This window comes from Mastigoproctus giganteus, chromosome 3 (assembly GCF_048544385.1).
Source record: "Mastigoproctus giganteus isolate SK-2022 chromosome 3, ASM4854438v1, whole genome shotgun sequence".
NCBI classification, from domain to species: Eukaryota; Metazoa; Arthropoda; class Arachnida; order Uropygi; family Thelyphonidae; genus Mastigoproctus; species Mastigoproctus giganteus.
The window spans coordinates 188,165,714-188,229,346 of record NC_143577.1 but is presented as its reverse complement, the minus strand read 5'-3'; the positions used below and the strand labels follow the sequence as shown (position 1 = coordinate 188,229,346).

Here is a 63,633-nt window from a genome sequence, read left to right as displayed (position 1 = left end):
ATCCGGAACCTCAACAGTGGATGCTCTCAACAGCCTCCTAAGTTTGGCTGCTGCCTGTGATAGGAAGTACTTCTTGGTTATTTCGGTCGATTTTGCTGGGGCGTTCGACACCATCTGGTGGCCGAGCGTCCTGGCCAGACTGCTGAAGGCAAAAACACCCATCAACCTTTACAAAATAATGAAGTCATATTTATCCAAGAGAAAAATACAAGTAGTGACTCCGTACAAGAAACTGACCCGGCCTGTTTACAGGGGCTGCCCCCAGGGCTCGGTACTGGGACCGCTTCTCTGGAGTATGGTATTGGATGAGTTTCTGTCCTTCGACCTGGGGGAAGTCCACTCACAGGCATTTGCAGATGACCTGATACTGACTGTTGCCGCAGACAACCGACTTCAATTGGAAACCCAGGCAAATCAAGCAATTCAAATTCTACAAGACTGGATGAAGGTCCATTTTCTTAAGATCTCACCGGGAAAAACCTACTCAATGCTACTGAAAGGAACATTAAATCTCCGTAGACCACCGCAAATTAAAGTAGAAAATACAACTATCAAACTACTCAGTGAGATGAAATATCTAGGAATCATACTGGACAGGAACCAATCTTTCAACCCACACTTGAAACATATCCGAGAGAAAATCAGGAGATATTCTGCCCTCGTCTCAAGAATAGCTATAAGGGATTGGGGACTCAAGAGGCACACCTTGGGACTGTATTACAAAACGACATTTATACCAGCCATAACTTACGCGTCACCCATCTGGTTCCAGAAAGCAACTACTGCAGTTAACAGACGGACACTAGATTCCATCCAGAGGACAATACTCCTCTCTATTTCACGGGCCTGCTGCACTGTGAGTACACATGCTCTGCAGGTTCTGGCGGGAGCACTCCCCCTTGACCTCGAGGTGGTGCGTTGTGCCATGGTGCAGCATCTCGCAAAAGGGCTTCCTGCACCTTCCTGGGCCACTCCATTGACCCTACAGGAAACCTGAAAAGAGAGAAAACAAAACTCGCCACCCACCTGCAGCAAATCTGGCAAGATAGGTGGTCAGAATCCACAAAAGGGGAAATAACGAGGAAATTTCTGCCTGATGTCGGAAGATTATACCCAAAAGCACCATCATGGTTTCACCCTGGACTGTACACTACGTACCTTTTAACAGGTCATGGTGCCCTGAACGCCAAACTAAACAGTTTCAAATTAGTAAACGATCCCCGCTGTGTCTGTGGGGAAGTGGAGACATGGTCTCACATAATGTACAACTGCGAAAACTATGAGGATCTCCGCTGCCTCCTGATGACAAAGCTCACTTACTTCCCTCGCGATAGGGAATCAAACCTGTTGGACTCGCAAGAGGAGTATAAGGAGCTGACAAAATTCGCCCAGGAACTGTTCACCCGAAGAAGGACACTTATTGCTGTCTACAGGGATCAAGAACAGGCACCACGACTAAACTAACCATCCTTGGACTCAACGAAGCTGGCTCTCACCCAGATACAAGACCTTCCTTTGGGACTCTATAGAATTTTTTTTTTTTTTTTTTTTAAGCCACGCTCCCTTGCGTGGCCCTTTGCCTCCACACCCCGGGCGAGAGGGGGAGGTGACTTCTGGTCTCCTCCTCCCCTCGCCGCCCCCTCTTTTCCCTCTGGTGGGGCATGGGCCTGCTCCACTGATTTGGGGGTCATCTTCTCTATGGACCCCTTATTTCTGTCTTTCCCCCCAGCCTTCAGTCTCCCCACTCCTCTCTCTCTCTCTTTTAATTATAATTACTAGTGTCTGAACCATTGTTAAATTGCATGAGCCCTACACCCAAAAACTTAACATTTATTTGCATAAATAGTACTTCTTTTTGGCTGACCCATAACGTTATATAACGGTTTTTTTTTTAATTTTTTATTTATTTTATTTTATTTATTATTTATTTTATTTTATTTATTATTTATTTTATTTTATTTTTTATTTATTATTATTATTTCTTTTTATTATTATTATTTTTTTTATTATTATTATTATTATTTTTTTATTATTATTATTTTTTTTTTTATTTTTTATTTATTTATTTTATTTTTTTTTTAAAGGTCCTAGCCACTGAAATCTCAGGAAATTAGGTGGCAGGACCTGCCAGAGTAAATAACTATAATAGTGGTGTACCTGGTCTGCCTCCACGAGGCAGAGTGTGGACAACGTTAGGTCCCATTAGGGGCCCAGCGGCTAAATGACCAGAGGAACAACGGTACACGACACTACACATGTACAAAATCCATACACTTTTAAACCTCTGGCATTGACAGTGTTCTGTTTCACACCCACAATGTATAGCACGCGGAGATGGGGGAAACCCCTGGTGCCCTTTGACACTAAACACACTCTACGCTCTACACTCTACACTACTCATCCACTATTTCTCCTTACTCGGGTGGACTGCCTTCTCTATCTGTCCACTTTAGCTTCTTCCTCACATTCAGACCCCCTTCCTCTTGTTCCCCAGGCCTTCTCTTCTCTTCTCTCTTTTTTTTTTTTTTTTTTAACTTGGTCTTCGTCCAGGACGCTCAGGCGACCCTGGCGGAGACCAGCCAGAGAATAAAGGGCAGCCTGGCTACCTCCTAGCGGTGTGTGCGGGCAACATGAGGTCCCACCAGGGCCCCGCGGCCAAATGCCAGGACACCCTACAGAACCTAACGCAATATGTCATATACAACAGACAACACTTTTCTAGCATTTACAGTAGTTCTGTATTTCTTCACAGCGTACCTTTGGCGCAGATGTGATTGTTTGTTTGTTTGTTTGTTTCGGGATTTATTGGGCGCATCGGCTACTGAGACCATAGTGCGCCAGCGCAGATGTGAGAAATCACAGGTGGCGCCTGACCCTAACACTATGCACACTATAACTCAGCCATGTTGTGAAAAGAGACACACGAAATTACCTCGAGCCATTAACAGAATTCAAACTCAAGTCTTTTCAACCTGGTACGGGGAGGATGGTGATTATATCAACTACCCACGAGGACCCACTCAATAAAAAAAACGTAAAAGTTCCTCGCATCATTCGGATTCGAATCCGGACCATTTCCACTCAGTGTGAGGAGAACGGTGGTTATAATCGCTGTTCTACCAACTTGGACAAACATAATGAGAGAAAAATGCTGTGTACGAACTAAGAGTAAAGAATGACATTTCTGAAATATGCAAATTAGTTAATCGAAATGAAAGAGGAGTCCGTGGAAACGCCATGGGTTACCATCGCATAAAAAAAAAATTCAGACAGCTCACTGTCTGGAAGATCAATCATATTTTTTGTTTTTTGGAAGGAACTCTTTTGATAGACTACATGCACATAGGAAAACAATCCTCAAAATTTCCTCTCAAAATTGAGGACATGTATTGAACTCTAGGGAACAGACAAATTAGCTGTGTCACTGCTTTATTATGGAGGTGAAAATCACTAATTTAGTGAAAAAAATAATCATGCATTTCACTTCTGAGACCATACTTTTCTTATGATGTAGTTAAGGTTAAGTTGTTATCACTGTATATCAATTGCATCCTCTTAAAAAGCACACTTAATTTACTGATAATACACACAGACCCACATGGCCATAGTTTCCGATGCTCCTAAACCACAATAACAACAACTAGATACACAGTTACTAGATGATGTGCTAGATTACTAGAAGTGACATATATTGTTGAAGTATTCCATGAGCATTTAATGCTCATGGAATTCTTCGAAGAGTGCTCAGTTGTGCTGGGAGTTGTTGAAACAAAATTAATCAATGCTTCACATAATCTAGTATTGTTAATACACCAGATTCTTATACAAGCAGAACAGGGAACATATGCCTTCAAGCCAACATATCTGGCATGAAGAACAAGCTATTAAACTAGGCGTTAATGAAATCAACACTACCAAGCTGCTGTGGCGAATTGCTTTAGATTGCCTAATATCAGTGTACCAAGCATTTGAAAAGCATTAAACAATGCTTTCAAGATGCTGAAGATGGAAGGTTCTAGAAAATAAGTATACTGTTGAAGAAGTCCATGAGCTTCTAAAGAAAACCGGGTTCGGTGTGTTGACTTCGCTTGGTCATGGACTTTAATGGGGCTTTCGATGCTTTGCGGTAAGAGAGTATCCTCCACAGGATCAGAGCAGTTTCTATCTTCTAAGCCAAGATTATTGCTATCAGAGGCTATTATATATTATATACTGTATAGACGAGTATCTAGATTATTACTATCAAGGTTACAGTGAGAACAGCATAAGCTAAAGAATGGCGTGACTTGGAACGTGGCTGCCCTCAGGAGTCGATCCTAGGGGCAGGCATTTGGATTATTGAGATGAGCTCCTTATCGTGGAATAAGTAAAATCATAGCTTATGCGGGTAATATTATTCCTTATTTGGGGTAATTTCACGAAAGAGCTTGAAGACAAGGCGCCCGCCTGTCTCATTCGTTTAATATCCAGGTATTCGCTGTATCAGATTTCTGCGCAGAAAGCTGTTTCGCTTCCGCTGAAGAGGCTCAGTATGGCGAGGCCATCCGTTTGTCGTTCTCGGGGCTAGTCTTTGAAGTACTTTAAGCAGACCATGAACTTAAGTGTCTGCTAGAGAAGCAACTGGGCTTTATAGCCATTCTAAATATCTAAAATAGAAGGTTAAGACACTATTCCTAGCTCCGTGGACTTATCCGTACCGAATGGGGCACCGAGGGGACAGCCGTCCATCTCCTTTATGATAACATCTTTGTTCCAATACAGACTTATGCACCCGGATCTTCGAGAGATCGTGCTTCGTACAGTAGCATACAGATATCACTTCTCTCTGCTCAAAGCCCTCGTGGGTAGGGCGCTTGGTAGGATCGCCATCCTTCCAACACCGGGTGGAAAGGATTCGTGAAGATATTTTATAGGTCTTTTTCACAGCAGGCTCTTTAGCGGTCTCAGGTGAAGGCTGCTTAATTTTTTCTCCCAGAAATTCAGATTTATCGTCTAGCAACCAGAAAATCGACTTCAGAACAATACGAAATTTACAGATAATATACATGGAGTAACATTGCCTTAGTCGCTGATACTCCTAAAGGCTAACAACAACAACCAACAACCACATCTGCTCAAAGATTCGCCCCTTCGGGTATTATGCAAGCTGTAAAACTGTCGTCACGGAATCATTGTCTGTCATTGCTGGAAGCTTCCTCAGAGCTGCTCGTGGTAAGGCCTTGCTTGATATATGTCCTCAACCAAGAGATTCTCAGGGAGCCTTTGGGCATCCAGAACTCAGTTGAGCAGCCGCCAGAAGGCTGAATTTGATATCCGAGCGGAGGCGCATCAATGATGAGTTAAATACCTTTTAGCAGAATTAGTGAACTAATTCTAAGAAGGAAAGACAGACGTTTGCTTTCCTGCTCTCCGTTCTTACTGCTGTCCGAATACATAGGCCTTGTTTACGGTTTGGGTTGTCGGCCTGTTTATTCGTGAATGGAGACGACCTGATGTCCATGCTTTACCATGTGAGTTTAGAAACTTTAGAATCGCTTGTGGAAAGCCAGAGACTGGTTCTCCAAGTCCTAATCTATTGTCTGTTACAAACGGATCTCCGTGCTCAGCTGGAACGGGGCCCTCTTTCTTTACGAAGATACTTTGCGAAGACTATCTGAAGACAAAGAGAGTGTTGTCTTTATTGTCAATATAATAAAGATGTATTTGAGAAAAGAGCTCTTTTAAGACAATAGAGATCTGTTTTCTCGTGTTTGGGTGCGATAGCGTACCCCCACTACGAAGGTAAAAAGCCAAGATTGCATATTAATCTCTTTAAATTGTTTTGTTTCATTTTTGGTGTTGACCAATGGATCTTTGTTTATTTGTAATTTTATGTTATTTTGTTTTGATAGTGGAAACCAACTAACTTTGAGGAAAAGAACTAACTTGCTACATAAAAATGAGTATCATTTGCTTAATAGCCCAGGTGGCGAATATATTTTAAGTTAATTTAAAATAAAATGAAATGAAATGTCTGTGAAAATCCAAAGCGTAGTTTAAAATTACTGTTCTATATTAATAACAGATGTTACGCGTTTTGTGCAATTCATAAGCAAAAAGTCTTAAAAGGAAATTGACCGTTAACTGGCACATTTAATGGATCTTTATGGTAGAATTAGCTCATAATTTACTAGGACGAAATTAAAATAAATTAAAATAAATGAATAATATACTTTTACTTTTCCTCTTATAAAAATTAAGCTGTTTATTCAAAGAAAAGTGATGGTTTTGCAAATAAAGCGTGTTTATTAAAAGTAATACAGAAACAAAGCATTTCAAATTATTTTATATTTATTTAGATGGGTTTATAATTTGATTAATTTCTGCACTTTTCATGAGACTCATGCTCTTTTCATCAGACATATCTCCTGTCGCTTCGGAAGAAAAACTGTTGAATTACTTCCATCTAAGTCAACGAATACATCCTCTGGTAACCTAACATCAAATCGTTGAAAAATTGTCGCGAAATATAGGAAAATCTCAACGTTTGCCATTGTCTCTCCAGGACAGGACCGTTTTCCTAAAAGTGTACAAAAGAAAAGCAGAAGATGTACGATCAAATAGCCACTTAAAATATAATTAAAGAACTGCGAATATGAATTGCTCGACGTAATAAATCCATTTAACAAGTGAATTTAGTCATGAAAACTCGTATTAAATATATTGTATACAAATTATGCGGTATGTAGGACTACACTGGGAGGATAAGATTAAAAATTTAGGTGTATTGCTGAGAGCTGCAAAAAATCGAAGTTTGTTGAAAGCAGAAAAGAAACAAGAGAAAAATTGGGTTCCACATGGACTGAGGGAAGGAGATAGTTAAGAGGTTAACTGAAGGGAGAGATGTAATTGAGTTCCGGGTATCATGGATCTGCCGTGTGGTGAGAACTTATGGTAATGTCAATAATGGTGTGGCAAATCTGTAATAAATTTTTTTCAAGAATAGTGGTTGGCCAATCAAACTAGCCAGTGGGCTACTGTCCAATATCTAATTCTGGGCTTTATCGAATAGGGTTCATCGACTTTTTCTTCCTGATAGTGTTCCTCTGCTTTTGCTAAAGAGAAAGATTTATAATTCTGGTTCCGACAACACCAACAAGACTTCTTCAACAAAGGTAGTCGGAGGTTAGCATAAGATTGGAAGAAGACGAATATCAGATAAAAAAGGTATGAATCACGGATCTAAAAAGTTCGATTATGATAAAATCTACTGACACCAAATTCTGGATCAAATCGCTAGAATTATTGTAATAACCTGAGCTTACTTCACATCAACAAATTTTAAGGATATCAATAATAAACCGTAATTTGCCATGCTGATGCAGTGCGGTTTGGCAGATTGACCGTATTTAGTAGTCAAAGGCTTGAAACCCAGTCTACTGAAAGAGCGTGTGCTACAGCATTCCCACTGCTTACCACGAGGCCGCATAATATCATTGTACACTTGGATATACAGTGGGTAAATCTATGGTGAATACACAGATTCTATTATAACAATAATCTCCAGAAGTAACGTTAATGGTCTATAACATAATTTTGCTCTTAGAATTAAAAGTGCTTTGTCTTCGGTGTCTCCCAACTCCACGGGAGGCTCCGAAGATGGGAGTATACTTACCCATGGAAAATGGTATTAGGTACTCTGGCTTTTTTACTGATTTTCGATCAGGAGTAAGAAATCTGTCTGGTATAAATTCTTCTGGATTTATCCATTTACTTGGATCGTGATGAATGGCCCACAGATTTGCGATAACAACTGTTCCCCTTGGAATGTCGTAGCCTTCGATGGTTATGTCCTCTGAAGAACTAAACAAATAATAATTATTAAATTCCAGAAATATTTTAATTGAAATATTTGAATTATGGTAAAAATGCAGCAACTTCTATTCAAAGCTACTGCGTTATTCAGAAATTTTTCTTGCATGGCTAGATCTTGGGAATAACTCAATCTCTGATATAACAGTTGGTTAAGCTATAACAAGAGTGGGAAATAAGAAACATATACCTTACACACACGTGCATACAGTGAAAACGATTTGAGGAAAAATTTACTGGATAACAAGGATTCTGATGGCCACACTAAGAATAAACAGGAATGTTACGAATACAGTCTCCAGTAATATTATACCCAGGTCTGGAGGACAGACCTAAAAAAACAGACAGAACTTTCAGAGAGTATTCAAAACAGAGTGCATAGATTGGTAGCCACAAGTGGCCATTAAAAAATGTCAAATTATATAAGAAGCCATTACAACATATCCATTGATGAGCGCATTTGATTAAAAATTAAATTAATTAAATAAAAAATAACATCGATTAAATTAAAATACAGAGATTAATTTACATTTTGGAATATTTGTATCATAGCCATTATGGAAAACCTTTAGAAGTTAAAATATCTCTAGTTATAACTGCTTTATTCTGAACTGCATTATAGTATCCAAGTACTAAAAGCCTACCTACGTTCTAACAAGGTTCAATGGAAAAACAGTTCTCCATCTTGATACTTCCAATAGCGTTGAATAAGTATAGGGAAGCTTCAGTCGATCTTCCCATGACGGCATCTTTTCCCTTCCTATTGTGGAATCGATTTCCTCCTGGACCAGACGCTGGACCTCTGGATATGCAGCCATTACTAAAAGAGTCCACAGAATCGATGTGCTGCTAGTTTTGCTACCTGCAGCAAACAGTGCTTGCACATTCCCTAGGAGCATCATTTCTAGAATAGAAATCATTATATCAATTTAGTAATGTGTAGTTTAAATACGAACGGCACTGCTACTACTACTGATAATAATAATACATTAGAAGCTAGCACAAAAATGCCAGTCACTGACAGATCCCAAGATGTCCGGAAAGACGTCCAGGTTCGAATGTAGGAAGTGTATTTTCAGACACATTCGACATCCTAACTTTTGATAGTTATGCAATAATTCTTGTATCAACTCTTTATAGCTCTTCACTATTTTATTTCCTAAAAGCCTGCTAATAACACCTCTGAAAGATTTCCACGCAACTAATTCAGTGGCGTTATGTTTAGTGTCCAGGATTTCATCCTTTAAAAGCCATCTAATTTGTGGGCCTACGAATATACCCTCCTTCAACTTTGCATCACAAATTTTTGGACAGTAGCTTTTTAAGAACTGATAAGCTCCAATATATTTTTGAACAGATCTTTTACAATATTTTTAATGAGAGCCAACTTAATGTGCAAAGGTGGGAAGAGCACCATTTCAGGATTCACTAAAGGCGTGCATTTGATGTTGAGTTTCCCTGGAACGTATTCTTCTCTGATGGGCCATTCTTTCACAATATAATGATGTTCTTCCGCGCGACTATCCCATAAACACAATTCTTAGTAAAACCACCCTGTAGTCTAAGCGACAAAGCGATTACTTCTAAATCACCACAGTTTTCCAACAATATTTCTTATAGTTTAAGTAATTTAATGGCAATGACATCATATTATAGGTTTCTTTCATAGCCACTGAATCAGCCACCGTGACAGAAGGTTTGATATTACCATTGTGTAACAAAACTACCTTTAAACTGAGTTTAGAAGAATCGAGGAATAATCTTCATTCTTCAGGATAGTTTTCAAACTCTAGTTCATCCATCAATCCATTCACATCTTTGCAGGCATCAAGGAACCTTCCATTTGATAATAATCCACAAACTTTTCATTTCGGTTTCTAAACACAGAAATCCTCGTGGTTTTTGCCAGCAAATTCCATTGTGGCAACCTAGATCTTAATGGCTCAGACTGTTGCTTTGAAAGATTTAAAACTCCGACAAAATCATTAAATTCACTTTTCTGAATAAAGTGTGGGGTTTGTCATTTTCAGGGGTGTAACTAGGTTCGGCAGACGTTGAGGGGATAGGTATGGGCTCTAGTGACTCTTGCTCTTCTTGCGGAATTGTGATTTATTCAAAATTAGGGGGAGAAATAGGAATAGGGTGTTTCCATGTGTGTGGCAATGGTCTTTGCGGACGAAAGGTTGAGATATTTTATTAGGTTGAAGGTTCAGACATACTCTATTTTTCTTTACAAACCTCTTAGTATTTGTGAGACAAAAATAACAATCTTCAAGGTGACCTGTCGGTTCTCGACAGATCATCGGAAGAGCAAAAGGAATATTAGAATTCTTCCCCTTCACCTATTCAGTCAGATTTACAAAGCACCTTATGGGGCATCCACCTTTGATCCTGATCACTCATGTGGCAACCAAAATAAATATAATAAGCTTGTTTCAGCTTGTCTGTGATTGATCGACGTTGTAGCTTCACTATAAATTGTCCACAAACATAGCAAAAACTGTTAGCCGAATTAATGCACGCACGACATTTTCACGAGTTTTCACCAGACCAAAACGGAACTTTGAAACACCGCAACCTACTAATAGATCTTACAAATTTAAATTAACCCAAAAAAGTGTACATTTAAGGGATAAAGACAGCTTGTAAACAAGTTGCCTTTCACAGAGGCTCCTGGCCACCGGAAATATAGTAGTGTCCAAATGTGCTACCGCATAATAAGGATGATAGCAATATAACTCAGAGCAGCCACTCCTCAGGGCCACAAAACTAAAAAGAGTTATTATTATACCAATAAATACAGATATGTTTTTTTTTTTTTGTTACAATACGTTCGACCGGGAATGGTACAGAGTGTGATGTTAGACGATATCATTGATTTTGAAGCAATTTTACGTTTTTTTTTAAAGGTAAAATTGCTTCAAAATAGAATCTTTTTTCAAACAAAATAGAAAAAAAATTGCTTCGTGTTAGAAACGTTTTACTGACATATTGGTAATCAGCACATAAAAAGTAACCTGAAAGGCTTACTTTCATCCATGTTAGCAAAACCTTGTTGAGCAGTGTTATGAGCAATGGAACAATCAGTCCCTTTCAAAATTAAGAAGTTAATTACCAGTAAATGTATTATTTGGGTCGTTTTTCCTCTTTTCCATTTCAATCAGAAATCCTTCTATGTAGTCACGAATATTGTCAGCATCTAAATTATTCTGATGTGTTTCAGCTTCTTTTCTGCAACAATTCAAAGAAAATTATGTTTTATTAACTGATAAATTTGGCACAAAACCGTACTAAAATCTTTGTTAATCCAACAGAAGAAAATATATATTTTTAGCGGCTCACCTATGCAATTTTTATTTCATATATTATACAAAATATATATTTATAATACCTGATAAAATTCTCAAGAAGCAACAGTCTGTTTCCAAATCCAGAAAACCTCAACAGAAATTGTATGAAAGGCTTCATCCAAAGGAAATAAGTAATGGCATCAAAGGTTTTTAAATTCTGATTTGACGCATTTAACATATCGTTCAGAAACTTTCTTTTGGGATCGCCGTGTTCAAATCTTTGTCCGAACACCATAGAGGTGATATTATTCGACGCACTAGAAAGAATATGTTCCTCTAGATAGCAAGGGCAACCATTGTATTCTTCAAGTTCTTTGATGAATTCCCACAATTCCTCCTGTTAGATGAATAATATTTGGATTAATATATATATATATATATATATATATATATATAAATTTATATTAAATAATAAGTAGAAAAATAATAATAATGGAAAGAAAAATAAACAAATATCGGTGGCTGCAAAGCATTACCTGCCACATGTTGCTAACCTGTAGTTGGAATATGCAAATTAAGGTTTACATCAGCATTATGAGAAGACAAGAAACAAAAACAAATAAATTATTTGTTTCTCTAGTTATTGGTTTATTTGTTGTTCTGTCTTACTTGGCATACCATACTGTAGGTATAATCTCTGGTCTAATTATAATATTTGAATACCTTTATGTTTTCTTCCATTCTCCCTTTTCCGAAACCTAAATCCCTCAGTACATGTAAGGCAAAACGTCTCTGCTCTTGCCATTCATATCCATTTGCCGAAACGAGGCCTATAAATAGAAAACATAGAAACCATTTTAATTCAGAATGAAAGCAAGAGAGAGAAAAAATCTTTATTGCAACTAGATGAATACAATGTAGAGAATCCTAATGTCCCAACTGTCCATGATATTCATGCCATCGAATAACAATGGAATGAGAAGACAGCGAGAAACTTCGGACAAGAATAACGGATATTTATCGCTGTTGCATAAGATTTAGCAAAAAGGTCACATTAAAGAAGTCGTACAAGATGCCCGAAAATATGGTCACATGACATCAATCCGCATATGATCCTCTCCAACGGCTAAACAGACCTGACAGCGGTGAACCATGCTCGATATAAGAGCCTCTATAAGATTTTGTGCTTCTATAAGATTTTGTGTTTCTATAAGAGCTTCTATAAGATATAAGAACTAGCTGGTTAAATAAAACTACCTGCAGTCCAATCTAAACATTTCCACCCGTAACTTGAATTTATGTCCTCTAATTCTAGAATCATTTATAATCTTGAAACTTTCGTCCTCATTCATTTTACTGATGCCTCTCAGAGCCTTAAACACTTCAATCAAATCTCCTCTAAAGTGTCTCGTTTCCAAACTCTGCAACCCGCATATTCGAAGTCTTTCTTCATAAGGACGCCCTTTTGCCGATCTCACCAGGCGAGTTACTCTTCTTTGCACCCTTTCAAGAAGTTCGATGTCTTTCTTTAAGTCCGGTCTCCATACTTGAACACATTATTCCAAGTGTGGTCTAACAAAAGCCTTATATAATGGCATTATCACGTCCCCATCTTTACTTGCAAAAGTTCGATAGATCATCGATAGGACACCATGGGCCTTCCTTGCAACCTGTTTACAATTCTCAGAGAATTTCATGTCTGACCGTATCGTAACACCCAAGTCCCTTTCCTCCAGTACTGGGTTTAGTTGAACTCCACCAAGTGAATAAGTTATTTTGGGATTACTGTTTCCCAGGTGTAATACCTTACACTTTGTTGGATTAAAGCATAGCTGCCATTTTTCTGACCATTCCTGAAATCTATCTAGGTCTCTCTGAAGAAGCTCAGCTTGACAATGACCATTAACTACTCTACCAATTTTAACATCATCTGCAAATTTAGACATCACGCCCTCTATCACTTCATCAATGTCGTTTATGAAAATTAAAAGCAACAGTGGTCCTAATACAGATCCTTGGGGAATCCCACTTCTTACATCAACCCAATCTCAGGAATATTTATTACCTTTAACAATGTTATCATACTAGATGGTATTCTCAAAAGAATAATTTGTAAATGGTTAAGTTTCATTTATGACTATATCGTATATAACACTTTAAAAATAATTGAAACTGAATTGAATAATTGAAACTGACTAACTAATTTGTTACTTACTCTTCCGTCCTGGAAATGGATGAAAGATTAATGGAAGTGGTCTGTTCAACAATTCCGGTTTTGTAAAAGCTTCTTTAGTGCTTTTGAAATCGTTTAGAACTACGACATAACGACTTCCGATATGCAAGCTAAACAAAGACAAAAATAAAACAAAAATTCATTTCAAAAATAACTGAAATCTATACTATACTACTATCATTAATTATGCCAAAATAGACTCTAAAAAATATAAGTTTCTCGTAATTTACAGAAGTCTTATTGAAATACTACAAAATTTCATTCTAGCACATTTCTTTAGCTTTCATCATCAAGGTTTGAACTCATGAGGTTCTTCGGTGTTCAAATCCAATTTTTGACTATCAAGGTGATTAGGCATTTCGAAATGCAGTGATTCCCTGACCATTATTGACCTCCTCAACATGAATTGTTGAGGAAGCTTCCATCCTGTAGTTGGTTGATAATGGCTGCAATTTACCTTTTTTTAATTGGCCTTGTGGTCTTCTGTCGAGAAGTGACATAATGGGCAGTCTATTTGTATTATTATTGGTTCATATTATTGGTCCCGTACTGTTCGTGGTTTACGCCTCTATATTCGTGATTTTTCACACAACTCGGAACTTGGTGCTACTTGAGGGCGCCATTAAATTCTAATTAATGGCTTTAAAATTCTATATATATATATATATATATATATAAACGTCATAAATATATTTATTTATTTATCAAATTACATCATACTGTAATTTGGCCAAATTACCTTAATAGTCTAACGCCTAGACTTACCCAAACACTTTTCCATACTTAGCTGCCAGTTTCATAAAATCTACATGTGCATCTTTGCCAATAAATGGAAGATATCCAAAAATCGGAAGACCAATTGGACCAGGTGGAAGTCTTCTTTTATTACTATACGTAGAGATCACATAAAGAGAAATAATCGCTAGAAGACTTGCAGCAATCTCTCCAAAGTAGAGTTCTACAAACTTGAACAGTGACTCCATGTTGGCATGTCAAAAACGCGTCTTACTGCGCATATCTCATTCGTTCACTCACCACCCCACTGATAATGATAAGTAACGACGAGGAGTACGGCTGATAATAAAACTAACCTGAAAACCTGGACCTCAGCGTTCAGTAAGATTTCACTGAACTCGAAACAATTAGAAATAAATTATTTTCATTTGATGCATCAAAACTGCAGCTAATGATTTCTGCCTGATATCAATATCGCGAGTATGAATGTATATATAGAAGATAACGACATTATCCATAGTGACAGCTTTAAGAAGGAGAATTTTTATTTATGTTTACAAAATTGGTTGTTCGAACAAAGTAAGCACTCGTTTACATACTCCTGGTTTAAACATCGGACTCCAAATTTATTCTTATTTTATTATGCTTATGTGCAGCTAAGCAACTAATTGGAAGAAAAAAACCGATAATCTCGATTCAGTTGAATCTGTGGTATAAAAAAGTGGCACTTGCAAGTTGCATTTAATGTTGAAACTTTCTAGTTTCAAAATGGTAATTTTTTATAAAAATTAGAATTTTCCTTTTTTTGGATAAAGACAAATACAAAATTAAAATTAAAATTGAGTCCAGTAAACTGCCTACTGCCATGGTAAATAATGTACTTTTTATTGGGGATATAAATCCCCAATAAAACCTAATGTACAACAAATTACTGAAAAATTCAATTCAGAAAAGAAAGAAAGACCCATTTAAAACCCAATTAAGAAGCGCAAGTTGTAGAATCTGGGATTTGATCGTCACGTACTTATACGAATTTCGTGTGCCTAATGATTCGACTATAGTAGTGCCACCAACAACAAGATTGGACAGTGAAACAATGGAAAATGATGTTGTGAACTAACAGTTCTTGAATTACACTTTTTCATATGATACGGGAAAGGGTGGCATGAATCTGTGGAAACCATGTATCCAATACTGCCTCCTGTCCACCACTCAAACGTCTGGAGGTGGTATCATGGTTTTGTGCATGGAAGTGGGCCCGCTCATCACAGAAAGTCGTATTGTCGCCAATAAATATATATCTGTGGCATTGAACCGACTTCACCCTTCATTTTTAGACTGATTGCAATGGATATTTTGTAGACGACAACGAAACGTTTTAGTGCAAAAATGAAGATGACTGGTTCAAGCAACGTTCCCAAAATATCCATAATCTACTCTAGCCGCCTAATTCTCTAGCTCTGAAACCAATTGGGAATGTCTGGGATACGTTAGAAAGAGCAGTTCTCTACCGACCAGAAAACAACAGATGAATAAGAAAACCTTGAGATTGAAAATCTGGTAAAATCTTGAGATTGAAAATCTGGTAAAATCTTGAGCTAGAAAATCTGGTAAAATCTTAAGGTAGACTCCATCGTATTCCATTGAAATCCATTCAACGATGCGTACTGGCTTTAATTCATGAAAAAGATTATCCTAATAGATTTTGAATAAAACTTTTCTAATTTTAGCCAATGAATGTATATCCCATGGAATGAAAACAGCCCATAACAGTTCCTCACATCATGGGCAGTCGAACCCAGACCTTTTCCACTCAGTATGAGGAGGATGCTGTTTATAATTCACTGTTCAACCCTCTTTAACAATTATAATGATAGAAAAGTGATGTGCAATATATTGATTTATGGTAAAACATGATATTTCTGAAATATCCGAAAGGAAGATATTCTTTCTATTGCGACGAAATCTTATTCTTTCTATTTGCGACGAAAGCTTTCATGCTTGTTAGCTCTGACCAAAGGTCAGAGCTAACAAGCATGAAAGCTTTCGTCGCAAATAGAAAGAATAAGCTGAAATTCTGAAAAGAATAAGCTTATTCTGAAAAGAATAAGTCGCAAATAGAAAGAAAAAGCATGAAAGTAAGCATTTCAGGTTAATTTGTATTTGTTGATTACGAATATGCCAGTAAAAAGTTTCTATCATGAAGCATTTTTTTTCTATTTTGTTTAAAAAAGGTTCTAATTTGAAGCATTTATAAAAAACGTAAAATTGCTTCAAAATCAACGATATCGTTTAACATCACACTCTGTATCTTTCCCTGTCCAATTTATTGTAACAAAAAAGACATATCTGTGTTTAATGGTAAAATAATACCTCTTTTTAGTTTTGTGGCCCTGAGGAGTGGCCGCTCTGAGTTATATTGCTATAATCCTTATTATGCGGTAGCACATTTGGACACTACTATATTTCCGGTGGTCAGGAGCCTCTGTGAAAGGCAACTTGTTTACAAGCTGTCTTTATCCCTTAAATGTACAATTTTTTGGGTTAGTTTCAATATGTAAGATCTATTGGTAGGTTGTGGTGTTTGAAAGTTCCGTTTTGGTCTTGTGAAAACTCGTGAAATGGTTCGAAAATGTCGTGCGTGCATTATTTCGCCAAACCGTTTTTTCTGCTATGTTTGTGGACAATTTATAGTGAAGCTACAACGTCGATCAATCATAGACAAGGTGAAACACGCTTACTATATTTATTTTAGTTGCCACATGAGTGATCAGGATCCAAGGTGGTTGCTGCATAAGGTGCTTTGTAAATCTGACTGAATGGGTGAAGGGGTAGAATTCTAAAATGCCTTTTGCTCTTCCGATGATCTGTCGAGAACCAACACGTCACCTCGAAGATTGTTATTTTTGCCTCACAACTACTAAGGGGTTTGTAAAAAAAGTAGAGTATACTTCAACCTTCAACTTAATAAAATACCTCAACCTTCAGTCCTCAATAACAATAGTGCAACACACACGGAAACTCCCTATTCCTATTTCTCCACCTAATTGTGAAGAAATTACAATTCCGGAAGAAGAGCAAGAGTCACTACAGCCCATACCTGTCCCCTCAACGTCTGCGATCCTAGTTACACCACTTAAAATGAGGCATTCAGCAAAGTGAATTTAATGATTTGGTTGGAGATTTAAACCTTTCAAAGCAACAGACTATGCTATTAGGATCTACGTTGCAACAATGCAATTTGCTGGCAAAAACCACGAGGATTTCTGTGTGTAGAAACCGAAATGAAACGTTTGTGGGTTATTATCAAATGGAAGGTTCTCATGATGCCTGCAAAGATGTGAACAGATTTATGGATGAACGAGGGCTTGAACACAATTCTGAAGAATGAAGATTATTCATCGATTCTTCTAAACTCAGTTTAAAGGTAGTCTTGCTACACAATGATAATATCAAACCGTCTGTCCCAGTGGCTCATTCAGTGGCTATGAAAGAAACTTCTAATAGGATGCCATTGCTATTAAATGCCTTAAACTATAATAAATATTGTTGGAAAAATGTGGTGATTTAAAAGTAATTGCTTTGTTCAATAGACTACAGGGTAGTGTTATTAAGTATTGTGTTTATGGGATAGTCGCGCAAAAGAATATCATCATATTGTGAAGGAATGCCTCATCAGAGAAGAATACCTTCCCGGGGAAACTCAACAGCAAATTCACGTCTTTAGGGAAACCTGAAATGGTGCTCCTCCCTCCTTTGCACATTAAGTTGGCTCTCATTAAAAATTTTGTAAAAGCTCTGTTCAAAAATAGCGAAGGTTTCCAGTACTGAAAAAGCAAGTTTCCAAAAATTAGTGATGCAAAGTTGAAGGAGGGTATATTCGTAGGCCCACAAATTAGATGGCTTCCAAGATGAAATCTTGGACCCTATTTTATATATTTAGAATGGCTATAAATTCCAGTTGCTTCTCTAGCAGACACATAGGTTCATGGTCTGCTTAAAGTACCTCAAAGACGAGCACCGAGAAAGGTAATCGGATGGCCTCGCCATACTGAGCCTCTTCAGCGGAAGGGAAACAGCTTTCTGCGCAGTCTGAATCTTATGCAGCGAATACCTGGATATTAAACGAATGAGACAGGCGGGCGCCTTGTTTTCAAGCTCCTTCGTAAAATTACCCCAAAGAAGGAATAATATTATCCGCATAAGCTATGATGTTACTTCTTCCACGATAAGGAATTCATCCCAATAATGCAAAGACCTGCCCCAAGGATCGACTCCTGAGGCTGCCACGTTCCAAGTCACGCCATTCTTCAGCTTATGCTGTTCTCACTATAACCTTGATAGTAATAATCTTGATACTCGTCTATATAGTATATAATATATAATAGCCTCTGATAGCAATAATCTTGGCTTAGAAGATAGAAACTGCTCTGATCCTGTGGAGGATACTCTCTTACTGCAAAGCATCGAAAGCCCCATTAAAGTCCATGACGAAGCCCGGTAAACACACTTAACACGGTTTTCTTTACAAGATCATGGACTTCTTCAACTGTATAACAGTATATTTATCTTCTAGAACCTGCCATCTTAAGCATCTTGAAACATTCTTTAATGCTTTTCAAATGCTTGGTACGCTGATATTAGGCAATCTAAAGCAATTCGCCACAGCAGCTCGATAGTGTTGATTAACGCCTAGTTTAGTAGCTTGTTCTTCAAGCCAGATATGTTGGCTTGAAGGCATAGGTGCCCTGTTCTGCTTGTATAAGAATCTGGTGTATTAACAATACTAAATTATGTGAAGCAGTGGTTAATTCTGTTTAAACTACTCCCAGCACAGCTGATCGCCCTTCGAAGAATTCCATGGAATACTTCAGCAATATAGGTCTCTTCTAGTAATCTAGCTTATCATCTAGTAACTGTGTATCTAGTTGTTGTTGTTGTTGTTATTGGGGTTTAGGAGCATCGGAAACTATGTCCATGTTGGTCTGTGTATATTATCAGTAAATTTAATGTACTTTTAAGAGGATCCATTTGATATACAGTGATAACAACTTAACGTTAACTAATCATAAGAAAAGTATGGTCTCAGGAGTGAAATGCATGATTATTTTTTTTACTAAATTAGTCATTTTACCTCCATAATAAAGCAGTGTCACAGCAAATTTTGTCTGTTCCCTAAAGTTCAATACATGTCCTCAATTTTGAGGATTTTTTCTTATGTTCATGTAATCTATCAAAAAAGTTCCTTCCATAAAACAAAAAAATATGATTGATCTTCCAGACAGAGAGCTGAGGTCTGAATTTTTTTTTTTTTTTTAAGGTGGTAACCCATGGCGTTTCCACGGACTCCTCTTTCATTTCGATTAACTAATTTGCATATTTCAAAAATGCCATTCTTTACTCTTAGTTCGAACACAGCATTTTTCTCACATTATGTTTGTTCAAGTTGGTAGAACAGCGATTATAACCACCGTTCTCCACACACTGAGTGGAAATGGTCCGAATCCGAATGCTGCGAGGAACTTTTACGTATTTTTTTTATTGAGTGGGCCGTTGTGGGCAGTTGATATAATCACCATCCTCTCCGCACCAGGTTGAAAAGACTTGAGTTTGAATCCTGTTAATGACTCTCGGTAATTTTGTCTCTTTTCAAAATATGGGTGAGTTAATAGGTCTCAAGCGAGCGTACCATGATTTTTGCACAACAAATGGACCACAGAATACTCGAATTTACAGTCAGATTACATACCGCGCAATACGACCTCAGTTTCTAACGCGGCTAAAAAAACTCTAAAAGAACCAATCATTCTGCGGCTGGATTGACATCAGGCGTAAAAAGGTTTGACTCAGAAATTCTGTTTTTTTGGAAAGAAAGTCAGGCAAATTGAACAGGAATCGCACGCTATTTATGGACAAAATACACCTCAGCAAATGAATTGCTTCTTGGTTGGCTTAACATCATAAGATTAATTGTCATTATATTTGCTTGCTGGACGAAAAACCTGCAATTTCAAGAAGAAGAAACATGCGACCTTCGCCTGAAACCGATTAACTCAGTCACGTTGTGAGAAAAAACCTATAAAAATTTGTATCATCATTCGCAGGATTCGAACGCAGTTTGCCGTCCTTTGTGTGGTTGTTGTAGTAGGGTTTTAAGAGAATAGCGACTAAGGCCAAGAATACTGTCTGTATTGTCCGTGAATACTGTGTATACTTGCGTGTGTTCTGTGGTAGAATTTCTGTTTTCTGGAGAAAAAACCTGAGTTTCCATGAAACAAATGCCATACTACCCTCGTATGAGGCAGGTCGGCTAACTCAGCTATGTTGTGCAAAAGGCGCATAAAATTCCTCACATTATTGACAGGACTAGAACTCAGGTCTTTTCCACCAATGTGAAGAGGACGTTTGGGGGGGGGGGGGGTTCTATGAACACTGCTATCCAGGAGCGCCCTTTGTAGGGAGGATGGTAATTATATCCACTGTACTATCGCGAGGGAAGAAAGATAAGCCTTATACACTAATGAACTTTATACACTAAGCTCAGTTCCTTAAAACCAGGTATCATAGCCAAAGGTCAGAGCACAACAACAGATCCCAACATAATTCTAGTCACATACCACACACACTTAATACTTTTGTCTGGTTTTTACAGAGTAATCTGAGAGTAATTATGGCTCGGTTCTGGGAAAACACCGGTGACGCTATCCGGAAAAGCTATAAACGATATTCGTTGTAGAAGACGAAGCCCAAAGATGTACCAAAACGTTGATTTTCATCTGCTTAAAATTTGTATAAATTAAATTTAAAACGAAAATTTTAAATTAATTTCGTTTGAGAAATTTCACCTTTGAATTTTATTAAACTAATTTATTAAGCATATTTTAATTGAAGCTGTGTTTATTTCCACTTCATTAATTTAAAGACACGCCTATTTCTTTTTTCTGCCTGCCTCGATTTTGGAAGTCTCCATTTTGACTCTTATTTCACGAACTAATCACCTTACTCGAGCAGTATTTATTAATAATTTCTTACCAGAACCGAAAGAAGCTATCGTATCCCCTAAATTGATTAGTGGATTTTGAAGAGGTGCACAAGGACAGATACACAGAGGTACACAAACACTTTCGCACATTACATTCTGCTGCTGTGTAATACCAATATTTTCATCATTTGAAACAGAATGAACGGTGAAATAGCTATGGTTTTTGAGCAGTTTTGCGACTAAATTTACCCACGCAATGAATTGTTTTTCTTAAAGCTGTTTATCATACACTTATCTTATTTTTCTCAGCTCTTCAATCAATTCATTAAGGGTGCCTTTGCCATTTGAAGTATTGACATGTTTGACATTGCTATCCAACCTTTCTAACGGTTGATTTTGGGTGTCTCGTAATTTTTCTATGCGGCGAATGATCATGTCCAATCGTGACAGACAAATATCGTACCACTTTTGAAGCGATCCAGGTTCTTTTTTTCCTGTTTTTCTGTCATGCACTGCGTGCATAGTTTTTACCTGCTTTTACCAGGTTCTGCCATCCAGTGGTAGGCACTGGTAGGTCCCGTAATAGAGGTACTTCCGGTATGATCGCTAAACAGAACAGAATAGTATGATCGCTAAACAGAACGTGATGGTGTTCGAATAGCTCGCAAGCTGTCCAGAATTTGAAGCCTCATTTTTACTGCCGTCTATCTGTTTATGTGAGTTTCGATTTAACGATTATTCAAATGTTGCACGGATTTTGCGGAATATGAACATTTAACGCAGTTCGTAGTTTGTAATTTGCAAGTAGGTCTCTATAGCCAGGCTTAGGAAATGTAAGAAGATTGTTTATATTTTGCGAAATGGACTTTACATTTTGTGATAAGCTGAGGTTACTTATCACAGCTAATCTTTGGAAAGATTATGTGTTAAATGTCCGCGTGTTAGAGAAAGCATGCGATATTGGAGGGCGACAATTTTTGGAGAAGCAACAACAACATGGAGTTATTGGATTTGTTAACAGTTACGGATAATTATTATACTGAAGTAGTAATAATTCTTCTAGCGGTTATTTGTATTTGCTATGTGGCATATCCAGAGCGTAGAAGAAAACTTCCTCCTGGCCCCATTGGTCTTCCCCTCTTGGGATATTTTCTTTTTATCGGAAAAGATGCACATTTAGATTTCCAGAAACTCGCTGCTAGGTACGGTAAAGTGTTCAGGTGGGTTAGCATTGAATCCACTGATTTTCTTAATTTTCTATTAACTTAGGACGGCGTGAGTAATGTATAATACAGTAACTACCCATTTATTGATATCATGGATTTGTGAGAAATATCTATTGTTCTTATTAAATCGGGAAGAATTTTTCCTCATTAATCTAATGGCACAATGAGAATACAGATGTCAAAATAATTCCCTGTTTTAGTTAAAATATTCCTGATGTATATTTTATTTAATGTGTATATTCTGCTTTATTTTATGTACAAAACACAATACTGCACACATTAGAAAGCAAAACAGAGTACAGTCTACTAAATAAGGCGATTTTCCTTATTCCGATGCCAAGTTCCGCTTAGTATCAGAATCAGAACAATCTATATCAAAGATTTGAAGATATTTAGAAGTTATAGTATGTCTCAAAGTATTGTTTTATTTGACTAAATTCGAAAAATAGCAAAGGCTTAATTTTCCAGTATTCACCTTGGTCGATCTGCAATTGTTACAGTTTGAATAATAAGAGATTGGCTAATTTTAAGATGATTGGTTTTTTAAAAATTAAGGGGATTAGTAAGTGGTAATTACAATGGAAACGGGATTAAAATATGCTCAAGGAAGTAGAAGTTCACTAACTCCGTCCTTGGTTGTCGTGAAGTTGATTAATGTTGAAATTCTAAATAGTGAATAAGCCAATAGTCGTAACGGTGGACTTTCGCTAAAACGTCTTCATTTGGCAAGTTAAGTGAAAGGGAACGAGTACGGTATTTGAGAAGAATTTTGTAATCCCGTGATGCACTTTTGTCTCTTGCGGGAATCTTAAATCAGTGAGATTCCAAACCGGAGAAAGATTGAAGGGGAGTGTATAAAGTTTATTAGTGCATAAGCCATATCTTTTTCCCCACGCGATAGTACACTGGATATAATTACCATCCTCCCTACAAAGGACCGTCGTGGATAGCACAGTTCATAGAACCCCCCCCCCACGTACTCTTCACACTGCATGGAAAAGACCTGAGATAGCGGGTTAGCCGACCTGCCTCATAGGAGTATAGCATGATATTTGTTTCTTGGAAACTCTGGGTTTTCCTCCAGAAAACATAAATTCTACCACAGAACACACGCAAGTATACACAGTATTCACGGAACAATATGGCCTTAGTCGCTATTCTCCAAAAACCCTACTCCCACAACAACAACCACACAAAGGACGGCAAACTGGGTTCGAATCCTGCCAATTAGCATACAAATTTTAATATGTTTTTTCTTCACAACGTGACTGAGTTAGTCGGTCTCAGGCGAACGTTGCATGTTTTTTTCTTCTTGAAATTGCAGATTTTTTGTCCAGCAAGCAAATATAATGCCAATTAATCTTATGATGTTAAGCCAGCCAAGAAGAAATTCGTTTGGTGATCTGTATTATATCCTTAAATAGCGTGTGATTCCTGGTCGTTTTGCCTGTCTTTCTGTACGAAAAACCAGAATTGCTGAGTCAAACCTCTCCACACCTGATGCCAATCCAGCCGCAGAATGATTGATTCTTTTAGAGTTTTAAAGCGACCAAGCGTTAGAAACTGAGGTCGCTTTGCGTGGTATGTATTCTGACTCTAAATTCGAGTATTCTGTCGTCCATTTGTTGTGCAAAAATCATGGTACGCTCGCTTAAAACCTACTAACTCAGCCATGTTGTGAAAAGAGAAACACGAAATTACTTCGAGTGATTAGCAGGATTCAAACTCAAGTCTTTTCAACCTGTTGTGGGGAGAATAGTGAATATATCAACTGTCCACGAGCGCCCGCTCAATTAAAAAAAAATATGTAAAAGTTCCTTGCATTATTCAGATTCGAACCCGGACCATTTCCACTCAGGGTGGAGAGAACAGTGGTTATAATCACTGTTCTACCAACTTGGCAAATATAATGAGAGAAAAATGCTGTGTACGAACTAAGAGTAAAGAATGACATTTCTGAAATATGCAAATTAGTTAATCGAAATAAAAGAGGAGTCCGTGGAAACGCCAGGGGTTACCACTGCAAAAAAAAAAAAATTCAGACCTCCGCTCTCTGTCTGGAAGATCGATCATATTTTTTTTGTTTTATGGTTTGATAGACTACATGTACATAAGAAAACAATCCTCAAAATTTCCTCTCAAAATTGAGGACATGTGTTGAACTATAAGGAACAGAAAAAAATTAGCTGTGTCACTACTTAATTATGGAGGTGAAAATCGCTAGTTTTAGTGAAAAAAATAATCATGCATTTCACTCCTGAGACCATACTTTTCTTATGATGTAGTTAACGTTAAGTTGTTATCACTGTATATCAAATGGATCCTCTTAAAAAGCACACTTAATTTACTGATAATACACACAAACCCACATGGCCATAGTTTCCGATGCTCCTAAACCCCAATAACCCACAATAAAAACAACTAAATACACAGTTACTAGATGATATGCTAGATTACTAGAAGAGACCTATATTGTTGAAGTACTCCATGAGCATTTAATGCTCATGGAATTCTTCGAAGAGTGCTCAGTTGGGGTGGGAGTTGTTGAAACAGAATTAACCAATGCTTCACATAATCTAGTATTGTTAATACACCAGATTCTTATACAAGCAGAACAGGGCACCTATGCCTTCAAGCCAACCTATCTGGCTTGAAGAACAAGCTACTAAACTAGGATTTAATGAACACTACCAAGCTGCTGTGGCGAATTGTTTTAGATTGCCTAATATCAGTGTACCAAACATTTGAAAAATATTAAAGAATGCTTTCATGATGCTGAAGATGGAAGGTTCTAGAAGATAAGTATACTGTTGAAGAAGTCCATGAGCTTCTAAAGAAAATCCCGTGTTCAGTGTGTTGACTGGGCGTGGTCATGGCCTTTAATGGGGCTTTCAATGCTTTGTGGTAAGAGAGAATCCTCCACAGGATCAGAGCAGGTTATACCTTCTAAGCCAAGATTATTTTTATCAGAGGCTATTACATATTATATACTATATAGACGAGTATCAAGATTATTACTATCAAGTATATGGTGAGAACAGCATAAGCTGAAGAATGGCATGAGTTGAAACGTGGCAGCTCTCAGGAGTCGAACCTAGAGACAAGCCTTTTGATTATTGGGATGAGTCCCTTTTCGTGGAAGAAGTAAAATCAAAGCTTATGTGGATAATATTATTCCTTCTTTGGGGTAATTTCACGAAGGAGCTTGAAAACAAGGCGCACGCCTGTCTCATTCATTTAATATCCAGGTATTCGCTGCATCAGATTCAGATTTCTGCGCAGAAAGCTATTTCACTTCTGCTGCAGAGGCTCAGTGTGGCGAGGCCATCCGTTTCCCGTTCTCGGGGCTCTTCTTTGAGGTACTTTAAGCAGAACATGAACCAACGTTTCTGCTAGAGAAGCAACTGGGCTTTATAGCCATTCTAAGTATCTAAAATAAATAAATAAATTTTCTGTTTATACTCCGGCACGACAACCAAGTCAGTAGAGTTTACAATAAATCGTCAATACAAATATTTATCTTATTTACTAGTCAGGGGCTTGAACCCCGATCTACTCAAGGAACGCGTGCTATGCACTCTCGCTCTTGCCCACTGGGCTACGTCAGGCCTATAATATAAGGTTAAGAACCTCTATTCCTAGCTCGGTGGACTTAACCGTACCGAATGGGGCACCGAGGGGACAGCCGTCCATATCCTTTGTGATAGCATCTTTGTTCCAATAAAGGCTTATGTACCCGGATCTTCGAGTGATCCTGCTTTGTTCGGTAGAATGCAGATATCACTTCTCTCTGCTCAAAGCCCTCGTGGGTAGTGCACCTGGTAGGATCGCCATCCTTCCTACACCGGGTGGAAAGAATTCTTGAAGATATTTTATAGGTCTTTTTCACAGCAGGCTCTTTAGCGGTCTCAGGCGAAGGCTGCTTAATTTTTTCTCCCAGAAATTCAGATATATCGTCTAGCAACCAGAAAATCGACTTCAGAACGTACGCAGTTTACAGAAAATATACACGGAGAAAGATGGCTTTAGTCGCCAATACCCCTAAACGCCAACAACAACCAACAACCATATCTTCTCAGAGATTCGCCTCTTCGGGTATTATGTAAGCTCGTAAAACTGTCGCCATTGAATCATTGGGTGCCATTGCTGGAAAGCTTCCTCAGTGCTGCTCGTGGCACTGAGGAAGTGCCACGAGCACTTCCTCAGATATGTCCTCAAACAAGAGATTCTCGGGGAGTCTTTGGACATCTAGAGCTCAGTTGAGCGGCAGTCAAAAGGCTGAATTGATATCCGAGGGGAGGAGAATTAATGATGTGTTACATTTTAGCAGATTTAGTGAACTAATTCTGAGTAGTAAAGACAGACGTTTGCTTTCCTGCTCTCCGTTCTTACTGCTATCCGAATACATAGGCCTTTGTTATGGTTTGGGTTGTCGGCCTGTTTATTCGTGAATGGAGACGACCTGATGTCCATGCTTTACCATGTGAGTTCAGCAACTTCAGAATCTATTGTGGAGTGCCAGACACTGGCTCTCCAAGTCCTAATCTATTGTCTATTACAAACGGATCTCCATGCTAAGCTGGAACTGGACCCTCATTCTTTACGAAGATACTTTGCGAAGACTATCTGAATACAAAGATAGTGTTGTCTTTATTGTCAGTATAATAAAGATGTATTTGAGAAAAGAGCTCGTTTAAGACAATAGAGCCCTGTTTCCTCTTGGTGTTTTTGGTGCGGGTGCTTACCCCCACTTCGAAGCTAAAAAGCCAAGCTTGCATACTAATCTCTTTAAATTGTTTTGTTTCATGTTAGTTGACCTATGGATCTTTGTGTATTTCTAATTTTATTTTATTTTGGTAGTGGAAACCAACTAACTTTGAAGAAAACTTTGAGGAAAAGAACTAACTTGCTACATACCAATGAGTATAATTTGCTCAGAGGTGATACCCAGGTGGAGAATATATTTTAAGTTAATTTAAAATGAAACGAAATGTCTGTGAAAATCCAAAACATAGGTTGAAATTACTATTCTATATTAATAACAGGTGTTGCGCTTTTTGTACAATTCATAAGCAGAAAGGGTTAAAAGGAAGTTGACCATTATATCGTTCATTTAATGGATCTTTATGGTAGAATTAGCTCGTAATTTACTGGGACTAAATTAAAATAAAATAAAATAAATGATTAACCTACTTTTCCTCTTATAAAAATTAAGCTGCTTATTCAAAGAAAAGTGATGTTTTTGCAAATAAAGAGTGTTTATTTAACGTAATACAGAAACAAAGCATTTCAAATTATTTTCTATTTATTTAGATGGGTTTATAATTTGATTAATTTCTGCACTTTTCATGAGACTCATGCTCTTTTCATCAGACGTATCTTCTGTCGCTTCGGTAGACAAATTGCTGGATTACTTCCATCTAAGTCAACGAATGCATCCTCTGGTAACCTAACATCAAAACGTTGAAAAATTGTCGCGAAATATAGGAAAATCTCAACGTTTGCCATTTTCTCTCCAGGACAGGACCGTTTTCCTAAAAGTGTACAAAAGAAAAGCAGAAGATGTACGAAATGGCCACTTAAAATATAATTAAATTATATTTAATTATAATTAAATAAAAATTAAATTATAAATAAATAATATAATTGAACTGCGAATATGAATTACTCGACGTAATAAATCCATTTAACAAGTGAATTTAGTCATAAAAACTCATATTAAATATATTGTATACAAATTATGCGGTATGTAGGAGTACACTGGGAGGATAAGTTTAGAAATTTAGGCGTATTGCTGAGAGCTGGAGAAAATCGAATTGTGATGAAAGCCGAAAAGAAACTAGAGAAAAATTGGGTTCCACATGGACTGAAGGAAGGAGATAGTTAAGAGGTTAACTGAAGGGAGAGATGTAATTGAGTTCCCGGTATCATGGATCTGCGTGTGGCAGAGACCTTATGGTAATGATAATGATTGTGTATCAAATCTGTAATAAATTTTCTTCTAAAATGGAGGTTGGCCAATCAAACTAGTCAGTGGGCTAGTATCCAATATCTAATTCTGGGCTGTATCGAATATGGTTCATCGAATTTTTCTCCCTGTTGGTGTTCCTCTGCTTTTGCTCTGATTCCGAGAACAGCAACAAGGCTTCTTCAACAAAGGTATTCGAAGGTTAGCATAAGATTGGAAGAAGAAGAATATCAGATAAAGAAGGTATGAATCACGGATCTAAAAAAGTTCGATTATGATAAAATCTAATGACACCAAATTTTGGATCAAATCGCTAGAATTATTGTAATAACCTGAGCTTACTTCACATCAACAAGTTTTAAGAATATCAATAATAAAATATAATATCATTAAAAATAAAAAGAAAAAAGGTAAACTGTAACCATTATCACTGCAGAATGAAAGCCTCCTCAACGATTTATGTTGGACCGTCATTTGCTATGCTGATGCAGAACGGTTTGGCAGATCGACCGTATTTAGTAGTCAGAAGTTTGAAACCCGGCCTACTGAAAGAACGTGTGCTACTACACTCCTACTCCTAACCACGCGGCTGTTGAGGCCGCATAATATCATTGTACACCTTTGATATACAGGGGTAAACCTATGGCGAATACACAGATTCAACGATAACAAAAATCTCCAGAATTAACATTAAGAGTGTATAACATACTTTTGCTTTTAGAATTAAAAATGCTTTGCCTTCGGATCCTCCCAACTCCATGGGAGGCTACGAAGATGGGAGTATACTTACCCATGGAAAATGGTATTAGGTACTCTGGCTTTTTTACTGATTTTCGATCAGGAGTAAGAAATCTGTCTGGTATAAATTCTTCTGGATTTATCCAGTTATTTGGATCGTGATGAATGGCCCATAGATTTGCGATAACAACTGTTCCCCTTGGAATGTCGTATCCTTCGATGGTTATGTCCTCTGAAGAACTAAACAAATAATAATTATTAAATTCCAGAAATATTTTAATTGAAATATTTGAATGAATTATGGTAAAAATGTAGCACCTTCGATTCAAAGCGACTGCGTTATTGAGAAATTTTTCGTGCACAGTTAAATTTTGGGAATAACTCAATCTCTGATATAACAGTTGGTTAGCCTATAATGAGAGTGGGAAATAAGAAACATATGCCTTACACACACGTGCATACTTTTATAACGATTTGAAGGAAAATTTACTGGATAACAAGGGATTTGATGGTCACATTAAAAATAAACAGGAATGTTAGGAATATAGTCTCTATTAATATTATACTCCAGACCTATTAATATTATACTAGGTCTGGAGGACAGACCTAAAAAAACAGACAGAACTTTCAGAGGGTATTCAAAACAGAGTGCATAGTTTGGTAGCCACAAGCGGCCATTAAAAATGTCAAATTATATAAGAAGCCAATAGAACATATCCATTGATGAGCGCATTTGATTAAATATTAAATTAATTTTAAAAAATAACATTGATTAAATTAAAATACAGAGATTAATTTACATTTTGTAATATTTGTATCATAGCCATTATGGAAAACTTTAGAAGTTAAAATATCTCTAGTTATAACTGCTTTATTCTGAACTGCATTATAGTATCCAAGTACTAAAAGCCTACCTACGTTCTAACAAGGTTCAATGGAATAAGAGTCCTCCATCTTGATACTTCCAATAGCGTTGAATAAGTATAAGGAAGCTTTAGTCGATCTTCCCATGACGGCATCTTTTCCTTTCCTATTGTGGAATCGATTTCCTCCTGGACCATACGCTGGACCTCTGGATATGCTGCCATTACTAAAAGAGTCCACAGAATCGATGTGCTGCTAGTTTTGCTACCTGCAGCAAAGAGAACTTGCACATTCCCAAGGAGCATCATTTCTAGAATAGAAATCATAATTTCAATTTAGTAACGTGTATTTTTAATACGAACGGCACCGCTACTACTACTGATAATAATAATAATACATCAGTAAACGCCATCAGGACAAAAATAGCAGTCACTGACAGATCCCACGTTATCCGGACAGAAGTCCAGGTGCGAATGTAGGAAGTGTATCTTCAGAGACATTCGACATCCTAACTTTTGATAGTTATGCAATAATTCTTCTATCAACTCTTTATATCTCTTCACTTTTTTATTCCCTAAAAGCCCGCTAATAACAGCTCTGAAGGTTTTCCACGCAGCTAATTCAGTGGCGTTAAGTTTAGTGTGCAAGATTTCATCCTTTAAAAGGCCATCTAATTTGTGGGCCTACGAATATACCCTCCTTCAACTTTGCATCACTAATTTTTGGAAACTAGCTTTTTAAGTACCGGAAACCTTCACTATTTTTGAACAGAGCTTTCACAAAATTTTAATGAGAGCCAACTTAATGTGCAAAGGTGGGAGGAGCACCATTTCAGATTTCACTAAAAGCGTGCATTTGATGTTGAGTTTCCCGGGAATGTATTCTTCTCTGATAGGCCATTCCTTCACAATATGATGATGTTCTTCTGCGTGACTATCCCATAAACAAAATACTTAGTAAAACCAACCTGTAGTCTAAGCAACAAAGCAATTACTTTTAAATCACCACAGTTTTCCAACAATATTTCTTATAGTTTAAGGCATTTAATAGCAATGACATCCTATTATAGGTTTCTTTCATAGCCACTGCATGAGCCACAGGGACAAACGGTTTGATATTACCATTGTGTAGCAAAACTACCTTTAAAGTGAGTTTAGAAGAATCGATGAATAATCTTCATTCTTCAGGATTGTGTTCAAACCCTAGTTCATCCATAAATCCGTTCACATCTTTGCAGACAACAAGAGAACCTTCCATTTGATAACATCCCCCAAACTTTTCTTTTCGGTTTCTAAACACAGAAATCCTCTTGGTTTTTGCCAGCAAATTGCATTGTTGCAACCTAGATCCTAATAGATAATCCTGTTGCTTTGAAAGATTTAAATCTTCAACCAAATCATTAAAATCACTTTGCTGAAAGAAGTGTGGGGGTTTGTAATTTTCAGGGGTGTAACTAGGATCGGCAGACGTTGAGGGGACAAGTATGGGCTCTAGTGACTCTTGCACTTCTTCCGGAATTGTGATTTCTTCACACTTAGGTAGAGAAATGTGAATAGGGAGTTCCCGTGTATGTGTGGCACTGGTCTTTTTGCCTCACAAATACCCCTTAGTATTTGTGAGGCAAAAATAACAATCTTCGAGGTGACGTATTGGTTCTCGCCAGATCATCGGAAGAGCAAAATGCATTTTAGAATTCTTCCTCTTCACCCATTCAGTCAGATTTACAAAGCACCTTATGGGGCATCCACCTTTGATCCTGATCACTCATGTGGCAACTAAAATAAATATAATAAGCTTGTTTCCCTTGTCTGTGATTCATCGACGTTGTAGCTTCACTATAAATTGTCCACAAACATAGTAAAAACTGTTTGGCGAATTAATGCACGCACGACATTTTCGCACCATTTCAGGCGTTTTCACAAGACCAAAGCGGAACTTTAAAACACCGAAACCTAAATTAACATACAAAAATATATTTTTTTTATGTTAATTTTAATTTGTAAGATCTATTAGTAGGTTGCTTTTCACAGAGGCGCCTGGCTACCGCATAATAAAGATTATAGCAATATAACTCAGAGCGGCCAGTCCTGAGGGCCACAAAACTAAAAAGCGGTATTATTATACCAGTAAACACAGATATGTCTCTTTTGTTGCAATAAATTCGACAGGAAAAGGTACAGAGTGTGATGATAGACAATGTCGTTGATTTTGAAGCATTTTACGTTAATTTTTAAACGTAAAATTGCTTCAAAATAAAAACTTTTTTTGAAACAAAATATAAAAAAATTGCTTCATGATAGAAACATTTTACTGTCATATTCGTAATCAGCACATACAATTTAACCTTACTTTCTCCCAAAATTAAGAAGTTAATTACCAGTAAATGTATTATTTGGATCGTTTTTCCTCTTTTCCATTTCAATCAGAAATCCTTCTATGTAGTCACGAATATTTTCAGCATCTAAATTATTCTGATGCGGTTCAGCTTCTTTTCTGCAACAATTCAAAGAAAATTATGTTTTATTAACTGATAAATTTTCCATAAAACTGTACTAAAATCTTCATTAATCCAACAGAAGAAAATATCTTTTTAGCGGCTCATCTATGCCATGTTTATTTCTTATATTATAAACAAAATAAATTTATAATACCTGATAAAAGTCTCAAGTTGCAACAGCCTTTTTCCAAATGCAGAAAACCTCAACAGAAATTGCATGAAAGGCTTCATCCAATGGAAATAAGTAATCGTATCAAAGGTTTTAAAATGTTGATTTGATGCATTTACGATATCGTTCAGAAACTTTCTTTTGGGATCACCGTGTTCAAACCTTTGTCCGAACACCATAGAGGTGATATTATTCGAGGCACTAGAAAGAATATGTTCCTCTAGATAGCAAGGGCAACCATTGTATTCTTCAAGTTCTTTGATGAATTCCCACAATTCCTCCTGTTAGATGAATAATATTTGGATTAATATATATATATATATATATATATATATATATATATATATATATATATATATATATATATATATATATATGAAAACGAAGAAGAGGAAGAAAAAAAAAGAAAGAAAAAGAAAAAGAACAGTACATGTACCTGTGTGCGCCAAGCAGCAAAACAAGATACAAGTATATATATAAGTATTACAAAAAATAAGATGAAATAGAAGAAAATATAGATGGAGAAGTTATTAACCACAAACTGCCAGACCTAGATGAAGAAAATAAGAGAGAAAGAATGTTAAGAACCGAACAAAAAAAAAAAAAAAAAAAAATCAAGTAGAATTAAAGCTGAATTAACAGGCTAATCATAAAAGGAAATGACTGAAAGTGAGAGGATGGTGATAAAGATAAATAAAAATAAATAATTATTGAAAATTAAAAATTAAAAGTTAAAATTAGAAAAATTTTAAAAATTTTAAAAATTGAAAAATTGGTACATAGATCAGATAAAAAAATAGATAAAAATATAAATATAAAAATAGATAAAAAATTGATAAAAAAATATATAAAGAAAATTCTTTTTATATATTTCGTATTTTATACTTTTTTTTAAATACTTTTAACTTACATACTTTCGACTTAATTTATTAATCTATAGGCTCTCTGTTGGGCCTACCTTACTCATGTTTCTGGAGATCAATCAATTTTTTTATCAATTGTTTATCTATTTTTTATCTATTTTTTTATCTATTTTATTTTAATAGTTTCTCCATCAGCATGAGCTTGCATAGAAACACACCGTTTGGTACATGATCAGGTGTAACCACCCGATGAAATACCTAACTGATCAATGTACCAATTTTTTAATTTTAAATTTTTTTTATTTTAATTTTTAATAATTATTTATTTTTATTTATCTTTATCACCATCCTCTCACTTTCAGTCATTTTCTTTTTAGCTTTTATACATGTGATTGGCCTGTTAATTCAGTTTTAATTCTACTTGTTTTTTGTTTTGTTTTTTTTATTCGGTTCCTAACATTCTTTCTCTCTTATTTTCTTCATCTAGGCCTGGCATTTTGTGGTTAATAACTTCTCCATCTATATTTTCTCCTATTTCATCTTATTTTTTGTAATACTTATATATATATATATATAAATTTATATTAAATAATAAGTAGAAAAATAATAATAATGAAAAAATAAACAAACATCGGTGGCTGCAAAGCACTACTTGCCACATGTTGCTAACATGTAGATGGAATATGCAAATTAAGGTTACATCCGCAGTATGAGAAGACAAGAAACAAAAACAAAAAATTATTTCTTTCTCTGGTTACTGGTTTATTTGTTGTTTTCTCTTACTTGGCATATAATCTCTGGTCTATTACAATATTTGAATACCTTTATGTTTTCTTCCATTCTCCCTTTTCCGAAACCTAAATCCCTCAGTACATGTAAGGCAAAACGTCTCTGCTCTTGCCATTCATATCCATTTGTCGAAACGAGGCCTATAAATAGAAACATAGAAACCATTTTAATTCAGAATGAAAGCAAGAGAGAGAAAAAAAATCTTTATTGCAACTAGATGAATACAATGTAGAGAATCCTAATGTTCCAACTGTCCATGGTATCCGTGCCATCGAATAACGATGGAAGGGGGAGACAGTTGATATAGATGAACAGTGCACTGTTGAGTCAGTTTGGTATGACATAAGAACTGCGAAAGAAAAAATAAGGTAGCAGTGTGTTATAGGACTAATGACTCGAATGAGTGCAAAGAACAATTCTACAGAGAAATAGAGTGGGCTAATAAATCAGAATGTCTTGTACTGGAGGATTTTAACTTCCCAGATATTGGATGATTGTTTTCTGCAGCAGCATGTTCGAGAGGCAACCAGAGAGGGTAATACTCTTGATCTGGTTATCAGCAGTGAACATTCTTGTATTAAGAATTTGAAGATAAAGGAACCACTAGGTGGCAGTGATCACAGTGTACTGATGTGGGATTTACTTAAAGATATAATTACCATCAGGGTGTAAAGGAAAGGGTTTTTGCTTTCGAAAAGGTGAGCACAGTGGTCTCAGACAGTTTTTAAATTCTGTACAGTGGGATCAACTGACGATGTTACCAACAGTAAATTCTAAGTGGGAAGCATTCAAGGAATTAATCGTGGATGCTACTAAAAGTTTCATACCTATTAAGAAATATTGTTCAAGGTTTAGGCCTAAATGGTTGTCAAATGAACTAATGAGACTCGTAACAGAGAACAAAAATGCATGGGATGCATATAAATTATCAAGCGACTCAGAAGCCTATGGCAGATATAAGTTAATCTGTAATCAGGTCACAAAGGAGGTTCGGCAGGCGAAGGCAGATTACGAGAAATCCTTGGCAAAAGATGCTAAGAAAAACAGCAAGGATTTCTTTACTTATATAAACTCTAAAAGGAAGGGGATGAATCTGACTGGTCCACTTGACATCGATGATTCGACTGTTGATGATCCTGCTCAGATAGCAAACAAACTGAATCAGTATTTTGCATCTACATTCACACATGAGGAGTTATTAAGGTTTGAAAATAGCAGAAGGTTATCAAATTGTAGCAAGATACTTAATGATTTTGTAATAACCGAGAGCAAAGTGGAAGAGAAATTGTTGAAGTTAAACGTAAGAAAAGCACCTGGGGTGGATGGGATCTATCCAGTTATATTAAAGGAGGCGGCAAAGCAACTAAGCAAACCCTTAGCCATAATTATGAGAGCGCCCTTGGACTCAGGGGAGGTCCCCACGGACTGGAGATAGGCAAATGTATCCCCAATTCACAAAGCGGGATCGAAGGGTGACACGAGTAATTACAGACCAGTTAGTTTAACTTCTGTCCGGGTGAAAAAAAGGAGTCACTGGTTAAAGATGCATTTCAGAATCATCTAGACAAGACTGCAGCAATAATTCAGACAAAGCATCGGTTTGTCAAAGGGAAAGTCTTGTCTGACAAATTTGATTTGTTATTATGATGTGGTTACAAAAGAACTGGAGGCAAAAAATAATTTTGATATCATATATTTGGATTTCAGGAAAGCTTTTGTTGTGCATGGAAGACTATTGTACAACTTGCAGCAGAATGGTATTAAAGGTAAGTTGTTACAATGGATAAAAGGACGGTTAAGTGGGAGAAGACAGGGGGTGGTAATCAATGGGTACTGCTCTTCTTGGACTAATGTTATTAGTGGAGTCCCAAAGGGTTCGGTGTTGGATCCACTGTTGTTTTGTATATTTATCAATGATATTGATGAAGGTATATCAGGCATAATGTCGAAGTTTGCAGATGATACAAAGGTTGGCTGGGTTGTTAATGACAGTGATGGCAGTGTGCTACTGCAACAGGATCTAGATAATTTGAGCAGATGGGCTAAGAAGTGGCAACTGACGTTTAACCTTGACAAATGTAAAGTACTGCATATGGGTAGAAGTAACCCGAGAGAAAAGTACTAACTGTGTGGTACTACACTTAAGGTGGAAGAATATGAAAAATACCTGGAAGTAACTGTGCAGTCAGATATGAAGTTTTCTGAGCAATGCAGGTCATGGGGTTTTGTCAATGATATATAGGAATTCTGCTTGCAGGGGAAAAGGATGTGATTGTCCCTCTGTATAAGGTAACGGTCAGGTCACGCATTGAGCACTGCGTACAGGTCTGGAGGCCTCATTTTAGGAAGGATGTCGATTTGCTAAAGCGTGTACAGAGAAGGGCATCCAGATTGGTCAGGGGAATGAAGGGATCCTCTTACCAAGAGAGGGTTAATTTCTGCAAATTGCAATGGCTGGAGACTAGGCACCACCACTACTACTACTACAGCGAGAAACTTCGGACAAGAATAACGGATATTTATCGCTGTTGCATAAGAATTAGAAAAAAGGTCACATTAAAGCAGTCGTACAAGATTCTCGAAAATATGGTCACATGACATCAATCCGCATATGATCCTCTCCAACGGCTAAACAGACCTGACAGCAGTGAACTATGCGATATAAGAGCTTCTATAAGATTCTGTGATAACAAATCTCATTCTTCCACCAGCGCAGACCTTACCTCACCAATTGACCGAGAAGTTGGCAGTCACTGGATGCCAACGTAGAAGAGGGTTTTGCTGTCGTGCGGTCATATTGAATCTAGTGATCTGCTCTAGCCACGGGACTAGGTCAGCTGACTAGAAAACTATGGGCTGTGAAGTTGTGTGGGGTTTTACCTCATTGAACCTGGTCGCCGAAGTGTGCTGTTATTGCTCTTGATATATCCCTGTTAAATTGCTTTCGTGCTCTTGAATAAGATATACTGTCCGAAACCTGTTGAATACTTTTCCAAATCTCGCCCAGCTCTGCTTAAATAGAAAAGCCATATGTACTTCTAGATTTCATCAAGCTGTGGAGTGAGACGGGTTCCTGATCACTTTTGAGAAGGCATAATGTGCAGTGGTGTTGACTCAGCTTATTAGTATTGTTTTGGTAAGCACGACGTCACACTTTTCAAAGACATTCCAAGGTGTAAAGGTGGCAGCTTGCAAGCATTTTTGGCTGTTAAAGAAGTTGTGGCTGATGGTGAAGGAAGTTTGACATTTTTTGGCACAAGTAGACCGCGAGGAGATATGATGAATGTTGCACAGATAGGTTGGTAATACGATTCATATTGCGTCACAGTGGTTATCCTCTAGTACGGAGGTGATTTCAAGTGGTCAAGAAGAATATTCTTGTAAATCATCTGCTGCGGTGTGAGGTTGAAATCCCCGATGACAAAATGGTAAGCTGAGTGGCGCAAGTGGTTTATAGTCCAATTGGCCACCTCAGTAATGATATCAGTATTGGGTATCAGGTGCGGTGACACACATTAAGCAAATATCTATTGTGGATGCGTTTCTGAGCAGTGCGATGCGTAGGACTGCGAAATTTAATGAATCGCTGGATTTAGTGTTGATCGGATTGTAGACCGCCTCTTTGAGGAAAGTAGCAACATCACATCCCCTAGTCTGCGCGGGTAGTACAGTGGTATCCTCACCGTCCTCCCCACACCGGGTGGAAAAGGCTTGGGTTCGAATCCCGTCGATGACGCGAGGAACTTTAATGGGTTTTTTTTCACTCCGTGGCTGAGTTAGTTGGTCTCAGGCGTAGATAGCAAGGTTTTCCTCCCCAGTAACTGCGGTTTTTTCGTCCAGCAAAACAGGCAAATCAACCATAGAACATACGCGATTTACAGACACAAATACAGGTTAATGTATTTAATTACGGGCAACCCTAAAATAATAATAATAATAAATCACATCCCCTATTTCTGAGCAGTCTCCACTCTATTTCTCAAACTTCTTATTCTGGCACATTAAAGTTACAGTGTAAGACAGAGACGCTTTACTTAAATTTTAAGGCCTCAAGAAAGGGAAACCTGCATGTGGTTGTGGCTGCCTCACTGTGATCATCGTCGAGATCGGTATCACAGTGTATGAACATCTACATTATTACCTTTAAGAATGTTATCATACTAGATGGTATTCTCAAAAGAATAATTTGTAAATGGTTAAGTTTCATTTATGATTTTATTGTATATAACATTTTAAAAATAATTGAAACTGAGTAAGTAATTTCTTACTTACTCTTCCGTCCTGGAAATGGATGAAAGATTAATGGAAGTGGTCTGTTCAACAATTCCGGTTTTGTAAAAGCTTGTTTAGTGCTTTTGAAATCGTTTAGAACTACGACATACCGACTTCCGATATGCAAGCTAAACAAAGACAAAAATAAAACAAAAATTCATTTCAAAAATAACTGAAATCTATACTATACTACTATCATTAATTATGTCAAAATGGACTCTACAAAATATAAGTTTCTCGTAATTTACAGAAGTCCTATTGAAATACTACAAAATTTCATTCTTGCACATTTCTTTAGCTTTCATCATTAAGGTTTGAACTCACGAGGTTCTTCGGTGTTCAAATCCAATTTTTCGCTATAAAGGTGATTATGCATTTCGAAATGCAATGATTCCCTGACCATCATTGATCTCCTCAACATGAATTATTGAGGAGACTTCCATTCTGCAGTGGGTTGACAATGGCTGCAATTTTCCTTTTTTTAATTGGCCTTGTGGTCTTCTGTCGAGATGTGGCATAATGGGCAGCCTATTTTTAATATTATCAGTTCATATTATTGGTCCCGTACTATTATATATAAATAAACAAATTCTTTATTGCTAATAAGTACAGGACATGTACTAGAGACAATAATACTCAACACGGCGACATGGCCAGGAGTTTTACATTATAAATGGAATTATAAATGAAATTAATTGGCAAAAAGGGAAAAAATACCGTTACAGGGAAATTATGAGTTACAAACATGTAAATTATAATAATGAAAAAGAGGACTAAACGTCATATGGAGGAAATTATCCCAGTTCCACAGATGGAATCCACTCGACGAGCATGTGACGGTACGGTATTTGTAGTCGGTAGCTAATTTCTGAAGGTCGACTCCAAGACGGAGCAGTGCCTGAATTTAGGGGAGTGCCTGGGCAGGTAGGAACCGACTACACAGTTTCAACCGGTTGTATTTGAGGATTAGTGTGGGCTCTGACCTCAAGGATGGCGTAGGATTGTGCCACTGACAAAAATCCCAGATGTTTGGGGCGTTTATTACTCCTGTGTACATTTTTACTGAAGTCATTAAACGCCTACTGTCAATTAACCTCGGGAGCCTGGGTACATTAAGCTGCTCAGCCATGTCAGTTGTCCTCAATTGAGGAGGTCGGCGATGCTTATTTGTGGCCCATTTCAGGGTCCAATATTCAGACGAGAACACCGGTTTTTGAAGTGAGGGCGACGCAGATGCCCAAATTTCAGCAGCGTATAAAATAGCCGGATAAACAGTGGCTTGACGATATCTGGTAGTGGTTGCGGCATCGTTGGAATGAAGTAAGTGTTGTTTCGCTCTCCAGCGTAGGGTGTTAAAACGCTTCCGGAGGTATTCTGTGTGAACATTAAATTTCAGTTCGGATCAAAATAGACACCGAGATCTTTATGGCAGGTAACCACTGGAATTAGAGTACCTAAAACTGAAGGTTGGATTATTGTTGGTTGCTGTTTCAATGAGTAAGTCATTATTGCAGATTTTGACGGATTAAGGTTTAATCCAAACATCTTCAAGTAAGTTGAAAGAGTGGTCAAGTTCTCTGTAATGGAAGACGTAATTGCCATTGGGTTTGCAGACGGTGGGATTAAGGTTAGAAACTTTATATCGTCGGCATATATTAGAGCATCATCACGAAGACTCATGAAAGGAATCAGAATGGTTGAGAAGAGAAGGCCAGACAGGACACCACCTTGTGGGACTCCTGCATTAATTTTTCTTGTAAAGTGGGTATTCTTCAAAGTGAGGTGGACACTTCTATTCTTCAATAAGGCGGTGAGGAAACCTAGTAGGTCTCCATTAATCCTAAAGAAGAATTGCAGGAGTCTGAGAAGGGCTGTGACGTCTAGGCTGTCAAAATCAGCTTCAATGGCAGCGTACACTATAGCTAATTCATATTTAGTTTCGAAGGCTTGAAGAATTGATGTTTGTGCAGCCATGAGGTTTGTTATGGTGGATCTATTTTCGACTGCGAAATGGAACTGTTTCGGCTTCTGTGGCATCAGCTGTTTGTTTAATGCTGGAAGGAGTACTTTTTCTAGAAGTTTGAGGAGGGTGGAAGAAGTTGAGATTGGTCTGAAATCTTTTAGGCAGTGGCCTCAGAGTATTCATTCCACTGAGCAGGGAAAACTCGTGTGGAAAGAATAGAGTTGTAGATTGAGAGTAATGCATCTAGGATATAGGGGCTAAGGCATTTAATTATGAAATGAGGTATCTTATCACGGCCTGCGGTACTAGATGGTCGCAGGGAGTTAATAGCATATATCACTTGCTGTCTTGTGATGGAAATTATGGAAAGGTCATCAGTAGGAGCAAATTGGGAGTTTTGGAGAGGAATTTCAGCAGAGGCGGAATTGGTTTTGAATCTTGAAATGTAGTCCATCCAGTTATCTAGATCAAGATTTGAATTAATGCGACTGTCTTGATGAGTATGGCGCTTTTCCTTTAGACAAAGTAGCATCAGTGTATCTCTTTAATGCTGATGCCTTGAGTCTGTTGAACATAGCTCTTCCTCTGGAGTATAGGATTCCATCTTGGGTTGTGCCAGAGAATTTCCACTGCCTGTGAAGGTACTGTTTGTTGTGGAAACTGCACGCTAGATCTTTGGTCCACCAAGCTCTAGTTCTTGGAGAAATGTGTACGGTTTTAGCTGACGCATAGAGGGTGACTGTATTTATCCATCTAGTGATTAGATCAACTGCGAGGATTGGGTCACATCCATCAAGCACATGCCATGGAATAGAACTGCGCTGCCTCGAGGCACTTTTTTGGATCCAGAAAATTCGGAGAGAATATGATTTTCTTTTCAACAGTATTATGGCAATTGAAGTTGGGCATAGGCAGAACAAGAAGTAATGCAATCGGGTCGTGATCTGAATTGAAGGACGTTTCTGGTGGAATGTCGACTCTGCAAATTCCAGAACATAGAATCAAGTCAAGGCGATTGGTGCCTCTCTTTGGCTCCTCATTGATAATCGTCAACTTTAATGGAGAGAGATTGTTCATTAGTCGTTGAAAGAGAGGGCTCAGGTGGGGCGGAAGATTATAATCGCCGCAGAGTATGTGCGTAGCAGAAGGGTGTAACTTACTCATTATCCAGCCGGTAGCATCGTCAACTGTTGTAATATCTGGAGCAGGAGGTATGTAGATTGCCGTTAAATCGATTAAACAAGCATTAAATTTCACAGTCACGAGTATTGCTTCATAAAATAAGGAGTTGCTAGATTCGTGGTTTATGCCTCTACTTTCGTGATATTTAACACAATTCGGAACTTGGTGCTACCTAGGGGCGCCATTAAATTCTAATCAATGACTTTGAAATTCTAATATTTATTAGGATCATTTATATATAGATATATAAGAAGGACAAAAATATATTTATTTACTTATCAAATTACATCATACTGTAAGTTGGCCAAATTACCTTAATAGTCTAACGCCTAGACTTACCCAAAAACTTTTCCATACTTAGCTGCCAGTTTCATGAAATCCACATGTGCATCTTTGCCAATAAATGGAAGATATCCAAAAATCGGAAGACCAATTGGACCAGGTGGAAGTCTTCTTTTATTAGTATACGTAGAGATCGCATAAAGAGAAATAATGGTTAAAATACTTGCAGCTATCTCTCCAAAGTAGAGTTCTACAAACTTGAACAGTGACTCCATGTTGGCATCTCTAAAACGCGTCTTACAGCGCATGTCTCATTCGTTCACTCACCACCACACTGATAATGATAAGAACGACGAGGAGTACGGCTGATAATAAAACTAACCTGAAAACCTGGACCCTACCGTTCAGTAAGATTTCACTCTACTCGAAACTATTCGAAATAAATTATTTTCATTTGATGCATCAAAACTGCAGCTAATGATTTCTGCTTGATATCAATATCGCGAGTATGAATGTATATGTAGAAGATAACGACATTATCCATAGTGATAGCTTTAAGAAGGAGAATTTTTATTTATGTTTGCAAAATTGGATTTTCGAACAATTATGATTAAGAAAGTGAGCACTCGTTTATTATTCCTGGTTAAAACATCGAACTCCAATTCTATTCTTATTTTATTATGCTTATGTGCAGCCACGCAACTAATTGGAGGGAAAAAACCGATAACCTCGATTCAGTGGAATCTGTGGTATAAAAAAGTGGGACTTGCAGGCTGCGTTTTATGTTTAAACTTTCTAGTTTCAAAATGGTAATTTTTTATAAAAATTAGAATTTTGGTTTTTTTGGATAAAGACAAATAAAAATAAAAACTAAAATTGAATCCAGTAAACTGCCTACTGCCATGGTAAATGATGTACTTTTTATTAGGGATATAAATCCCCCATAAAACCCTAATGTAGAGCAAATTACTGAAAAATTCAATTCAGAAGAGAAAGAAAGACCCATTTCCAACCAAATTAAGAAGCTCAAGTTGAAGAATCTGGGATTTCATCATCGCATACTTATACGAATTTCGTGTGCCTAATGATTCGACTATAGTAGTGTCGCCAACAACAAGACTGGACAGTGAAACAATGGAAAATGATCATGTGAACTGACAATTCATGATTTATACTTTTTTATATGATACGGGAAATGGTGGCGTGAATCTCTGGAAACCATGTATCCAATACTGCCTCATGTCCACCACTCAAACGTCTGCAGGTGGTATCATGATTTTCGGTATGGAACTGGGCCCGCTCATCACTGAAAGTCGTATATTAGCCAATAAATAAATTTCTGTAGCATCGAACAGACTTCACCCTATACTGCTTCATTTTTACCCGGATTGTATTGGATCCTTTCTAGATGACAATGAAACTTTCCAGTGCAAAAATGTATATGACTGGTTCAAGCAACGTTCCCAAAATATCCACAATCTGCTCTAGACGCCTAATTCTCTAGCTCTAAAACCAATTGAGAATGTCTGGGATACGTCAGAAAGAGTAGTTCTCTACCGACCAGAAAACAACAGATGAATAAGAAAACCTTGAGATTGAAAATCTGGTAAAACCTTGAGATTGAAAATCTGGTAAAATCTTGAGCTAGAAAATCTAGTAAAATCTTAAGGTAGTCTCCTTCGTATTCCATCGAAATCCATTCAACGATGCGTACTGGCTTTAATTCGTGAAAAAGATTGTCCTAATAGATATTGAATAAAACTTTTGTAATTTTAGCCAATGAATGTATGTGCCATGGAACGAAAAAAGCCCAAAACAGTTTCTCGCATAATGGGGATTCGAACTCGGAACTTTTCCACTCAGTGAGAGGAGGATGCTGTTTAGAATTCACTGTGCAACCCTCTTGAACAATTATAATGACACAAAAGTGATGTACAATATATTGATTTATGGTAAAGCATGATATTTCTGAAATATCCGAAAGGAATATATTCTTTCTAGTGCGTCGAATAATATCACCTCTATGGTGTTCTGACAAAGATTTGAACACGGCGATCCCGAAAGAAAGTTTCTGAACGATATGTTAAATGTATCAAATCAACATTTTAAAACCTTTGATACGATTACTTATTTCCATTGGATGAAACCTTTCATACAATTTCTGTTGAGGTTTTCTGCATTTGGAAACAGACTGTTGAATCGTGAGAATTTTATCAAGTATTATAAATATATTTTGTTTATAATATATGAAATAAACATTGCATAGATCAGCCGCTAAAAATAAATTTTTTTCTGTTGGATTAATCAAGTTTTTGGTACAGTTTTATGCCAAATTTGTCAGTTAATAAAACATAATTTACTTTAAATTGCTGCAGAAAAGAAGCTGAACCGCATCAGAATAATTTAGATGCTGAAAATATTCGTGACTACATAGAAGGATTTCTGATTGAAATGGAAAAGAGGAAAAACAACCGAAATAATACATTTACTAGTAATTAACGTCTTAATTTTGAAAGGGACTGATTGTTTCATTGCTCAACAAGGTTTTGGTAACATGGGTGAAAGTAAGCATTTCAGGTTAATTTGTATGTGCTGATTACGAATATGACAGTAAAAAGTTTCTAACATGAAGCAATTTTTTTCTATTTTGTTTCAAAACAGTTTCTATTTTGAAGCAATTTGAAAAAACGTAAAATTGCTTCAAAATCATCGATATCGTCTAACATCACACTCTGTACCTTTCCCGATCGAATTGTAACAAAAAAGACATATCTGTGTTTAATGGTAAAATAATACTTATTTTTAGTTTTGTGGTCTTGAGGAGAGGTCGCCCTGAGTTATATTGCTGTAATCCTTATTATGCAGTAGCACATTTGGACACTACTATATTTCCGGTGGCCAGGAGCCTCTGTGAAAGGCAACTTGTTTACAAGCTGTCTTTATCCCTTAAGTGTACAAATTGAAACTAACCCAAACATTTTTTTGGGTTAGTTTCAATTTGTAAAATCTATTTGTAGGTGATTTTAAAGTTCGTTTTGGTCTTGTGAAAACTCGTGAAATGGTGCGAAAATTTCATGCGTGCATTAATTCGCCAATAGGTTTTTGTTATGTTTGTGGACAATTTATAGTGAAGCTACAACGTCGATCAATCACAGACAAGCTGAAACAAGCTTATTATATTTACTTTTATTGCCACATGAGTGATCAGGATCAATGTTCGATGCCCCCATAAGGTGCTTTGTAAATCTGACTGAATAGGTGAAGGGGAAGAATTCAAAAATGCCTTTTACTCTTCCGATGATCTGTCGAGAACCAACACGTCACCTCGAAGATTGTTATTTTTGCCTCACAACTACTAAGGGGTTTGTAAAAAAATAGAGTATACCTCAACCTTCAACCTCATAAAATACCTCAACCTTCAGTTCGCAATGAGACCAGTGCCACACGGGAACTCCCTATTCCTATTTCTCCACCTAATTGTGAAGAAATCACAATTCCTGAAGAAGAGCAAGAGTCACTAGAGCCCATACCTGTCTCCTCAATGTCTGCCGATCCTAGTTACACCCCTGAAAATGACAAACCCCGCACTTCATTCAGCAAAGTGAATTTAATGATTTGGTTAGAGTTTTAAATCTTTCAAAGCAACAGGCTGAGCTATTAGGATCTAAGTTGCAACAATGCAATTTGCTGGCAAAAACCACAAGGAATTCTGTCTTTAGAAACCGAAATGAAACGTTTGTGGGTTATTATCAAATGGAAGATTCTCTTGATGTCTGCAAAGATGTGAACGGATTGATGGATGAACTAGGATTTGAACACAATCCTGAAGAATGAAGATTATTCATCGATTCTTTTAAACTCAGGTTAAAGGTAGTTTTGCTGCACAATGATAATATCAAACCGTCTGTCCCGATGAGCCATTCAGTGGCTATGAAAGAAACCTATAATACGATGTCATTGCTATTAAATGCCTTAAATTATAAGAAATATTGTTGGAAAACTGTGGTAATTTAAAATTAATCGCTTTGTTGCTTAGACTATAGGGTGGTTTTACTAAGTATTGTGTTTATGGGATAGTCGCGCAGAAGAACATCATAATATTGTGAAGAAATGGCCCATCAGAGAAGAATACGTTCCCCTGGAAACTCAACATCAAATGCACGCCTTTAGTGAAACCTTAAATGGTACTCTTTCCACCTTTGCACATTAAGTTGGCTCTCATTAAAAATTTTGTAAAAGCTCTGTGCAAAAATAGTGAAGGTTTCCAGTACTTAAAAAGCAAGTTTCCAAAAATTAGTGATGCAAAGTTGTAGGAGGGTATATTCGTAGGCCCACAAATTAGATGTCTTTTAAAGGATGAAATCTTGGACAATATTTTAGATATTCACAATGGCTATAAAGCCCAGTTGCTTCTCTAGCAGACAGGTAGGTTCATGGTCTGCTTAAAGTGCCTCAAAGTCGAGCCCCGAGAACGGCAAACGGATGGCCTCGCCATACTGAGATGCTGAAGAGAATCAGCCTCTTCAGCGGAAGAGAAACAGCTTTCTGCGCAGAAATCTGAATCTTATGCAGCGAATACCTGGATATTAAACGAATGAGACAGGCGGGCCCCTTGGTTTCAAGCTCCATCATGAAATTTCCCCAAAGAAGGAATAATATTATCCGCATAATCTATGATTTTTCTTCTTCCACGATAACAAACTCATCCCAATAATCCAAAGGCCTGCTCCTAGAATCGACTCCTAAGGACTGCCACGTTTCAAGTCACGCCATTCTTCAGCTTATGCTGTTCTCACTATAACCTTGATAGTAATAATCTTCATACTCGTCTATATAATATATAATATATAATAGCCTCTGATAGTAATAATCTTGGCCCAGAAACAGAAACTCCTCTGATCCTGTGGAGGATACTCTCTTACGGCAAAGAATGGAAAGCCCCATTAAAGTCCATGACCAAGCCCAGTAAACACATTGAACACGGTTTTCTTTAGAAGCTCATGGACTTCTTCAATAGTGTACTTATCTTCTAGAACCTGGCATCTTCAGCATCTTGAAACAATTCTTTAATGCTTTTCAAATTCTTGGTACACTGATATTAGGAAATCTAAAGCAATTCGCCACAGCAGCTTGGTAGTGTTGTGTTCATTAACGCCTAGTTTAGTAGCTTGTTCTTCAAGCCAGATAGGTTGGCTTGAAGGCATAGGTGCCCTGTTCTGTTTGTATAAGAATCTGGTGTATTAATAATATTAGGTTATGTGATGCATTCGTTAATTCTGTTTCAACAACTCGCAGCACAACTGAGCACTCTTCGAAGAAGTCAATGGAATACTTCAGCAATATCGGTCTCTTCTAGTAATCTAGCATATCATCTAGTAACTGTGTATCTAGGTGGTGTTATTGGGGTTTAGGAGCATCGGAAACTATGTCCATGTTGGTCTGTGTATATTATCAGTAAATTAAGTGTGCTTTTTAAGAGGATGCATTTGATATACAGTGATAACAACTTAACGTTAACTACATCATAAGAAAAGTATGGTCTCAGGAGTGAAATGCATGATTATTTTTTCACTAAAACTAGCGATTTTCGCCTCCGTCATAAAGCAGTGACACAGCTAATTTGTCTGTTCCCTAGAGTTCAACACATGTCCTTAATTTTGGGAGAAAATTTTGAGGAGTGTTTTCTTATGTGCATGTATTATATAAAAAGAGTTCCTTCTATAAAACAAAAAAATATGATTGATCTTACAGACAGAGAGCTGAGGTCTGAATTTTTTTTTTTTTTTTTTTTTTTTGCGGTGATAACCCATGGCATTTCCACGGACTCCTCTTTCATTTCGATTAACTAATTTGCATATTTCAGAAATGTCATTCTTTACTCTTAGTTCGTACACAGTATTTTTCTCTCATTGTGTTTGTCTAAGTTAGTAGAACAGCGATTATAACCACCGTTCTCCTCACACTGAGTGGAAATGGTCCGGGTTCGAATCCGAATGATGCGAGGAACTTTTACGTATTTTTTTTTTATTGAGTGGGCCCTCGTGGACAGTTGATATAATCACCATCCTCCCCGCACCAGTTTGAATCCTGTTAATGACTCGAGGTAATTTCGTGTTTCTGTTTTCACAACATAGCTGAGTTAGTAGGTCTCAAGCGAGCGTACAATGATTTTTGCACAACAAATGGACGACAGAATACTCGAATTTCCAGTCAGATTACATACCGCGCAATACGACCTCAGTTTCTAACGCGTCTAGAAAACTCTATAAGAACCAATAATTCTGCGGCTGGATTGGCATCAAGCGTGGAAACGTTCGACTCAGAAATTGTGGTTTTTCGTCAACAAAGACAGGCAAATCGACCAGAAATCACATGCTATTTAAGGACATAATACACATCAACAAACGAATTGCTTTTTGGTGACTTACCATCATAAGATTAACTGTCATTGTATTTGCTTGCTGGACGAAAAAACTGCAATTTCAAGGAGAAAAAAGCACGCAACTTTCGCCTGAGACCGACTAATTCAGTCACGTTGTGAAGAAAAAAAACCTATAAAAATTTGTATCATCATTGGCAGGATTCGGACCCAGGTTTTCACAACAGTTTCTTTAGAGGCCTCAGACGGAGGTTGCTTAATTTTTTCTCCCAGAAATTCAGATTTATCGTCTAGCAACCAGAAAATCAACTTCAGAACGTACGGAATTTACAGACAATATGCACGGAGTAACATGGCCTTAATCGCCGATACTCCTAAAAGCCAACAACAACCACATCTGCTCAAAGATTCGCCCCTTCGGGTATTTTGCAAGCTCGTAACACCGTCGCTACGGAATCATTCGATGTCATTGCTGGAAAGCTTCCTGAGAGCTGCTCGTGGTAAGGCCTTGCTTGATATATGTCCTCAAACAAGAGATTTTCGGGAAGCCTTTCAGGGGAGGCATCCAGAGCTCAGTTCAGCGGCGGCCAAAAATCTCAATTTGATATCCGAGCTGAGGCACATGAGTGATGAGTTAAATACCTTTTAGCAGAATTAGTGAACTAATGCTGAGAAGGAAAGACAGACGTTTGCTTTCCTGCTCTCCATTCTTACTCTGGCCGAATACATAGGCCTTGGTTACGGTTTGGGTTGTCGCGCCTGTTTTGTCGTGAATGGAGAAGACCTGATGTCCATGCTTTACCATGAGAGTTTAGCAAGTTCAGAATCGCTTGTGTAGAGCCAGACACAGGTTCTCGAAGTCATGATCTATTGTCCGTTACAAACGGATCTCCGTGCTCAGTTGGAACGGGGCCCTCGTTCTTTGCGATGATTATCTGAAGACAAAGATAGTGTTGTCTTTATTGTCAGTATAATCAAGATGTATTTGAGAAAAGAGCTCGTTTAAGAAAATAGGGACCTGTTTTTTCGTGGTGTTGGGTGCGATAGCCTACCCCCACTAAGAAGCTAAAAAGCCAAGCTTGCATATTAATCTCTTTAAATTGTTTTGTTTCGTTTCAGTTGTCCTATGGACCTTTGTGTATTTGTAATTTTATTTTATTTTGATAGTGGAAACCAACTAACATCCAAGAAAACTTTGAGGAAAAGAACTAACTTGCTACAAACCAATGAGTATAATTTGCTTAGAGGTGATAGCCCAGGTGGCGAATATATTTTAAGTTAATTTAAAATGAAATGAAATGTCTGCGAAAATCCAAAGCGTAGTTTAAAATTACTGTTCTATATTAATAACAGATGTTAGGCGTTTTGTACAATTCATAAGCAAAAAGGCCTTAAAAGGAAATTGACAGTTAACTCGCTCATTTAATGGATCTTTATGGTAGAATTAGCTCATAATTTACTGGGACGAAATTAAAATAAAATAAAATAAAAATAAAATAAATGATTAACATACTTTTCTTCTTATAAAAATTAAGCTGTTTATTCAAAGAAAACTGATGTTTTTTAAATAAAGCGTGTTTATTAAAAGTAATACAGAAACAAAGCATTTCAAATTATTTTATATTTATCTGGATGGGTTTATAATTTGATTATTTTCTGCACTTTTCATAGACTCATGCTCTTTTCATGAGACGTATCTTCTGTCGCTTCGGAAGAAAAATTGCTGCATTCCTTCCATCTAAGTCAACGAATGCGTCCTCTGGTAACCTAACATCAAAACGTTGAAAAATTGTCGCGAAATATAGGAAAATCTCAACGTTTGCCATTTTCTCTCCAGGACAGGACCGTTTTCCTAAAAGTGTAGAAAAGAAAAGCAGAAGATGTACGATCAAATAGCCACTTAAAATATAATTAAAGAACTGCGAATATGAATTGCTCGACGCAATAAATCCATTTAACAAGTGAATTTAGTCATGAAAACTGATATTAAATATATTGTATACAAATTATGCGGTATGTAGGCGTACACTGGGAGGATAAGATTAGAAATTTAGGCGTATTGCTGAGAGCTGGAAAAAAATCGAAATGTGATGAAAGCAGAAAAGAAACAAGAGAAAAATTGGGTCCACATGGACTGACGGAAGGAGATAGTTAAGAGGTTAACTGAAGGGAGAGATGTAATTGAGTTCCGGGTATCATGGATCTGCGTGTGGCAGAGAACTTATGGTAATGACAATGATTGTGTATCAAATCTGTAATAAATTTTCTTCTAAAATGGAGGTTGGCCAATCAAACTAGTCAGTGGGCTAGGTCCAATATCTAATTCTGGACTGTATCGAATATGGTTCATCGACTTTTTCTCCCTGTTGGTGTTCCTCTGCTTTTGCTCAAGAGAAAGCTTTATAATTCTGGTTCCGACAACAGCAGCAACGCTTCTTCAACAAAGGTAGTCGAAGGTTAGCATAAGATTGGAAGAAGAAGAATATCAGATAAAGCAGGTATGAATGACGGATCTAAAAAGATCGATTATGATAAAATCTACTGACACCAAATTCTGGAACAAATCGCTAGAATTATTGTAATAACCTGAGCTTACTTCACATAAACAAATTTTAAGGATATCAATAATGAAACATAATATCATTAAAAAAAAAGAAAAAAATAAATTGCAGCCATTATCACCCACTGCATGATGGAAGCCTCCTCAACGATTCACGTTGACGGAAATGGACCGTAATCTGCCATGCTGTTGCAGTGCGGTTTGGCAGATCGATCGTATTTAGCAGTCAGAGACTTGAAACCCAGCCTACTGAAAGAGCGTGTGCTACTGCACTCCCACTCCAAACCACGCGGCTGTTGAGGCCGCATAATATCATTGTACCCCTTGGATATACAGGGGGTAAACCTATGGTGAATACACAGATTCAATTATAACAAAAAACTCCAGAAGTAACATTAAGAGTCTATAACATAATTTTGCTCTTAGAATTAAAAATTCTTTGCCTTCGGAGCCTCCCAACTCCATGGGAGGCTACGAAGATGGGAGTATACTTACCCATGGAAAATGGTATTAGGTACTCTGGCTTTTTTAGTGATTTGCGATCAGGAGTAAGAAATCTGTCTGGTATAAATTCTTCTGGATTTATCCAGTTATTTGGATCGTGATGAATGGCCCATAGATTTGCGATAACAACTGTTCCCCTCGGAATGTTGTAGCCTTCGATGGTTATGTCCTCTGAAGAACTAAACAAATAATAATTATTAAATTCCAGAAATATTTTAAGTGAAATATTTGAATGAATTATGGTACAAATGTAGCACTTTCGATTCAAAGCTACTGCGTTATTCAGAAATTTTTCGTGCACGGTTAGATCTTGGGAATAACTCAATCTCTGATATAACAGTTGGTTAGCCTATAGCGAGAGTGGCAAATAAGAAATATATGCCTTACACACACGTGCATACAGTTATAACGATTTGAGGGAAAATTTACTGGATAACAAGGTATCTGATGGTCACACTAAAAATAAACAGTAATGTTAGGAATATAGTCTCTAGTAATATTATACTCCAGACCTATTAATATTATACTAGGTCTGGAGGACAGACCTAAAAATACAGACAGAACTTTCAGAGGGTATTCAAAACAGAGTGCATAGATTGGTAGCCACAAGCGGCCATTAAAAATGTCAAATTATATAAGAAGCCAATATAACATATCCATTGATGAGCGCATTTGATTAAATATTAAATTAATTAAAAAAAATAACATCGATTAAATTAAAATAGAGAGATTAATTTACATTTTGGAATATTTGTATCATAGCCATTATGGAAAGCATTTAGAAGTTAAAATATCTATAGTTATACCTGCTTTATTCTGAACTGCATTATAGTATCCAAGTACTAAAAGCCTACCTACGTTCTAACAAGGTTCAATGGAAAAACAGTTCTCCATCTTGATACTTCCAATAGCGTTGAATAAGTATAAGGAAGCTTCAGTCGATCTTCCCATGACGGCATCTTTTCCCTTCCTATTGTGGAATCGATTTCCTCCTGGACCATACGCTGGACCTCTGGATATGCAGCCATTACTAAAAGAGTCCACAGAATCGATGTGCTGCTTGTTTTGCTACCTGCAGCAAAGAGAACTTGCACATTCCCAAAGAGCATCATTTCTAGAATAGAAATCATAATTTCAATTTAGTAACGTGTATTTTAAATACGAACGGCACTGCTTCTACTACTGATAATAATAATACATCAGAAGCTAGCATAAAAATACCAGTCACTGACAGATCCCAAGTTGTCCGGACAGAAGTCCAGGTGCGAATGTAGGAAGTGTATCTTCAGAGACATTCGACATCCTAACTTTTGATAGTTATGCAATAATTCTTCTATCAACTCTTATTATCTCTTCACTTTTTTATTCCCTAAAAGCTCGCTAATAACAGCTCTGAAGGTTTTCCACGCAGCTAATTCAGTGGCGTTAAGTTTGGTGTCCAAGATCTCATCCTTTAAAAGCCATCTAATTTGTGGGCCTACGAATATACCCTCCTTCAACTTTGCATCACTAAATTTTGGACACTAGCTTTTTAAGTACTGGAAACATTCACTATTTTTCAACAGAACTTTACAAAATTTTTAATGAGAACCAAATTAATGTGCAAAGGTGGGATGTTGAGTTTCCCGGGAATGTATTCTTCTCTGATGGGCCATTCCTTCACAATATTATGATTTTCTTCTGCGCAACTAGCCCATAAACACAATACTTAGTAAAACTACCCTGTACTCTAAGCAACAAAGCGATTACTTTTAAATCACCACAGTTTTCCAACAATATTTCTTATAGTTTAAGGCTTTTAACAGCAATGACATCCTATTATAGGTTTCTTTCATAGCCACTGCATGAGCCACCGGGACAGATGGTTTGATATTACCATTGTGTAGCAAAACTACCTTTAAACTGAGTTTAGAAGAATCGATGAATAATCTTCATTCTTCAGGATTGTGTTCAAACCCTAGTTCATCCATCAATCCGTTCACATTTTTGCAGACATCAAGAGAACCTTCCATTTGATAAGAACCTACAAACTTTTCATTTCGGTTTCTAAACACAGAAATCCTCGTGGTTTTTACCAGCAAATTCCATTGTTGCAACCTAGATCCTAATAGCTCAGCCTGTTGCTTTGAAAGATTTAAATCTCTGTAAGATTTGAAAATCTTACAAAAATAAAATATTTTTTATTAAGACTTTGAAAGTTAGTTTTCCTTTGATTCTTGCCATTAATAGGATAAATGGGTAATATATGCAGTTTCAGAAATAAGAATTATTCTGGAAAGAGGTATAAAAATTAAAAGGTAGTAGGAACGAAAACAGAGCCATTAGCTTTACTTCCGTTAAGACAGGGAACTGATAGAGAATACTATGACAAACCCAGTAGGGGGTCCGGCGCTACAAAAACAACTTAAGGTTTATGAGGGGTCACACACCGGAAACGTATTCTGAACAACACACACTAATTTCTAAAAATAGACGCTATGTCTCCAGTGTCACAATTTGTGGTTTTTTTTTTTTTTTTTGAGTGCTATAGAGACAAGCTGTTATGAGACAGAAAGAGTTGTTTTGAAGTATTCGGCCGACATCAAAGAACACATGTCAACAGGTTGTAAAGAAAGGGGTATAGAGAATCACGTGCTAGTACTATGGGGCAGGCTGAATTAGGCCTTCCAACAAATGAAAAGAAAAGAAAATGGAAAAGAAAGAGTGATTGGAAGAAAACACTGGGAAGACGTAGAAAACTCCGGGGAGAAAATTGTGGATGGATCCGGACACAAAAAAAGAGAGAGTGGAAAAGGGAAGAGAAGGAGAGGGGAGAATATTTTGAGCGGTGCTAGTGAAAGAGTGAGTCGGGTAGAGTGGCTTGAAAGATGATGAAGAAATAGCCGACGAAAAAAGTCGAAGTGGGGTTATCAGTAATGTAGTGAGTGAGAAATTAGGAGCTGAACTGGAATAGAAGGTAGCCGTCCTGACAGGAAAAATAGCAGATCCTGAAAGCGGAGTAGCAGTTGCGAACGCCATATGATGATGATCTGGAAGCTGTAAGATGTTGCCCTGGAAGCTGTAAGATGTAGCCCTGGAAGCTGTAAGATGTAGCCCTGGAAGCTGTAAGATGTTGCCCTGGAAGCTGTAAGATGTTGCCCTGGAAGCTGTAAGATGTTGCCCTGGAAGCTGTAAGATGTTGCCCTGGATAGCAGAAGATAGCAGCTCTGGATAAGGATAGGATAGAAGGCCCTTATGAAGACACCGGATCACAGAAATTAAGTAAGTGAAAGTTAATTTGAGAATACTGTAAGTTAACTGCTAGAGAAAGGACTGTAGTGTGATATTTGGGGAATTCAATGATAAGAGAAAGTTATTTTGAAAATACTGTAAGTTAAATACTAGTGAAAGGACTGTAATACGATATTGGGGAATTTAATGATAAAGATAAGATTAGATGGGTGAACCAAAATAGGAGTAAAATCTACTCTAAGGCAATTATGGTTGGTTTAGGCAGTAATTTGGAATAAGGAGGATAGTAATGTAGATGAGAAAGTGAACGGAAGGAATTGTAGTAAAAATAGAAATATTAAATGTGTGGACATAAAATTTATGTATATTGCCAACACTTAAAGGTGTGTTTGAATGTGACATTGTATTTTGGTGATCAAGTTCTGTAACTGACAATGGTTAAAGAAATATATAAGATAGAGGAATAGGGAATTAAAGAATAAATTGGTAGTTATGATGATACATAAAAGTAATATGATCAATGATATGTTTAACTTTAATGATAAAAAATGTTATTGACACCTATGAGGTATGATTTGATTGTGTTGTAATAGGAGCAGAAATAAGGTGAGCATATAAAGAGGGTAACTATTTAACCTGTGTATGCGTAAGGAGAAAGGTGAGCATATAAAGAGGGTAACTATTTAACCTGTGTATGCGTAAGGAGAAAGGTGAGATAAAAAAAAGGGTCAAGTCTGTAAAGGAGCCTGTCAGATAGGAAGAGACTGGATATGTTGGAAGTACCTTGGTGTTGAAACAGTGAAATTCTATTCTCAATGAGATTTGTTATGATTTAACTGTAAATATGCATAATAAACTTGTTTTTTGTGTAAACATTTGTGAAATTATTTGTTGTACTGGACACAAGCCCATCCGAAGGGAATAATATACATCTAGAGGTTTCCCCCCCAAAACCTGAAGTCTTCTGTGAAGTTGAATAGTCAGATGCGCAAGTGGGAAAAGAAGGGGAGTTGTTTTAATAGGGAAATTAATATATAAAATAATATATATAAACACAACATATTAAACCCCCCCCCCACATCTCCAAACAAAATCCATAAATTCACTTTGCTGAATGAAGTGTCGGGTTTGTCATTTTCAGAGGTGTGACTAGGATTGGCAGACGTTGAGAGGACAGTTATGGGCTCTAGTGACTCTTGCTCTTCTTCCACAATTTGTGATTTCTTCACAATTAGGTGGAGAAATAGGAATAAGGAGTTCTCTTGTGTGTGGCACTGGTCTTATTGCGGACGAAAGGTTGAGGTATACTCTATTTTTGTTTACAAACCCCTTAGAATTTGTGAGACAAAAATAACAATCTTCGAGGTAACGTATCGGTTCTCGCCAGATCATCGGAAGAGCAAAAGGCATTTTAGAATTCTTCCCCTTCACCTATTCAGTCAGATTTACAAAGCACCTTATGCGGCATCCACCTTTGATCCTGATCCCTCATGTGGCAACCAAAATAAATATAATAAGCGTGTTTCACTTTGTTTGTGATTGATCGACGTTGTAGCTTCACTATAAATTGTCCACAACCATAGCAAATACTGTTTGGCGAATTAATGCACGCTCGACATTTTCGCACCATTTCAGGTGTTTTCACAAGACCAAAACGGAACTTTAAAACACCGCGACCTACTAATAGATCTTACAAATTTAAATTAACCCATAAAAATGTACATTTAAGGGATAAAGACAGCTTGTAAACAAGTTGCCTTTCACAGAGGCTTCTGGCCACCGGAAACATAGTAGTGTCCAAATGTGCTACCGCATAATAAGGATTACAGCAATATAACTCAGAGCGGCCACTCCTCAGGGCCACAAAACTAAACGGAGGTATTATTATACCAATAAACACAGATATGTCTCTTTTGTTACAATACATTCGACCGGGAAAGGTACAAAGTGTGATGTTAGACGATATCCTTGATTTTGAAGCAATTTTACGTTTTTTTTAATTGTTTGTGCATTTTTCTAAAAAATTGCTTCATGATAGAAACTTTTTACTGTCATATTCGTAATTAGCACATACAAATTAACCTGACATGCTTACTTTCACGCATGTTAGCAGAACCCTGTTGAGCAGTGTTATGAGCAACGAAACAATCAGTCCCTTTCAAAATTAAGAAGATAATTACCAGTAAATGTATTATTTGGATCGTTTTTCCTCTTTTCCATTTCAATCAGAAATCCTTCTATGTAGTCACGAATATTTTCAGTATCTAAATTATTGTGATGCGGTTCAGCTTCTTTTCTGCAACAATTCAAAGAAAGTTATGTTTTATTAACTGATAAATTTGGCATAAAACACAAAACATAAACTTTATTAATCCAACAGAAGAAAATATATTTTTAGCGGCTCTCTATGTAATGTTTATTTCATATATTATAAACAAAATATATTTATAATACCTGATAAAATTCTCAAGTTGCAACAGCCTTTTTCCAAATGCAGAAAACCTCAACAGAAATTGTATGAAAGGCTTCATCCAAAGAAAATAAGTAATCGTATCAAAGGTTTTTAAATGCTGATTTGATGCATTTAACATATCGTTCAGAAACTTTCTTTTGGGGTCACCGTGTTCAAATCTTTGTCCGAACACCATAGAGGTGATATTATTCGACGTACTAGAAAGGATATGTTCCTCTAGATAGCAAGGGCAACCATTGTATTCTTCAAGTTCTTTGATGAATTCCCACAATTCCTCCTGTAAGATGAATAATATTTAGATTAATATATATATATATATATATATAATATATAAATTTATATTAAATAATAAGTAGAAAAATAATAATAATGAAAAAAAATAAACAAACATCGGTGGCTGCAAAGCATTACCTGCCACATGTTGCTAACATGTAGTTGTAATATGCAAATTAATGTTTATATCTGCAGTATGAGAAGACAAAAAACAAAAACAAAAAAATTATTTGTTTCTCTAGTTATTGGTTTAGTTGTTGTTCTGTCTTACTTGGCATACAATACTGTGGGTATAATCTCTGGTCTAATTATAATATTTGAATACCTTTATGTTTTCTTCCATTCTCCCTTTTCCGAAACCTAAATCCCTCAGTACATGTAAGGCAAAACGTCTCTGCTCTTGCCATTCATATCCATTTGCCGAAACGAAGCCTATAAATAGAAAACGTAGAAACCATTTTAATTCAGAATGAAAGCAAGAGAGAGAAAAAATCTTTATTGCAACTAGATGAGTACAATGTACAGAATCCTAATGTTCCAACTGTCCATGATATCCATGCCATCCAATAACGATGGAAGGAGAAGACAGCGAGAAACTTCGGACAAGAATAACGGATATTTATCGCTGTTGCATAACAATTTACAAAAAGGTCACATTAAAGAAGTGGTACAAGATGCTCTAAAATATGGTCACATGACACCAATCCGCATATAATCCAACAGCTAAACAGACCTGACAGCGGTGAACCATGCTCGATATAAGAGCTTCTATAAGATTCTGTGACAACAAAACCCATTCTACCGCCAGCGCAGACCTTACCTCACCAAGTGACCGAGAAGTTGGCAATCACTGGATGCCAACATATAAGATGGTTTCGCTGTCGCGCGGTCATATTGAATCTAGTGATCTACTCTAGCTCTTCATTTCTCCTTGTTAAATTGCTTTCGTGCTCTTGAGTAAGATATACTGTCCGAAACCTGTTGAATACTTTTCCAAATCTCGTACAGCTCTGCTTAAATAGGAAAGCCATATGTACTTCTAGATTTCATCAAGCTGTGGAGTGAGACAAGTTCCTGATCACTTTTGAGAAGGCATAATGTGCAATGGTGTTGACTCAGCTTATTAGTAGTGTTTTGGTAAACAAGACGTCACACTTTTCAAAGACAGGCCAAGGTGTAAGGGTGGCAGCTTGCAAGCATTTTTGGCTGTTAAAGAAGTTGTGGCTGATGATGAGGGAAGTTTAACGTTTTATGGGACAAGTAGACCGCGAGGAGATATAATGAATGTTGCACAAATAGGTTGGTAATACGATTCATATTGCGTCTCAGTGGTTATCCTCTAGTACGGAGGTGATTTATAAGCTGTATGTTTGTTGACTTCAAATGGTCAAGAAGAATCTTCTTGTAAATCGTCTGCTGCGGTGTGAGGTTGAAATCCTCGATGACCATATGATAAGCTAAGGGGCGCAAGTGGTTTATAGTCCAATTGGCTACCTCGAGCCTGAGTACACGCTCCAATACATATACCGGTTTCTGCAGCCAGTTATCACCTACGGGTCAGAAATCTGGGCGTCGGCAACGAAAACCACGCTAAAATCCATCGCATCTGATGAGTACTGGCTTATTCGGTGGGTCCTCTTCAAGCATAAACTGCCACCACTTATACGTACTTCAGATATCACCCAACTTCTAAATTACAGAAAAGTCTCCAAACGGATATTTGCCCTCCGCTTGCTTCTGACAATTAAAATGATAGCGGGTGAAGTCAATACGCCAAATTTCTGGCAGATGTGCAATTGGAGGATCCCACCAAAACCCTTAAGAGCCCTCCCCTCTCTGCAGGCTGTGGCGTGGAGGCTCAGAATAGGGGATAGATTCCTGCCCATGGAGATGCTGCACAATGTCCAGGAGATGGATGTGGACTACAAAAAGTTCATAGAGGACAAACCGTACAGAATACGCATCATCAGGGACAAGCTTTCGCCTTCAACCGAGTGACTGTCATCGTCCTTTCATGTGTCTTCATTTCACATGTTAATATTAATTTTATATGTAAAATATGTAATTACATGTTTTATGTCCTAATACATGTTTTAAGTAATTTTTCCTGTATAAGTTATTTAATGTTAAACCCCTAGCATTGTCGCTGTTGTGGGTATTATTGCATCAGGCAATCATGTAACCAATCACTGCCTGCAATAAAGATATATATATCATTATTGGGGATCAGGTGTGGGGACATACATTAAGCAGATATCTATTGTGAATGCGTTTCTGAGCAGTGCGATGCGTAGCGCTTCGAAATTCAATGTATCGCTGGATTTAGTGTTGATTGGATTGCCAATCGCCTCTTTGAAGAACGTAGCAACATCACATCCCCTATTGCTCAGCGGTCTCCACTCTATTTCTTAAACTTTTTATTCTGGCACAGTGCAAGAGAGAGATGCTTTCCTTAAATTTTAAGGCCTCGAGAAAGGGAAACCTGCACGTGGTCCTGGCTGCCTCACTGTGATCATCGTCGAAATCGCTATCACAGTGTTTTAACATCTACATTATTACCTTTACAATGGTATCATACTAGATGGTATTCTCAAAAGAATAATTTATAAATGGTTAAGTTTCATTTATGATTATATCGTATATAACACTTTAAAAATAATTGAAACTGAGTAAGTAATTTCTTACTTACTCTTCCGTCCTGGAAATGGATGAAAGATTAATGGAAGTGGTCTGTTCAACAATTCCGGTTTTGTAAAAGCCTGTTTAGCGCTTTTGAAATCATTTAGAACTACGACATACCGACTTCCGATATGCAAGCTAAAAAAAGACAAAAATAAAACAAAAATTCATTTAAAAAATAAGTGAAATTTATACTATACTACTATCATTAATTATGCCAAAATGGACTCTAAAAAATATAATTTTCTCATAATTTAGAGAAGTCTTATTGAAATACTAAAAACTTTCATTGTAGCACATTTCTTTAACTTTCAACAGGATCACCAAGGTTTGAAATCACGAGGTTCTTCGGTGTTGAAATCCAATGTTCGGCTATAAATGCGATTAGGCATTTCGAAATGCAGTGATTCCATGACCATTATTTTTTCCTCCTCAACATGAATTGTTGAGGAGGCTTCCATCCTGTAGTTGGTTGATAATGGCTGAAATTTACCTTTTTTTTAATTGGCCTTGTGGTCTTCTGTCGAGAAGTGGCATAATGGGCAGTCTATTTGTATTGTTATTGATTCATATTATTGGTCCCGTACTGTTCGTGGTTTACGCCTCTACCTTCGTGATTTTTTCACACAACTCGGAACTTGGTGCTACTTGAGGGCGCCATTAAATTCTAATTAATGGCTTTGAAATTCTATATATATATTTATTTATAAACGTCATAAATATATTTATTTATTTATCAAATTACATCATACTGTAAGTTGGCCAAATTACCTTAATAGTCTAACGCCTAGACTTACCCAAAAACGTTTCCATACTTAGCTGCCAGTTTCATAAAATCTACATGGGCATCTTTGCCAATAAATGGAAGATATCCAAAAATCGGAAGACCAATTGGACCAGGTGGAAGTCTTCTTTTATTAGTATACGTAGAGATCACATAAAGAGAAATAATCGCTAGAAGACTTGCAGCAATCTCTCCCAAGTAGAGTTCTACAAACTTGAACAGTGACTCCATATTGGCATCTCTAAAACGCGTCTTACTGCGCATGTCTCATTCGTTCACTCACCACCCCACTGATAATGATAAGAACGACGAGGAGTGCGGCTAATAATAAAATTAACCTGAAAACCTGGACCTTAGCGTTCAGTAAGAGTTCATTGAACTCGAAACCATTAGAAATAAATGATTTTCATTTGATGCATCAAAACTGTAGCTAATGATTTCTGCTTGATATCAATATCGCGAATATGAATGTATATGTAGAAGATAACGACATTATCCATAGTGATAGCTTTAAGAAGGAGAATTTTTATTTATGTTTACAAAATTGGTTGTTTTCGAACAATTATGATTAAAAAAGTGAGCACTCGTTTACATATTCCTGATTTAAACATCAGACTAATTTTATTATGCTTATGTGCAGCCACGCAACTAATTGGAGAGAAAAAACCGATATCCTCGATTCAGTGGAATCTGTGGTATATAAAAGTGGCACTTGCAAGTTGAGTTTGATGTTGAAACTTTCTAGTTTCAAAATGGTATTGTTTTATAAATTACCATTAAAATTGAGTCCAGTAAAATGCCTACTGCCATGGTAAATGATGTGCTTTTTATTGGGGATATAAATCCCCCAAGAAAACCCTAATGTACAGGAAATTACTGAAAAATTCAATTCAGAAGAGAAAGAAAGACCCATTTCCAACCAAATTAAGAAGCTCAAGTTGAAGAATCTGGGATTTGATTGTCGCGTACTTATACGAATTTCGTGTGCCTAAGGATTCGATTATAGTAGTGCCACCAACAACAAGATTGGACAGTGAAACAATGGAAAATGATCATGTGAACTGACAGTTCTTGATTTACACTTGTTCATATGATACGGGAAAGTGTGGCATGAATCTCTGGAAACCATGTATCCAATACTGTCTCGTGTCCACCACTCAAACGTCTGGAGGTGTATCATTGTTTTGGGTATGGAGCTGGGCCCGCTCATGACAGAAAGTCGTATTATCGCCAATAAATATATTTCTGTGACATCGAACCGACTTCACCCTACAATTCTTCATTTTTACCCGGATTGCAATGGATCCTTTGTAGATGACAACGAAACTTTCCAGTGCAAAAAATGTATATGACTGGTTCAAGCAACGTTCCCAAAATATCCATTATCTACTCTGGCCGCCTAATTCTCTAGCTATGAAACTAATTGGGAATGTCTGGGATACGTTAGAAACAGCAGTTCTTTACCGATCAGAAAACAACAGATGAATAAGAAAATCTTGAGATTGAAAATCTGGTAAAACCTTGAGATTGAAAATCTGGTAAAATCTTGAGCTAGAAAATCTGGTAAATCTTAAGGTAGACTTCATCGTATTCCATTGAAATCCATTCAACGATGCGTACTGGCTTTAATTCGTGAAAAAGATGGTCCTAATAGATATTGAATAAAACGTTTGTAATTTTAGCCAATGAATGTATGTCCCATGGAATGAAAAAAGTCCCTAAAAGTTCCTCGCATCATAGGGATTCGAAACCAGACCTTTTCCATTCAGTGTGAGGAGGATGCTGTTTAAAATTCACTGTGCAGCCCTCTTCAACAATTATAATGACAGAAAAGTGATGTGTACTGATTTATGGTAAAGCATGATATTTCTGAAATATCTGAACTAATTAATTCATATCTGAAAATGAGCAGACAACACAGGAGATTGAATATCTGACAGGCATCATTCACAATGAGTTCTCATGCTGTGAATGAAACTGTTCATGTTGAAGTCGACTCCAGTACATCGAAAAGCAGATGGTAACTCAAAGTTCAGAGATGTGGTTCAAGCACGATATTTTCTTCCAAGTGCGCAATTCTCAATGTGATGCAGGACATCTCGTGGGTCACTCAATCCTGAAAATATCCTCATGCTGAACAAAATTCTACACTACCTGTCCTTGATGGATGAGGATGATGTCATCCATTAAGAGGACTAGAACCCTACTTTGCTCCAAGACTACTCTACTTCACCTAGATGAAGTATTTCCTCGGTATAACTGCGAAAAGGTACTGTCCCTCTCTGAAAAATGTGGAATTCTGTCTCTCTTTATGCTTACAACTATCAATCTGTTAGCTTGAGCCTCTCTCTCTCTCTCTCTCTCTCTCTCTCTCTCTCTCTCTCTCTCTCTCTCTCTCTCTCTCTCGTATGTATTATTAAATAAGATAGGGCCGAGAGAAGAGCCCTGAGGGACCTCTCAGGTCAAAGAAACTACTGTCGCGAGTAGGATAGTAATTACATAATAACTGTTCTTCCAAACCGAGCGAAAAACGGCTGCGTTTTCGAATCCCACCAATGATTCGAATATGTTTTGGGTTTTTCGCAACGTTGCAGAGTTAGTCGTTCTCAGGCAACGGCTGCATGTTTTTTTTTTTTTTGTTTGGAAACTGGTGTTTTACTTCCATAAATCTGATAGAAGTATACACGTAGTAGTACACACGATGTACTGATGCCTCACAGCCTTAGTTGCTTTAGCGCTTCACACACACCGAATCGAAAGAAAATATTAGCGTAGAGATTATTAATATAACTTATAGGGGCATATGAATTAAAGTATTTAAGGTCAGTATTTACTTTTATATGGTA

At 37.1% G+C, this 63,633-nt stretch overlaps 3 protein-coding genes across 3 annotated transcripts; all 3 read right to left on the bottom strand.

Annotated features, from left to right (window-relative positions):
* Positions 1 to 6,380: 6,380 nt before the first annotated feature.
* LOC150088480 (cytochrome P450 18a1-like) lies at positions 6,381 to 14,357 on the bottom strand. Its single transcript, XM_090370177.1, has 8 exons — positions 14,140 to 14,357; positions 13,357 to 13,484; positions 11,865 to 11,971; positions 11,243 to 11,538; positions 10,967 to 11,082; positions 8,500 to 8,755; positions 7,655 to 7,842; positions 6,381 to 6,559 (listed from the first exon to the last, which is right to left on the bottom strand). The coding sequence occupies exons 1-8, from the start codon at positions 14,355 to 14,357 to the stop codon at positions 6,381 to 6,383; spliced, it is 1,488 nt and encodes a 495-aa protein (XP_090226303.1).
* A 13,315-nt stretch (positions 14,358 to 27,672) lies between these two features.
* On the bottom strand, positions 27,673 to 42,212 carry LOC150088479 (cytochrome P450 18a1-like). Its single transcript, XM_090370174.1, has 8 exons — positions 41,962 to 42,212; positions 38,478 to 38,605; positions 34,200 to 34,345; positions 32,539 to 32,834; positions 32,265 to 32,380; positions 29,942 to 30,197; positions 29,076 to 29,263; positions 27,673 to 27,851 (listed from the first exon to the last, which is right to left on the bottom strand). The coding sequence occupies exons 1-8, from the start codon at positions 42,210 to 42,212 to the stop codon at positions 27,673 to 27,675; spliced, it is 1,560 nt and encodes a 519-aa protein (XP_090226300.1).
* A 7,744-nt stretch (positions 42,213 to 49,956) lies between these two features.
* Positions 49,957 to 61,051, bottom strand: LOC150088478 (cytochrome P450 18a1-like). The gene is made up of 8 exons (XM_090370173.1): positions 60,801 to 61,051; positions 60,014 to 60,141; positions 57,650 to 57,756; positions 57,033 to 57,328; positions 56,759 to 56,874; positions 52,206 to 52,461; positions 51,339 to 51,526; positions 49,957 to 50,135 (listed from the first exon to the last, which is right to left on the bottom strand). The coding sequence occupies exons 1-8, from the start codon at positions 61,049 to 61,051 to the stop codon at positions 49,957 to 49,959; spliced, it is 1,521 nt and encodes a 506-aa protein (XP_090226299.1).
* Between the last annotated feature and the right edge of the window lie 2,582 nt (positions 61,052 to 63,633).

What these genes read in the sequence shown, in the direction of transcription:
- LOC150088479 (XM_090370174.1), bottom strand. Translation starts at nt 42,212, where the DNA reads ATGCGCTGTAAGACGCGTTTTAGAGATGCCAACATGGAGTCACTGTTC. An exon ending in GACCAGAGATTATATGCCAA is followed by an intron (nt 32,835 to 34,199) that starts GTAAGAGAAAAC and finishes TTCATCTAACAG; the next exon opens with GAGGAATTGTGGGAATTCAT. An exon ending in CCTAATACCATTTTCCATGG is followed by an intron (nt 27,852 to 29,075) that starts GTAAGTATACTC and finishes GTACACTTTTAG; the next exon opens with GAAAACGGTCCTGTCCTGGA.
- LOC150088480 (XM_090370177.1), bottom strand. Translation starts at nt 14,357, where the DNA reads ATGGAGTCACTGTTCAAGTTTGTAGAACTCTACTTTGGAGAGATTGCT. An exon ending in GAATGGAAGAAAACATAAAG is followed by an intron (nt 11,539 to 11,864) that starts GTATTCAAATAT and finishes TTCATCTAACAG; the next exon opens with GAGGAATTGTGGGAATTCAT. An exon ending in CTTCTTGAGAATTTTATCAG is followed by an intron (nt 11,083 to 11,242) that starts GTATTATAAATA and finishes GAATTGTTGCAG; the next exon opens with AAAAGAAGCTGAAACACATC.
- LOC150088478 (XM_090370173.1), bottom strand. Translation starts at nt 61,051, where the DNA reads ATGCGCAGTAAGACGCGTTTTAGAGATGCCAATATGGAGTCACTGTTC. An exon ending in AAGTATGGAAACGTTTTTGG is followed by an intron (nt 60,142 to 60,800) that starts GTAAGTCTAGGC and finishes GTCTTTTTTTAG; the next exon opens with CTTGCATATCGGAAGTCGGT. An exon ending in TCCATTTCCAGGACGGAAGA is followed by an intron (nt 57,757 to 60,013) that starts GTAAGTAAGAAA and finishes TTCTATTTATAG; the next exon opens with GCTTCGTTTCGGCAAATGGA.